Below are 52,136 nucleotides of genomic sequence, written 5' to 3'. Positions count from 1 at the left end.
GGGCGGGGGGCGGGAGACGCGGGGCGCTGGCAGTGAGGAGGACCCTGGGCGCGGAAGGAGACGGGTGCCAGCGGTTCCTCGCTAGCGTTCCGCTGCAGCAGCCCTCGCTCCCCGCGCCCCAGCCCGTCTGCAGGTCTGCGGGGCCAAGTGTCCCGGCGGCGCACCTCGCGGCGAGAATCGGGAGAAGGAGGAGACTGCAAGGATAGGCCCAGGTCAGTGCGAGGGACGGTGGTGGGGGCGGGTGCAGAGTCCAGTCTGAGGTCCCCTCCCAACTCTCCCATCTCTCGTCCTCCATTTTGATGCCTGCCGAGATCTGGGGATGGATCTGTAGGGAAAATGGTGGGTTTGTGGGAAGGGAGGGGAAGACACGAGAGGTCGTTGGGGCGGGGGTGGGGGGCTCGAATGGGGGCCCCCTAGTGGGCGCACTAAGCCTCTCTGGTGGGAAACATGAAATTAAAACAAAACATGTTGATATCTATGACGCGGAATCCTGAAAAATGAGTATCCGTGCCTCTGTCCTCGGTACTGAAGCGTTCACCAGCTGTTCAGCCCCTTCTCTCTCCTTTTGTCTCCTAGGAGTAATGGAGTCCAAAGAGAAACGAGCGGTAAACAATCTCAGCATGGAAAATACCAATCAAGAAAATGAAGAAAAGGAGCAAGTTGCTAATAAAGGGGAGCCCTTGGCCCTCCCTTTGGATGCTGGTGAATACTCTGTGCCCAGAGGAAATCGTAGGCGGTTCCGCGTTAGGCAGCCCATCCTGCAGTATAGATGGGATATGATGCATAGGCTTGGAGAACCACAGGCAAGGATGAGGGAAGAGAATATGGAAAGGATTGGGGAGGAGGTGAGACAGCTGATGGAAAAGCTGAGGGAAAAGCAGCTGAGTCATAGTCTGCGGGCAGTCAGCACTGATCCCCCTCACCATGACCATCACGATGAGTTTTGCCTTATGCCCTGAATCCTGATGATTTCCCTAAAGTTATTAGGGAGACAGACCCCTGCTTTCGAAATTTACATGTTCATGATGTGCCCTTGTTGTAAACCTTTACCTGTCACTTGTTTACGTGGGTCTCCTATTACCAGCTTCTAATTGAATATTGTGTTTTTGAACCAGTCTGTAAGATTTTTGTTAGCAGAAGAATTTTACCTATTGCATGGAAAGATGCTCATTATATATTGTGAAGTTAATAAAGCAGCTTTAAAAAACAATCTCTATATTCTTTTTTTGTTTAAAAATTTATATTAATCTACTTAATACATGAAAAGTACTGAAATTAAATATACCAAAGGATTAATATAGGAACTCATTCTGTTAGATGGGTTAATGTATTTTTTATATTTTCTGTAATTTAAGAAGAATTGGAAACCTTTTTAAATAACCTTTGAAAGCAATAGAGTCACTTAATAAATACTTGCTGATCAGCACTACTCACAATAGCAAAGACATGGAATCAACATAAATGTCCATCAATGAGAGACTGGATAAAGAAAATGTACATCATGGAATATTATACAGCCATAAAAATAAAGAAATCATGTCTTTTGTGGGAATATGGATAGAGCTGGAGGCTATTATCCTTAGCAAACTAATGCGGGAACAGAAAACCAAATACTGTGTGTTCTCATTTATAAGTGGGAGCTAAATGAAAACTCATGAATACCAAAAAGGGGACAACACACTGGGATCTGTAGGGGTGGAGAGTGGGAGGAGGAAGAGGAACCTAAAAGATAACTATTGGGTGCTGTGCTTAATACCTGGGTGATGAAATAATCTGTACAACACCCCCCCACCTGCCCCTGGCCATGACAGGAATTCACCTATGTAACAAACATTCACATGTACCCTGGAACCTAAAAGTTTTCTAAAAAAAGAAAAAAAAATACTTGCTGATCAAATTTGGATCTCTTAGCCAGGTAAATAAACCCAGGAACTTGTATAAATTGGGGGTGGCATTTCCTTCACATGACTGGAATGAGGTCATTTGTGTGAGACCTGTGTTTACCTGTTTTTTCTCCCATACACACCTATTATGCAAGACTCCCATCCTCAGATTTTCCCTTCAGATATTTAGCAGAGTGCTCAAAGTAGGTCTCACTAGTCCAGCATACCTCCTATTCTCAGGATTTAAATGTCTGTTGGATGTGTAACTTAGATTACTTGCCATTCCTAAAGGAACACTGGGTTCATTTAGTAATGTCACAGTGTTTCTAAAACTATGCTAATCTGCCACCTGTGTGAGAATCACCAGGGGACTTTCTTAAAAATGTGGATTCATACACATTATTAGCCGTCACCATGCCCGGCTAATTTTTTTCTGTTTTTTAGTAGACACGGGGTTTCACCGTGTTAGCCAGGATGGTCTCGATCTCCTGACCTCATGATCCGCCCGCCTCGGCCTCCCAAAGTGCTGGGATTACAGGCGTGAGCCACTGCACCTGGCCGGTATCAATTCTTAAAAGCCATGATAACTTGCAGAATATAAAGAATATCTGAATTCTGTTCAGGGAAGCATTAAAATGTAAAGGATGAGATCATGAAAAAAGCATTAGATTTATTACACAACAATTTGAATTTTGTTATCTTTTGTGGGATATTGGGTGATTTCTTTTGTACTCAATTGTATTTTTCTTAACATGGATTATGTTAAAAAGAAATACAAGCTAACAACAGATCCAGATCCAAAGAACTATTCAGTGAGCTTACAAAAGCAAATGAAGCACATAAAAATTCCCATTGACAGAACTGAGATATGTAAATTTCATGTTAGCCTTGGATAGAGTGTTCATGCCTTAGTGTAATTATCCCTCCTATGGAGTGTAGGTAAAATCACTGTCTTACTTTTAATCAATAGAACACAGCAAAAGTGACAGGATGTCACTTCTGTGATTATGTTACAGAAGATTGTGATTGTCATCTTGCTAGCAGATTCCTTGTCTCTCTTCCTTCCTCCTTCCTCCCACTTGCTGGCTTTGATGAAACAAGCTGCCATGTTGGAGAGGCACATATAGCAAGGAATTGAGAGTGTTTGCCAGTCAACAGCCAGTGAGGAACTGAGGCCCTCAGTCTAATAGTCCTCAAGGAATTGAATCCTGCCAAAACAACAAAGGTGAGTTTGGAATCAGATTCTTGCCCAGCTTAGTCTTCAGATAAAACTGTGGCCCAGGCTAACATCTTGATTACAGCCTTCTAAAAGACCCTGACATGGAAGATCCAGATAAGCCACACCCAGACTTTTGATTCACGGAATCTCTGGGATGATAAATGAACGTTCTTATAAGCTGCTAAATTTTGGGGTGATTTGTTACACAATAGATAACTAATACAGTCTCTAAAGACTTTTAAAAACAACCACAGCACCATTATCACAAATAAAAATGGACAAAAATTTCTTAATGTCCAGTCAGTATTCAAATACTCAGTGGTCTCAGATAGATAGATAGATAGATAGATAGATAGATAGAAGGATGGAGTTTCACTCTTGTTGCCTAGGCTGGAGTGCAATAACACAGTCTCAGCTCACTACAACCTCTGCCTCCCAGGTTCAAATGATTCTCCTGTCTCAGCCTCCCAAGTAGCTGGGATTACAGGTGCCCACCACAGCGCCTGGCTAATTTTTGTATTTTTCGTAGAGATGGGGTTTCACCGTGTTGGTCAGGCTGGTCTCGAACTCCTGACCTCAGGTGATCTGCCTGCCTCGGCCTCCCAAAGTGTTGGGCTTACAGGTGTGAGTCACTGCACCCTGCCAGGTCTCTTAATTTTTAACCTCAAACTATGTAAACTAAAGCAAAATTATTATGTGCTTGAGGAACACTATTGGCCTCATCAAGTTACAAATAACAAGAAACACCTAATGCAAAGCCTTCTACTGAGAAGCTGACAAAAGAATGCGTGTTTGAAAAAATGCCTCAGATCCAACATAGGTCTGGGGTCACAGACTCTGATAGTCTAGCAAATGATAACAGAAAAGCTGGTCTGTTTATGCAATGAAAATTTAAGACAGCCTGAGGATAAGGAAGGGTCATCACACACAACTGGGTAATCCCAAACAGTCTTTTGATACTCTGATATCTGCATTTTTCAGAAGTCTTGTCAAATAGTTACATGTACTCAGATTTGTCAAAGTAACTTGTTTAACTCTAGAAGAAAAAAAAAATCTACATGGTGGCTCATGCCTGTAATCTCAGCACTTTGGGAGGCTGAGATGGGTGGATCACCTGAGGCCAGGAGTTGCAGACCAGCCTGGCCCACATGGTGAAACCCCATCTCTACTAAAAATACGAAAACTAGCTGGGCATGGTGGCGGGTGCCTGTAATCCCAGCTACTTGGGAGGCTGAGGCAGGAGAATTGCTTGAACCCGGGAGGCGGAGCTTGCAGTGAGCCGAATTCCCACCATTGCACTCCAGCCTGGGTGACAGAGCGAGACTTTGTCTCAAAAAGAAAAAAAAAAAGGAAAAGTGGCTACAGGCTGATAAAGTCAGAAAGATGCAGGCATAAATTACAAGATCACCATTCACTGTTGCCATTGAGTATACACCTGCAATGACAAGTTGTATTACAGTGCTATTAGAGGAAGCATGGGACTGAGACAACAGGATAACCAACAAGCATAAGAAACCATTTCATCAATCAGTTTGATTGAAGAAGGGATGGAGTATGTCACCAAGAAGTCATTTTTTTTCTCAAGATGCAAAAAATTTAGGGGACTAACATAAATACAGTAGGCCCTTCATATCTGTGGGTTCTGCATCCATGGATTCACCCAATCATGGATTGAAAATATTTGGAAAAACAAATTCCATAAAGTTTCAACAAGAAAAATTTGAATTTGCAATATGCCAAGTACTACATTGAATCTGCATTTAACAAAGTTATATGTAGGCATTGCATAAGGTATTAAAAATAATCTAGACATTGTGTAAAGTTTACAGGAGGATGTGTATAGGTCATGGGCAAATTCTATGTCATTTTATTTAAAGAAAATGAGCATCTGCATCTGCATATTTTTATATTCCTGGGGGTTCCTGACACCAGTCCCCCATGGACATTGAGGGACAACTGACTGTACATGAAGGACATAATTGTGAGTCTTCAGGACCTCACATTTTGGAAATAAAGATGTCCTATGAGAGTTATAAATGAGTAAATCTTATAGACAACAGACATGATTTTCCATCTCTGTGGATAAAGCAGGAAAATATCTGTGAATACGATACTGAAAAGATTGGGTTCATCTAGTCAACATCATCTGGAAGTAGTCCCATGGAGGTGGGGCAATGGAAGTGCTTCAGTAAGAGAAATAATAATAATAGTATGCTCTCATGAGCAGAGGCTTGGAGATCCTTTGAAGCAGCATGGGGTTGAAACAAAACTTGAAGACCAATGACAAATTTTAGAATATTTTAAGGAAAGGAACTATGAAATAGATGGCATAAGTGTAGGGTAAGAGGCAGCTTAAGAGAGAAGGAAAGATGCAAAAACATGGCACAAACCAATGCAGAATGAGCTGAAGGGGGTTCTGCCGGTAATATTCGACTAGCCCAGTGAAGAAAATGCATTCAGTACAGATCAGAACAGCTGTTAACTAATGGATACTTGAGGTACTAAAATGGATTTTTTTTAAAGAATAAAAAGCAGTTTCATTCCACGGGGAATTTATAGTAAACTGTCCCAAAAGAACTAGAAAATAAAATTCTTATGAATGTTAAAGGAATAAAATTTACCACACAAGCTATGAATCAATATAATCAGTTGAAGGAGGTAGTGAGAGTTTGAATTCCAAAAGATAGTATTTACAGAACCAAAGGAAAAGGTAGATGGGCAGATATAAAGACAAGCTTTCCATCAGATATCTTAACAAGGACAAAGGCAGTTGTATATTGATAAATGTTTAACAACTGAGTTTCCATTAAACTATTTGTAGTGTTAGCCTATTTCCACTATGTAATGCTCCGGCTACAGTTGATTTCCAGCTACCAACATGATGTCACTTAATGCAGAGTTGAGAAGGGATGTGCACAATTTGCTGTCAAGAGCACACCACTTGCTTAAAGGCCTCCCTCATCAATGTGATTAAAAGGGGAACATTCCCATGCAAAGAAAATGAAAGATGAAAGTGAGAAAAGGAAAAACGTGTTGTAAAGGAGATGTAGGATGAGCATAAACGAGGGGAAGATGAAATAAAACGAGATCAAGGTAGACAGAAGTCAGCTGTATACAGTACTCTTATGAGCAAAAGGGCCAAGAAAAGTGTGTGAGAGTGTGTGTGTGGTGCGTTTGTGAAAAGTGGGGGGAGGTGTAATGGTGGGAAGGGATAGATTGGTTGATTACCTAGACATGGATACTCCTAGGCGGTTTAAAGGAGTGTTTGTAGAAGCATGGACTTTGGAGTCAGGAGACCTTACTTCAAATATTGGCACCACCACTTACAAGCACCGTGTGTGACCTTAAACAAAGTTGGTCAACCTGCCTTAGCTTTATTTCTCTTATCTATGAAATGCAGAAAGTGTTTAGCAAGATGCCCTTCGCATGCTAAGCTCTCAGTAAATGCTAGCTGTTAATGTTATAAAGCGGTAAAATGAAAAAATGCTTTTGATTCACTAAAAATGGGTAGTCTAATTTTTCAAAGTTAATAACATTAGTGGGTTTTAAAAAGTATTTATTGATCCCAGATGTCAAAATTTGGCCTAAAGAGGATCAAATCTGACAAGCACATAGTTTGTATCACACAGTGATGTATGATTTTTGAATCACTGCTGATATTTAATAATGGATAAATTCCACAGGAAAAATCAAGATTTTAGATTCTCATGAAAAACCAGGAGTTTTGTAAACCCTAGGCTTGCATTCCCACATTGCATCAGTTGACTGGAGGTAGCCTAATGCTGGTTTCAATCCTTTAGAAAGGCAGGTGTTTCCGTTTTACTTTCCTTAGTCAGCTTTAAAGAAAGTAAAGCTTGTTCACATTACCTAGTTACCTTCCTGGCCCCTAGAGGCACTTCAGTTTGTGTTCTTTAATTCATATCAACTGCATTTCAAAAGTGATATGAAGCAATGGTTCAGCAAATGATTGAGATTCAGACCAATGTGGAATTCAATACTTTTTATGTTCCAAATCTGCAACTTACAATAAGGTAACATGAGCCATATTTGGATATTGAGAACTTAAAAAGTGACTAATGCAATTGGAGATGTGCTAAAAGTATAAAGTACACACAGGATTTTAAAGACATAGTACAACGAAGTGAAATATCAGTAATTTTATATTGATTATATGTTGAAGTGATAGCATTTTGTATAGACTGTGTTAAATATATTATTAAAATTAATTTTATCTGTTTCTTTTTACTTTTAAATTATGTTTACTACAAAACTTAAAATTAGATTTATAGTTCATAATATATTTCTATTAAATAGCACCATTCCAGATCTTTAAAAGATATACCATGTTTTTAAAATTTAAAAAACTTACTTTAAAATGTCTGATAAAAATGATAAACAATCATTTTGGAAAACACAAAGAAAGAAAAAATTAAAAATCTTAATTCTACTAAATATTATTAAATATTTCAGTTTCTTTTTGTTTAGGTTTTTCTACACGAAATATTCATACATAGAATCTTATTCTATAAAAATTGGATCATACTGTATATACTATTTTATGTTCCTTTTTGACTTAACATTTAAACATAATCTTGGCTGGACACAGTGGCTCACGTCTGTAATCCCAGCAGTACTTTGGGAGGCTGAGGTGGGAGGATCATGAGGTCAGGAGATCGAGACCATCCTGGCTAACACGGTGAAACCCTGTCACTCCTAAAAATACAAAAAAATTAGCCGGCCGTGGTGGCGGGCGCCTGTAGTCCCAGCTACTCGGGAGGCTGAGGCTGGAGAATGGCGTGAACCTGGGAGGCGGAGCTTGCAGTGAGCCCAGATCATGCCACTGCACTCCAGCCTGGGCGACAGAGCGAGACTCTGTCTCAAAAAAAAGAAAAAAACAGTGAGCTGAGATTCAGCCACTGCACTCCAGCCTGGGCCACAGAGTGAGACTCTGTCTCAAAAAACAAAAAACAAAAAACAAAAACATAATCTTTTTGCAATGTGTTTAAGAATTCTTTGTCCAGGCGCGGTGGCTTAAGCCTGTAATCCCAGCACTTTGGGAGGCCGAGACGGGCAGATCACAAGGTCAGGAGATCGAGACCATCCTGGCTAACATGATGAAACCCCGTCTCTACTAAAAAATACAAAAAACTAGCTGGGCGAGGTGGCGGGCGCCTGTAGTCCTGGCTACTCGGGAGGCTGAGGCAGGAGAATGGCATAAACCTGGGAGACGGAGCTTGCAGTGAGCTGAGATCTGGCTACTGCACTCCAGCCTGGGTGACAGAGTGAGACTCCGTCTCAAAAAAAAAAAAAAAGAATTCTTTGAAACAAAGTTGTTAATGGATTAACAAATTGAGTACAATAATAATAAAACTGGGAGAAAATACAGATAAGTATTTAATTCAAGTATGTTAAAGGCATTCTCAGCATATGACTCAAGGAAATTAAACATAAAATAACTGATTTTATTACATAAAAAACAAAATTTTGTATAAGTACAATGCAAAAACAAGCAAATGAAATATTGAAAAATATTACATATAGGAAAGACAAAGGATTAATATTATAACTATAAAGTAAATGATTCAAATCAATCAAGGAAAGGGGAACATACAAATATAAAATGGACGAAAAAAGGAAAGGTAAAAAATTTTATGACTGACTAGTAGACACATGGAAAAAATGATCAATTTCATCCACATCTTAGCTCAAGCTGCTATAACAAAATACCATAGACTACGTGGCTTAAACAACAGAATTTTACTTCTCACTGTCTGGAGTTTGGAGTAAGAGTGCCAGCATTGTTGAGTTCAGTGAGGGTTTTCTTCCCAGCTTGTATTATACATAGGGTTTTCTTCCCAGTTTGTATTATACATGACTTCCTTCTTGCTGTATCTTCACAGGCAGAGAAAGAGATCCTGTGTCTCTTTTTCTTTTTATAAGGCCACTAATCTCCTCCTGAGAGCCTTACTCTCATGATATAATCTAACCCTAATTACCTTCTAAGGATCCTACCTCTAAATACCATTACATTGAGGATTAGGGCTTGAACACATTAATTTTGTGGAAACAGAAACATTCAGTCCACATCAGCTAGTAATCAAGGAAGTACAAATGAGAGCAAGTAACATTTTGAAGTATCAACTTGGCAAATAATTTTGATAACATCAATCAACATTTATTGACCACTTATGATCTAAGTGCTTTACATACCTACTCATTCAATTTCCCTAAATTGTTTAGTAGGGATACTATTATAAGGAGATTGGACCACATATTCAAAGCCACATTACTATATACTTATGAGGCTGGAGTTGAACATAGACAGTCCGACTTCTGAATCCATGACATTGTTAATTATTCATACCTAGAGATGAGGGTCAGAAAAATGGGCAGTTTTGTACAGTGCTGGTGAGAATGAGAACTGGTACAACATTTGTGGAAGGTAGGTTGGAAATAAGTATTAAAAGAATTTCTATAACCTAGAAATTCTATGCCTATTACTGTACTATAACAAAAGTGAGTAGTCATACAAATAATCTGTACTTGGCTTTGAAAATATCCAAGTGTGCAAGAATGTAAATATATGCAATAATAGGATGTTTATTTTAGCATTTTTGAAAAACCAAAAAACTCAGTAAGGCTTTAATGCTTAGAAATAATGGGAAGGATTAGTACATTAAGATGCAATAATACTCAGAAAAACTATACAGCCATTATAAATAATGGAGTAGTTCTGAGCAGAATGAAATGGAAAACTCTTTAGGCAATATTGTTATATCAATTATATTGCATAGGGAGTTTTAGCTGTATATAAAAATAATCCCCTTAAACTAGCTTAACTATTAAGGAAGTTTGTGATCTCACATAGCAGGAAGAGCACAGTAGGTAGGACAGGCATCAGGGGCCATTGATTCAGTAACTAAATGAAGTCATAAGGATCCAGGTTCTTTCATCTCTGGTCAGCTTCTGCTATGCCTGGTGTCAGCTTCATCCTAAGGCTGGAATTACCCCTAATGTAACAAGATGGCTGTTTATTGTGATAGAGTGTGCATTCTTCTTTGTTTCTGTCTCTCAAGAGAGAGGGGAAAACCTTTCCTAACTATGGAATAAAATGCCATCCCTTCAATATGATCAGGTCATTTTAAGAGGGTTGTCCGCCCTCAACCAGTAATGGCCCTTAGGTAAATTCCAGGTATTGACAGTTTCAGAATAACTAGGACCTGTCCCCGAAGGTTGTGGTGAAGTGGGATGGCGTTGACATCCAGATATTTGGAGTTCTGTTAGGGAGGAAGAGGGAAATTCATGTTAGGTAGGTATAGATGACACTGGGAGCCTCAAACATAGGAATGGCTGAGGACACTATGGACTCCAAGAGGACCTGGTGAGAGGTGAAAGGCAGCAAGAAGACATGCTGAATAATCTTTGGAAGGAAAGGAGGCAGGGCATAAATAACTGAGGCAATCCAGAAAGTGCCAAACCCAGGGGAGGAGAGAAAAAAAAATAGAGGATCGAGAGAGAGAGAGAGAGGCTAAATAATATGAATCAATAAAAGCTCTCCAACTGAAAAAAATCTGAGGGATCCCTGGAGCCCTGGGGTTAAAACCGGAACAAGGAGCATTTTTCAGAGTACCAGCTCTGACAAGGCCATTCTCTAGAGCTAAGTGGAAGTCATGTGGGTCTGTGCCCATAGGATGCCCACCAAACCAGTCATTGGGGAACAGAATCAAGTGAAGAGAACTGCAAATAGATACATTTTTTTGAGTTGTCACTCCTATCACATACACAGCATCTCCCTTCCCATAATCTTGCCCTGCTCTGTGGACCATGTTGGGCATCCCTCTCCTTCCAGGAGTAGGTAGAAAGTCAGCATTGAATGTTGTTGCACAACATCCCTGAAAAACAAACACTTTGGTTGTCTCAGCTTTGAATCTTGCTGAGGTTTGCAAGGGCTTCCACTGGGCACTGTTTGTTCACTTGTTAGGCTCATAACATCCACTCCAGCCAGGCTACTCTCTTTACTTCACTAGCCCTTTCCAGAACACCTCAAACAATAATAACAAAAGAAAAACAAAAAAATCCCTCCAATCCAATCCACCTTTCTAGATCAGACCCGGATTCGTCTTCCTCACAATAGCTTCTCTGGCTCTACAGATACTCCCCTTCTCTGACTTTTATTGAGCTGACAGGACCCCATAGTTTTTCCACTTTTTTTCCCCCCGCAGTTGTTATATGCAACAGTGGACCTGCACAGGCATCCCATGTTCTGCTCCCACCCACATCCCATGATGCCTTAAATTATGTTTCATAATTGTTTTGTATCTATCACAGATCTTAGGCCACTGAATAATCAGTGAACTGGTGAACTGGTCTTTCAGTTTCTCCTGTTATCCTTCTCCAATCCAGTCTCTATATGACAATCCAAGGAACATTTTTTTTTCTTTGAGACAGAGTCTCACTCTGTCGCCAGGCTGGAGTGCAGTGGCGTGATCCTGGCTCACTGCAACCTCTGCCTCCTGGGATCAAGCGATTCCCCTGTGTCAGCCTCCTGAGTAGCTGGGACTACAGGCGCGTGCCACCACACCTGGCCATTTTTTTTTGTATTTTAGCAGAGACAAGGTTTCACCATATTGGACAGGATGGTCTCGATATCTTGACCTCGTGATCTGCCCCCCTTGGCCTCCTACAGTGCTGGCATTATGGGTATGAGCCATCGCACCCGGCCAGAACATTTATGAGAAAATTAGAGCATACACCTCCCCTCATTATATCCAATAAATGCCTCTGTTGCATTCAGGTAATTAAAAATAAAATAAAATCCTTCAGGCCCTGTAAGATCTGGCTCTTGGCCACTACTCTGACACAGGTACTCTTCCCCTTCATTGCTAAGCTCCAGCCACACTGCTTTCCTTTAGTTCTAAATGGGCTGAGGACTTTCCTGCCTTAGAGCCTGTGCATTTGCTGTTTCTCCTGGGAGGCAAACCACACTCCTGCCCTGGCTAACAACTATTTACTCTTTAGGACTCATCTTAAATATCATGCCTACTGTTAGGGACAAGCTGCCCCAAAAAACTTCTTGGTATTGCCAACACTTCCCCCAAACCTCTCCGTGCTGCCCACCCCTCCCCCTAAACTCTGCAACTCTTCTCCTTCCCCCAAGCCTCCACTATGCCCTTATCTAGGTGCTGCAGTGAAGCCAGCATCACTTATCAGACCTTGCTGCAATAAACAAACCCCAATTATAAACCATCTGGACCACACCGGGAGAGGTCGTGGGAAGCATAAACAAACTTTACCTACACCCTCCTGTAATAAATGTCACAAGGTGATATGTGGCAAAATTAACCAGCAAACAACCCCAGGGTCTCTCTCCCCCATTTAAATCCCTCATTTTGTAAGCTCAGGGCTGCCTCCTCTGTCTGTAGTGGAGTAGCCAGCAGGTTCAATAAATGTATTTGCCTGACTTTGGGTCTATTCCTCCTTTCTCTCGGCTGACCTTACATTCTGGTGCCAAAACCCAGGAAGGGGATAGACACTGGAAGGGTCTCTCTCTCTCTCTGCAACAATGTAAAAACTGATAAACTGAAAATACAACACTTCTTAGACTATGAGAGAATTGAGGTCCCAGGGCAAACTACTGTCCCCTCAAATTGGAGAGACAGACAGGTGTATACAAAGAATCACAGCTTACCTGGAGCAGGAGCCTAGGAGCAGAAACCACCACTGGAGCTTGTACCACGGTAGGAAAACATAAACCATAATTGACAAATTACTGAAGGTTCAGTGTAGACAAGATTAAGAGTTGGAAACTCCAGGTGGGCTCAGTCTTAGTCTGTATCCACCCCTACTTTTGTGTGTTTATGTCTGAAGCCCTACCAGTTTCTCACAGTGAAGATCAGAAAAAAATACCTTCCTGCTTCTGACAAGGGGATGCTAAAAGTAAGCATTCTGATATATACCCAGAACCTTTCGTTCTTCTTAACAAGACCTGCTATCAAGATAAACAAACCAGCCAGGTGCAGTGGCTCATGCTTGTAATCCCCCCACTTTGGGAGGCTGAGGTGGGTGGATCATGAGATCAGGAGTTCGAGTCCAGCCTGGCCAACATACTGAAACCCCATCTCTACTGAAAATACAGAAATTAGCTGGGCATGGTGGCATGCATCTGTAGTCCCAGCTACTCGGGAGGCTGAGGCAGGAGGATTGCTCGAACCCAGGAGGTGAAGGTTGCAGTGAACCGAGATCATGCCACTGCACTCCAGCCTGGGCTACAGAGCGAGACTCTGTCTCAAACAAAACAAAACAAAGAAGGGTACCTCAAGGCATTTAATAATCAAACTCCCAAAGGTCATGGATAAAGGAAGGATCCTAAAAGCAGCAAGAGAAAAGAAAAAAAATACAGTGGAGTTCCAATACATCTCACAGCAGACCTTTACATTTACATTAGAAACCTTACAGGGCAGAAGAGAGTAGCATGATATATTTAAAGTGCTGAAGGAAAAAACAACTTTTACCATAGCAAAGTATATTTGGTGAAAATATCCTTCAAACATAAAGCAGAAATAAAAACTTTCCAAGACAAACAAAAGCTGTGGGATTTCATCAACATCAGACCTGTCTTACAAGAAACTCTAAAGGGAGTTCCTCAATCTAAAAAAAAGATATTAATAAGCAAGAAGCTATCATCTGAAGGTATAAAACTCATTGGTAATAGTGAGCACACAGAAAAACAGAATATTATAACACTAATTGTGATGTGTAAACTACTCATATCTTAAGTAGAAAGAGTAAAAGATGAACTGATATAAAATAAGTATGACAAATTTCCAACACGTAGACTGCTGAGACCAGCTCGGTCTCAGAGACCCTAACCCAGTGGTGCTAGAGGAATTAAAGACACACACACAGAAATATAGAGGTGTGAAGTGGGAAATCAGGGGTCTCACAGCCTTCAGAGCTGAGAGCCCCAAACAGAGATTTACCACATGTTAACAGCAAACCAGTCATTAGCATTGTTTCTATAGATATTAAATTAACTACAAGTATCCCTTATGGGAAACAAAGGGATGGGTCGAATGAAGGAATAGGTTGGGCTAGTTAACTGCAGCAGGAACATGCCCTTAAGGCACAGATTGCTCATGCTATTGTTTGTGGCTTAAGAATGCCTTTAAGCGGTTTTCCACCCTGGGCGGGTCAGGTGCTCCTTGCCCTCATTCCCACAAACCCACAATCTTCTAGTGTGGGTATCAGGGCCATTATGAACATGTTACAGTGCAGCAGAAATTTTGTTTATGGCCAGTCTTGGGGCCGGTTTATGGCCAGATTTTGGGGGGCTTGCTTCCAACATGTACCCCTTCTCTGATTTGCAAATTGATAAAACCAAGGGCAGCTTTGTCACGGTGAGCTACTTCTCGCAGGAGTCAGGATCCACATCTGCAGAGTATACAAAGACAAACAACATAGATTAAAAGCACAATTATCATTGAAATCACAGAGCTTCCAAGTGTTTTTATCCATTTTAATGGGTTACTAGCTGCTAATTTGTCTGTAGCTCCTTCAAGCACTCCAGTTCCTGGCATTAAGGTCAGGTGTGCCTGGGATGCTTTAAATATTTGTTCTTTTAATTTTGCTATATCCAAAAACAAGTTTGTAGAGTATCCTTCTAGATGCTTTTTTATTCTTTCCCAAATTTTGATCTTATTAAGAGCATTTAATAGTTCCGCAAATCCTTATGTTTAGCTCTTAGAGCAGGCCATATCATTTGAGGTTGAGGTGCCACTATACCCCCATGGTTCCAGATAATAGGAACTTTTGCTGTGCTTCTTATTATATCTACCATCTGACCGTTTTGTTCAGATAATCTGAACATAGTGTGACCGTGGTATGCAGACTGAGAGGTGCAATTCAAGCTAAACATCCCCTTAGGGGACCAATTAATAATGATTCCATAGGAATCGTTGTGTAGCACCTCTGCCTGTTCTGCAAAGCAATCTTCCTACACAAGTATGTTCATTTTTTCTAACTGGGTCCAATCCTGTTTACAAATAGGATTTTGAGGGCAGTATGCCTCAATTATAGGAGCAGATTTATTAGAGTAAATACTGAGATCAGAAAGCATGTGTAATGTGTCATAGAGTGATTGCATCCAAGCATTATTACCAGCCCTTATGGAAGGAATACTCATGGCAGTGGTGATAACCGCTATCATAGCTACCATTAAATTATTTATTGTGACTGGTTGTCTGCTTTCCTCAGGTTTTCTTCTGCCATCTGTGACAGCTTCTTGATCTGTCCCCAGGTGGGTGGCTGTGTTCGACGGGTGTTGCTCATGACAGTTAGGGTCCTCCTCAGTGTCAGTCTCGACATGGCTGCAACCGGGGGGTCCTCAGGATCCTCCCAGAGTCTCATCTGGCTCATGATAAGGTTTCAGGTGTCCTGATGTTATCCAAATTGGCTGTTGATTTTGGCCTGGAGAAATACAAGCATAATCTCTACCCCAAGTTATTATTTTACCTATTTCCCAAGTTTTTGTTATGGGATCTTTTCACCAAATAATGCTAGATTCAATTGTGTATCGGCTGTCCTGTAATCCCTATTTTTCTCCTTTTTTGTTTTTGTCAGCAGTTGTTCATCTATATGAAATCGTAACTGAGCAATTTCAATTAACTGTGTGGAATGAATCACGTATGAAGAATCAGAAATCACATTAATAGGCATATCAAAAGCGGTCAATACCTCATTTACAGCTACAAGCTCTGCTTTTTGAGCTGAAGTATAGGACGTCTGGAAAACTTTACTTTTTGAGTCAGAATAAGAAGCTTTACCATTACTAGGCCCATCTTTAAAAACATTCTCAGCACCTTCAATTGGTTTAAATTTAGTTATTTTAGGGAGAATCCAATTAGTTAATTTCAAAAACTGAAACAGCTTCGTTTTAGGAAAATGATTATTGAGAATACTCACAAAGTCAGCTAAATGGGTTTGCCAAATAAGACTATTTATAAAAGCTTGCTGTATTTGTGCCTTCATGAGAGGGACAATAATTTTTCCAGGATCATATCCATGTAATTTAACAGTCCAAGTTCTCCCAATCCCTATCATAGTAGCGATTTGATCTAAATAAGGAGTTAGAGTCTATGAATTAGTATGTGGAAGAAAAAGCCACTCTACTAAGTCCTGTTCTTGGACAATAACACCAGTAGGTGAATGCTGAGTTGAAAAAATTAGCAAATCTAGAGTTTTCTCTGGATCTATTTTATTTATCTGAGCTTTATGGACTTGCTTCTCAATCAGTTATAACTCTGCCTCAGCCTCCTTTGTTAATTGTCGGGGGCTAGTGAGACTAGGATTTTCTCTAAGGATAGAAAACAGATTACTCATGGCATAGGTAGCAACACCTAGAGTAGGTAATAACCAATTAATATCCCCTAGTAATTTTTGAAAGTCATTTAATGTTTTTAGTTGATCCCTACATATGGTTACTTTCTGTAGCACAATGGTAGTGTCATTTGCTAAGGTCCCCCAGTAGGAGTAAGGCGTAGTAGTCTGAATTTTGTCAGGAGCTATGATTAAACCAGCACAAGAAATCGAATTTTGCAAGTGATCATAACATTGGAGTAATATTTCTTGAGTGGGGGCAGCACAAAGTATATCATCCATATAGTGAATAAGGTAACACTGTGAAATTTTTTTATGAGTAGGTTCAATTGCTTGCCCCACATATGTCTGGCAAATTGTTGGGCTGTTTGATATGCCCTGTGGCAACACTTTCCAGTGATAACGCTTAGCAGGCTGCCGGTTGTTTACTGCAGGAATTGTAAATGCAAACCATTACAGTCTTGCTCAGCAAAAGGGATAGTAAATTATTCTACTACAAAGACACATGCACACGTATGTTTATTGCGGCACTATTCACAATAGCAAAGACTTGGAATCAACCCAAATGTCCATCTGTGACAGACTGGATTAAGAAAATGTGGCACATATACACCATGGAATACTATGCAGCCATAAAAAAGGATGAGTTTGCATCCTTCGTAGGGACATGGATGCAGCTGGAAACCATCATTCTTAGCAAACTATCACAAGAAGAGAAAACCAAACACCGCATGTTCTCACTCACAGGTGGGAACTGAACAATGAGGAAACTTGGACTTGGGAAGGGGAACATCACACACTGGGGCCTATCATGGGGAGGGGGGAGGGGGGAGGGATTGCATTGGGGAGTTATACATGATATAAATGATGAATTGATGGGTGCTGACGAGTTGATGGGTGCAGCACACCAACATGGCATAAGTATACATATGTAACAAACCTGCACGTTATGCACATGTACCCTAGAACTTAAAGTATAATAAAAAAAAAAAAAGAAAGAAACAGTCTTTTAAATCTATGACTATTGAAGGCCAATTTTTTTGAAATTATACCAGGAGAAGGCAATTCTGGCTGTAATGCTCCCATAGGTTGTATAACTGAATTGATGGCTCTTAAGTCAGTTAACATTCTCCATTTACCTGATTTTTTCTTAATTACGAAAACTGGAGAATTCCAAGGGGAAAAGGTTGGAGCTATGCGCCCATTCTAATTGTTCAGTAACTAATGTCTCTAAAGCCTCCAGTTTCTCTTTACTTAGCAGCCATTGTTCTATCCTAATTGGCTTATCTGTAACCATTTTAAAGATATAGGTTCTGGAGGCTTAACAATGGCCATCATCAAAAATTATATCCTAATCTTTGGCGGGAACTTTGTTTCCCGCTTGAAGCAATTCTTTCAAATCTTGCAAATTTTTTTCTAGTCCCATACCAGGGACATACCCCATTTCATGCATCATATGTTGACTTTGAGGGCTATATAATTGTTCTGGAATTAGAACTTGTGCTCCCCATTGTTGTAATAAATCTCTTCCCCATAAATTTATAGGTACAGAAGTTATAATAGGTTGAATAGTCCCAGGTTGTCCATCGGGCCCTTCACAATGCAAAATATAACTACTTTGATATACTTCAGGGGCATTACCAACTCCAACTATGTTAAATTGAGTGGGTTGAATTGGCCACATGGATGGCCAGTGCTGTAGTGAAATGATTGAAATATCTGCTACTGTATCTACCAAACCTTTAAATTTCTTTCCTTGAATAGTTATTTCACAGGTAGGACATTTATCAGTAATATGATTTACCCGATAAGCTGCTTTGCCTTGTTTATTTGTGCTTCCAAATCCTCCTGTTCATTTAATTTCACTTTTTCCCATTCCCACATACAGCACAGTAAGGAGCTGTGCTATGCACTCTCCTGGTTCTGCTTTCCAGGGAACAGAAGTAGATATAACAATTTGAATGTCCCCATTGTAATCTGAATCAATGACTCTTGTATGTATTTGTACGCCTTTTAAACTTACACTAGACTTTCCTAAAAGTAATCCTATTGTCCCTGCTGGCAAGAGTCCACAGACTCTTGTTGGGATCTTTTGCGGGGGTTCCCCAGGCAGAAGGCTCACAGCTTTTGTGCAGCATAAATCTCCTGTGGCACTACTGGCTGTGGCAGGGGACAGACATTGTACAGGGGTGAGGGAATGGCCTGAGCTGGAAATGCCCCGGTTTAGAACAGGGCCCGGGACGGGCCCCTTATGGTGTTTCCCGAAATCGGGTTCCCATCTTTATCAAACTTAGAGTGACACCGAATAGCCCAATGTTTTCCTTTTTTACATTTTGGACATATTTCAGGCTCAACAGTTTTCTTTTTTCCCCTATCTGGCAGCCTGACTAGCTGATTTTTTCTACATTCTTTTTTAGTATGATCATGCTTCCCACAGTTAAAACAAGCTCCAGGAAATGGAGTATTTACTTTATCCACTCTCAGTCCTGCCATTGCCTGTGCCAACAAAGTAGCTTTATGCAGAATACCTCCAATACCATCACAGGCCTTGATATAATCAACTAAATGTGCTTTCCCTCTGATAGGTCACAAAGCAGCCTGGCAATCAGGATTAACATTGTCAAAAGTTAATAACTGCAACACTATATCCTGAGCAGCTGAATCTGCAATCATCTTTTTAAGGGACTCCTGTAACCGAGCTATAAAATCAATGTATGGGTTCTCTTGGTCCCTGTTTTATAGCACTAAAGGAAGGGTATTGTTCCCCACCTGAAGTGGTTTTTTCCCCTAAGCTCTAATGCACACTCCTCTAAGCTGTTCTATGGCATCATCCTGCATGACCAGTTGTACATCTAAACCAGCCCAGCCGCCAACCCCCAAAAGTTGGTCTGCAGTTAATTTGAGGTTTGGCCTGGGCATTGCGAGCTGCTTGAATGGAAGCTTCATCTGCCCACGAAGTTTTAATTTTAAGAACTGAGCAGGAGTTAGACAAGCTCAAGTAAGAGTGTCCCAGTCAGTAGGAATCATCTGACTGGAAACAGCAACATTCTTTAACAGTCCCATTACAAAAGGAGAACCTGGTTCATACTGATTTATAGCTTGTTTAAATTATTTGAGTAATTTAAAAGGAAAAGGCTCAAATGTAGCTGTAATATTTCCCTGTTGATCTGGGGGATGTATTCTAACAGGGAACTGCCAAGCCTCTAAATCACTGTCTTGTCTAGCTTGCTGAATTCCTGCCTGAATAGAACGAAGAGCCGTTGCTCGAGGCGCTGCTCGAACAGTCACTGGGGCAACTACTTTTCGCCCAGTGTCCTCTGGAAAAGAAAGATCTGGAGGTCATTTTCTTCAAAATAATAATGAGGGGGTGCAGAAGGGTAGGGATGAACCTCTCCTTCCTTTGTGCTTTAGCTGGCAAATAAACATGCTCTGTAACCTTGTCTGTTACTTCGCTATATTCTTGTTCCTCCTCATTATCAGTGTGAAAAAGTTCCAAGGTGAAACGAACCAGACCCCATACCTGTCCCATCGTTACTCTGATGCTTCCGAGCTCCCCTTCTTACTCACCACAGGAACTGCTTTAAGAGTACTCGGGTATCCTCCAGCTAGTTTTCCATTCCAACCATCATTCTGGCGACCCTTCGACCTGGATTTGAGCCCCCACGAATGGACGCCACTTGCTGAGACAAGCTCAGTCAAGGAGACCCTAACCCAGCGGTGCTAGAGGAATTAAAGACACACACACAGAAATATAGAGGTGTGAAGTAGGAAATCAGGGGTCTCACAGCCTTTAGTACTGAGAGCCCCAAACAGAGATTTACCCACATATTTATTAACAGCAAACCAGTCATTAGCATTGTTTCTATAGATATTAAATTAACTAAAAGTATCCCTTATGGGAAACGTAGGGATGGGCCGAATTAAAGGAATAGGTTGGGCTAGTTAACTGCAGCAGGAACACTCCCTTAAGTCACAGATCACTCATGCTATTATTTGTGGCTTAAGAATATCTTTAATAGGTTTTCCACCCTGGGCGGGCCAGGGGTTCCTTGCCCTCATTCCTGTAAACCCAAAACCTTCCAGTGCGGGCATCAGTGGCATTATGAACATGTTACAGTGCTGCAGAGATTTTGTTTATGGCCAGTCTTGGGACCGGTTTACAATCAGATTGTGGGGGGATTGCTCCCAACATAGACAGTACATTAAGATATAAATGGAAACAAAAAAAGTTAAAAAGCACATGAAAAAAGTTAAAGTGTAGAGCTTTATTAGTTTTCTCTATGTTTATTTGTTTGTTTGTATATGTAATCAGTGTTAACTTGTCACCAGTTTAAAATAATGGGTTATAAGACATTATCTGCAAGCTTCAGTGTAACCTCAAATCAAAAACACACAACAGAAACAAAACAAAACAAACAAACAAAAAAAACAAGAAATTAACACATACCACCAGAGAAAATAATCTTCACTAAAAGGAAGACAGGGAAGAAGAAAAGAAGGAAGAGAAGACCACAAAACAACAGAAAACATAACAAAATGACAAGCGTAAGTCCTTACTTATCAATAATAACATTGAATGTAAATGAACTAAACTTTCCAGTTGAAAGGTGTAGAGTGGCTGAATTGACAAAAAATTAGAACTATCTGTTGCCTACAAAAAACATACTTCATGTATAAAGCCAATATAGAATGGAAGTAAAGGGATGTAAAAAGATATTCCATGTGAATGGAAACCAAAAAAGAGCAAGAGTCACTATAGTCATATCAAACAAAATAGGTTTCAAGACAAAAACTATAAATAGAAACAAAGAACATCATTATAAAATACAAAATGGGTCAATTAAACAAAAAGATGTAACAATTATAAATATGTATGCACCCAACAATGGAGCATGCAGATATATAAAATAAATATTACTGGAGCTAAGGAGAAAGACAGACATCAACACAATAATAGCTGGAGACTTCAACACTCCACTTTTAGGATTGGACATCATCCAGACAGAAAATCAACAAACATCAGACTTAATCTCCATTATAGACTAAATTGAGCTAGTAAATATTTATAGAATCTTTCATCCAATGGTTGGAGAATACATGCTCTTATTCTCAAAACATGGATTATTCTTAAGGATATATCATATATTAGGTCACAAACAAGTGTGAAAACAGTTTTTAAAAATTTGAAATAATATCAATTATCTTCTCTGACCACAATGGGATAAAACTAGAAATCAATAACAAGAGGAATTTTGAAAACTATACAGACATACGAAAATCAGACAATGTGCTCCCGAACGACCAATGGTTCAATTAAGAAATTAAGAAAGAGGCTGGGCGTGGTGGCTCAAGCCTGTAATCCCAGCACTTTGGGAGGCCAAGATGGGTGGATCACAAGGTGAGGAGATCGAGACCATCCTGGCTAACACGGTGAAACCCCATCTCTACTTAAAAAAAAAAATACAAAAAACTAGCCGGGCGAGGTGGCGGGCGCCTGTAGTCCCAGCTACTCGGGAGGCTGAGGCAGGAGAATGGCGTGAACCCGGGAGGCGGAGCTTGCAGTGGGCTGTGATTCGGCCACTGTGCTCCAGCCTGGGCGACAGAGCGAGACTCCATCTCAAAAAAAAAAAGAAATTAAGAAAGAAATTGGCCGGGTACAGTGGCTCATGCCTGTAATCCCAGCCCTTTGGGAGGCCGAGATGGGCAGATCACGAGGTCAGGAGATCGAAACCATCCTAGCTAACATGATGAAACCCCATCTCTACTAAGAATATAAAAACATTAGCTGGGTGTGGTGGTGAGCCCCTGTAGTCCCAGTTACTCAGGAGGCTGAGTCAGGAGAATGGCGTGAACCTGGGAGGTGAAGCTTGCAGTGAGCTGAGATCACACAACTGCACCCCAGCCTGGGTGACAGAGCAAGACTCTGTCTCAAAAAAAAAAAAAAAAAAAAAAAAAAGAAAAAGAAATTAAGAAAGAAATTGTGTAAAATTTCTTAAAGCAAGTGATAGTGGAAACACAATATAACAAAACCTATGGAATACGGTGAAAGCAGTACTAACAGGGAAGTTTATAGTTATATGTGCCTATATCAAAGAAGTAGGAAAACTTCAAATAAACAACCTAATAATGCATCTTAAAGAATTAGAAAAGCAAGAACAAACCAAACACAAAATTAGTAGAAGAAAATAAATAATTTAATCAGAGCACAAATAAATGAAATTTAAATGAAGAAAACAATACAAAAGATCAATGAAATGAAAGTTGAGTTTCTGAAATAATAACAAAATTGACAAACGTTAGTCAGAGTCATTATGAAGAAATGAGAGAAGATCCAGATAAATAAAATTGGATATACAAAGTAGACATTACAACCAATACTACAGAAATTCAAAGAATCATTAGAGGCTACTATGAGCAGGTATATGCCAATAAATTGGAAAATCCAGATGAATAGATAAATTTCTAGACACATACAATGTGCCAAGATTGAACCAGAAAGAAATACAAAACCTGAACAGCAAAGCCATTATAAAAATTCTCCCAGGAATGTAAAGCCTGGACTCAATGGCTTCATTGCTGAATTTTACCAAACATTTTAAGAAGAACTAACACCAATCCTACTCAAATTATTCCAAAAAATAGAGGAGGGAATATTCCAAACTAATTCTACTAGGCCAGTATTATCCTGATACCAAGACCAGACAAAGACACATCAGAAAATAAAGTACAGGCTAATATGTCTCCTGAATATTGATACAAAAATTCTCAACAAAATACTAGCAAACCAAACTTAACAATACATTAGAAAGAGCATTCATCATGACCAAGTGGGATTTATTCCAAGGATACAAGGATGATTCAACATATGCAAATCAATCAATGTGATACAACATATCAAGAGAATGTAGGACAAAAAACATATGATCATTTCAATTGATCCTGAAAAACATTTGATAAAATTCAACATCGTGTCATGATTTTAAAAGAATCTAAAAAAGTTGAGTATCGGCCAGGTGCAGTGGCTCAAGCCTGTAATCCCAGAACTTTGGGAGGCCGAGACGGGCGGATCACGAGGTCAGGAGATCGAGACCATCCTGGCTAACATGGTAAAACTCCGTCTCTACTAAAAAATACAAAAAACTAGCCGGGTGAGGTGGCGGGCGCCTATAGTCCCAGCTACTCGGGAGGCTGAGGCAGGAGAATGGCGTAAACCCGGGAGGCGGAGTTTGCAGTCAGCAGAGATCCGGCCACTGCACTCCAGCCTGGGTGACAGAACGAGGCTCCGTTTCAAAAAAAAAAAAAAAAAAGGTGAGTATCAAAGGAATATATCTCAACATAATAAAAGCCATATATAACAGACCCACAGCTAATAATTAAACAGAATGGAAGAAAAACTGAAAGCCTTTTCTTTAAGATCTGAAACACAAGGATGCTCCCTTGCTACACTGTTGTATTATTCCATTCTTGCATGGCTATAAAAAACTATCTGAGATTGGGTAATTGATAAAGAAAGGGTTTAATTGACTTACATTTCTGCAGGCTGTACAGGAACTACGGCTGAGGAGGCCTCAGGAAACTTACAATCATGACAGAAGGCAAAGGGAAAGCATGCACGTCTTACATAGCTGGAGAAGGAGGAACAGCGAGATGCGGGAGGTGCCACACACTTTTAAACAACCAGATCTCGTGAGAACTCACTCATTATCAGAGAACAGCAAGGGGGAAATCTGTCCCCATGATCCAATCAGCTCCCACCAGTCCTCACCTCCAAAATTGGGGATTACAATTTGACATGAGATTTGGGTGGGGACACAAATCCAAACCATATTAACTGTTATTCAAAATAATACTGGGAGTCCCAGTTAGAGCAATCAGACAAGAAAAAGAAATGAGGGGCACCCACACTGTAAAGGAAGAAGTCAAATTATCCTTGTTTACAGATGATATTATCTTATATTTGGAAAAACCTAAAGACTCCACTAAAAAAATTAGGAGAACTGATAAACAAATTCAGTAAAGTTGCAGGATACAAAGTCAACATACCAAAATCAGTAGCATTTCTATATGCCAATTGTGAACAATCTGAAAAGGAAATCAAGAATGTAATCCCATTTGTAATAGCTACAACAATATTAAGTACCTAGGAATTAACCAAAGAAGTGAAAGATCATTATAATAAAAATTATAAAATATTGATGAAAGAAATTGAAGAGGACACAAAAAATGTCAAGATATTCAAAATTCACAAATTGGAAGAATCAATATTGTTAAAATGTCCATACTACCCAAAGAAATCTATGGATTCAATGCAATCCCTATCAAAATTCCAATGACATTCTTCACAGAAATTTAAAAAAAAACTATTCTAAAATGTATATTCAATCACAAAAGATCCAGAATAGCCAAAGCTGTCCTGAGTAAAAAGAACAAAACAAGAAGAATAACATTTCCTGACTTCAAATTATACTACAGAGCTATTGCAACCAAAACAGCATGGTGTTGGAATAGAAACAGACATATAGCAGTGGCTCACACCTGTAATTCCTGCACTTTGGGAGGCTGAGGCGAGTGGATCACCTGAGGTCAGGAGTTTGAGACCAGCCTGGCCAACATGGTGAAACCCCGTCTCTACTAAAAATACAAAAAATTTGCCGGACATGGTGGCCGGTGCTTATAATCCCAGCTACTCAAAAGGCTGAGGCAGGAGAATCACTTGAACCCAGGAGGTGGAAGTTACAGTGAGCCGAGATTGTGCCACTGCACTCCAGCCTGAGCGACACAGAGAGACTCCATATCAGAAAAAAAGAAACAGACATATAGATCAATGGAACAGAATAGAGAACTCAGAAACAAAGCTATGCATCTATAGTGAACTCATTTTCGACAAAGCTGCCAAAAAATACACTGTCTCTTAAATAAATGGTCCTGGGAAAACTGGTTACCATATGCAAAAGAATGAAACTAAAACCCTCTCTCTCACCATATACAAAAATCATATCAAAATGGATTAAAGACTTATATCTAAGAACTCAAACTATGAAACTACTACAAGAAAATGTTGGGGCGAATCTCCAGGACATTGGACTGGTAAATATTTCTTGAGTAATATCCTACAAGCACAGGCAACCAAAGCAAAAATGGACAGATAGGATCACATTGTTACCTTTGCTGTGCAGAAGTTACAAAGCTACTGCACAGCAACGGTAATAATCAACAAAGTGAAGAGACAACCCACAGAATGGGAGAAAATATTTGCAAACTATCTATCTGACAAGAGATTAACCATGAGAATATATAAGGAGCTCAAACAACTCTATAGGAAAAAAATCTAATCATCCAATTAAAAATGCGAAAAGATCTGAATAGACATTTCTCAAAGAAGACATACGAATGGCAAATAGCTATAAGAAAAGGTGCTCAATATCACTGATCATCAAAGCAATACAAGTAAAAACTACAATGAGCTATTACCTCACCCCAGTTAAAATGACTTTTATCCAAAAGTTGGGAAATAACAAATGGTGATGAGGATGTGGAGAAAAGGGAACTCTTGTACACTGCTTTTGGGAATGTAAATGAGTACAACTACAAATTTTGGGGTCTCCTGAAAATAAAAAAATAGAGCTATTATATGAGCCAGCAAATCCACTACTAGTTACATACCCTAAGAAAGGAAATTAGTATATTAAAGAGATATCTGCCTACCCATGTTTATTGCAGCACTAGTCACAATAGTCATGATTTGGAAGCAACTCAAGTGCCCATCAACAGATGAATGAATAAAGAAAATGTGGTACATATACACAATGGAGTACCATTCAGCCATAAAAACAGAGTAAGATCCTGTCATTTGCAACAACACAGATGGAACAGGAGGTCATTATGTTGAGTGAAATAACCCAGGCACAGAGAGAAATACTTCATGTGTTCTCGCTTATTTTCATGAGCTAAAAATTAAAACAATTGAACTCATGGAGATAGAGAGAAGGATGGTTATAAGGGGCTGGGAAGGGTAGTTGCAGGAGAATGCAGGGGTGTTTGGGAAGGAAGTGGGGATGGTTAATGGGTACAAAAAAAAAATAGAAAGAATGAACAAGATCTAATATTTGATAGCACAACAGGGCGACTATAGTTAAAAATAATTTAATTGGGCCAGGTGTGGTGGCTCATGCCTGTAATCCCAGCATCTTGGGAGGCTGAGGTGGGTGGATAACCAGGTCAGGAGATCGAGACCATCCTGGCTAACATGGTGAAACCCCATCTCTACTAAAAATACAAAATATTAGCTGGGCGTGGTGGCAGGCGCCTGTAGCCCCAGCTACTTGGAAGGCTGAGGCAGGATAATGGCGTGAACCCAGGAGGCAGAGCTTGCAGTGAGCCGAGATCATGCCACTGCATTCCAAACTGAGTGACAGCAAGACTCCGTCTCAAAATAATAATAATAATAATAATTTAATTGTACTTTTAAAAATAAAATGGTATAATTGGATTGTTTGTAACACAAAGGATAAATAATTGATGTGATGGATACCCCATTTATCCTGATATGATTATTACACGTTGTATGCCTATATCAAAATATCTCATGTACCCAGGAAATATATATATACGTGCTGTATATCCAGAAACCTTAAAAATAAAAAAAATTAAAGTAAAAGAGAGAAAAAGACTTTCTCAGACAAATTAAAATTAGGAAATTTGTTGCCATGCCACAATATACACTTCAAACAACGTTAAAAGAAGTTCTTCAGAGAGAAAAATAATAGAGATCAGAATTTTGGATCTACATAAAGAAAGGAAGAACATTAGAGAAGGAATAGATGAAGATAAAATAAAATCTTTTCTTATTTTAATGAATGTATCAGGTTACAATTTATTCAAAATAACAATGGTAACAATGCATTCAGTGATTATTGCTATGGATAAGTGATAGGAATAACAGCAATGTTTTAAGTGAAAGGAGGGAGAAATTGGGAATACTCTTTTAATTAGTACTTATCCATGAAAATATATAGTATTATTTGGAAGTGGAATTTTATTAGTTATAAATATGTATTACAAACTCTATGGTGACCACTAAAAAAAGTTTGAAAAAAGTATTATTGATATGCTAAGAGAAGAGATAAAATGGAATTACATAAGGTGCTCAATTAAAACCAGACAAGACAGAAAAAGAGTGGAAGACAAAAAAGAAAGAGATATAACAGTGATAACAATTAGAAAACAGGTAAAATATGGTAGATATTAATTCACTATACCAATAACCACTTAAGTTTTAATAATTTAAGTACATTGAAAGAAATGAACTGTCAAAGTGCATAAAACAACATGACTCAACTATATATTTTCTATATTCTACAAGAAACCGACTTTAAATATGAAGACATAGATAATGTAACAGTAAAGGGGTTGAGAAAAATATACCATGTTAATTCTAACGAAAAGAAAGCTATAGTAGCTATATCATCTTAGGCAAAGAAAATTTAAAGGAAGGAAAATTACAGGGATAAAGAGGGGTACTGAATAATGATAAAAGAGTCGATTCTCCAAAGAGACATAAAAACCCTGAAGGTGTATGTGCCTAACAGAGAGCCATCAAAAAATATGAATCCAAAATTTACAAAACTGCAAAGAGAAGTAGATGAATCAACTATTTTTTTTGTTGTTTATTTATTTTTTTATTATACTTTAAGTTCTAGGGTACATGTGCATAACGTGCAGGTTTGTTACATATGTATACTTGTGCCATGTTGGTGTGCTGCACCCATCAACTCGTCAGCACCCATCAATTCATCATTTATATCATGTATAACTCCCAATGCAATCCCTCCCTCCTCCCCCCTCCCCATGATAGGCCCCAGTGTGTGATGTTCCACTTCCCGAGTCCAAGTGATCTCATTGTTCAGTTCTCACCTATGAGTGAGAACATGCGGTGTTTGGTTTTCTGTTCTTGTGACAGTTTGCTAAGAATGATGGTTTCCAGCTGCATCCATGTCCCTACAAAGGACGCAAACTCATCCTTTTTTATGGCTGCATAGTATTCCATGGTGTATATGTGCCACATTTTCTTAATCTAGTCTGTCACAGATGGACATTTGGGTTGATTCCAAGTCTTTGCTATTGTGAATAGTGCTGCAATAAACATACATGTGCATGTGTCTTTGTAGAAGCATAATTTATAATCCTTTGGGTATATACCCAGTAGTGGGATGGCTGGGTCATATGGTACATCTAGTTCTAGATCCTTGAGGAATTGCCATACTGTTTTCCATAATGGTTGAACTAGTTTACAATCCCACCAACAGTGTAAAAGTGTTCCTATTTCTCCACATCCTCTCCAACACCTGTTGTTTCCTGACTTTTTATGATGATTGCCATTCTAACTGGTGGAGATGGTATCTCATTGTGGTTTTGATTTGCATTTCTCTGATGGCCAGTGATGATGAGCATTTTTTTCATGTGTCTGTTGGCTGTATGAATGTCTTCTTTTGAGAAATGTCTGTTCATATCCTTTGCCCACTTTTTGATGGGGTTGTTTGTTTTTTTTCTTGTATATTTGTTTGAGTTCTTTGTAGATTCTGGATATTCCCTTTGTCAGATGAGTAGATTGCAAAAATTTTCTCCCATTCTGTAGGTTGCCTGTTCACTCTGATGGTAGTTTCTTTTGCTGTGCAGAAGCTCTTTAGTTTAATTAGATCCCATTTGTCAATTTTGGCTTTTGTTGCCGTTGCTTTTGGTGTTTTAGACATGAAGTCCTTGCCCATGCCTATGTCCTGAATGGTACTACCTAGGTTTTCTTCTAGGGTTTTTATGGTATTAGGTCTAACATTTAAGTCTCTAATCCATCTTGAATTATCTTCGTATAAGGAGTAAGGAAAGGATCCAGTTTCAGCTTTCTACTTATGGCTAGCCAATTTTCCCAGCACCATTTTTATAAATAGGGAATCCTTTCCCCATTTCTTGTTTCTCTCAGGTTTGTCAAAGATCAATGGCTGTAGATGTGTGGTATTATTTCTGAGGACTCTGTTCTGTTCCATTGGTCTATATCTCTGTTTTGGTACCAGTACCATGCTGTTTTGGTTACTGTAGCCTTGTAGTATAGTTTGAAGTCAGGTAGCGTGATGCCTCCAGCTTTGTCCTTTTGACTTAGGATTGTCTTGGCAATGCGGGCTCTTTTTTGGTTCCATATGAACTTTAAAGCCGTTTTTTCCAATTCTGTGAAGAAATTCATTGGTAGCTTGATGGGGATGGCATTGAATCTATAAATAACCTTGGGCAGTATGGCCATTTTCACGATATTGATTCTTCCTATCCATGAGCATGGTATTTCTTCCATTTGTTTTGTCCTCTTTTATTTCACTGAGCAGTGGTTTGTAGTTCTCCTTGAAGAGGTCCTTTACATCCCTTGTAAGTTGGATTCCTAGGTATTTGATTCTCTTTGAAGCAATTGTGAATGGAAGTTCATTCCTGATTTGGCTCTCTGTTTGTCTGTTACTGGTGTATAAGAATGCTTGTGATTTTTGCACATTAATTTTGTATCCTGAGACTTTGCTGAAGTTGCTTATCAGCTTAAGGAGATTTTGGGCTGAGACAATGGGTTTTCTAATATACAATCATGTCATCTGCAAACAGGGACAATTTGACTTCTTCTTTTCCTAACTGAATACCCTTTATTTCTTTCTCTTGCCTGATTGCCCTAGCCAGAACTTCCAACACTATGTTGAATAGGAGTGGTGAGAGAGGGCATCCCTGTCTTGTGCCAGTTTTCAAAGGGAATTTTTCCAGTTTTTGCCCATTCAGTATGATATTGGCTGTGGGTTTGTCATAAATAGCTCTTATTATTTTGAGGTACGTTCCATCAATACCAAATTTATTGAGCGTTTTTAGCATGAAGGGCTGTGAATTTTGTCAAAAGTTTTCTGCATCTATTGAGATAATCATGTGGTTCTTGTCTTTGGTTCTGTTTATATGCTGGATTACGTTTATTGATTTGCGAATGTTGAACCAGCCTTGCATCCCAGGGATGAAGCCCACTTGATCATGGTGGATAAGCTTTTTGATGTGCTGCTGAATCCGGTTTGCCAGTATTTTATTGAGGATTTTTGCATCGATGTTCATCAGGGATATTGGTCTAAAATTTTCTTTTTGTTGTGTCTCTGCCAGGCTTTGGTATCAGGATGATGTTGGCCTCATAAAAGAGTTAGGGAGGATTCCCTCTTTTTCTATTGATTGGAATAGTTTCAGAAGGAATGGTACCAGCTCCTCCTTGTACCTCTGGTAGAATTCAGCTGTGAATCCATCTGGTCCTGGACTTTTTTTGGTGGGTAGGCTATTAATTATTGCCTCAATTTCAGAGCCTGCTATTGGTCTATTCAGGGATTCAACTTCTTCCTGGTTTAGTCTTGGGAGAGTGTAAGTGTCCAGGAATTATCCATTTCTTCTAGATTTTCTAGTTGATTTGCGTAGAGGTGTTTATAGTATTCTCTGATGGTAGTTTGTATTTCTGTGGGGTCCGTGGTGATATCCCCTTTATCATTTTTTATTGCGTCTATTTGATTCCTCTCTCTTTTCTTCTTTATTAGTCTTGCTAGCGGTCTGTCAATTTTGTTGATCTTTTCAAAAAACCAACTCCTGGATTCATTGATTTTTTGGAGGGTTTTTTGTGTCTCTATCTCCTTCAGTTCTGCTCTGATCTTAGTTATTCTTCCTTCTGCTAGCTTTTGAATGTGTTTGCTCTTGCTTCTCTAGTTCTTTAATTGTGATGTTAGAGTGTCAATTTTAGATCTTTCCTGCTTTCTCTTGTGGGCATTTAGTGCTATAAATTTCCCTCTACACACTGCTTTAAATGTGTCCCAGAGATTCTGGTATGTTGTATCTTTGTTCTCATTGGTTTCAAAGAACATCTTTATTTCTGCTTTCTTCATTTCGTATGTACCCAGTAGTCATTCAGGAGCAGGTTGTTCAGTTCCATGTAGTTGAGCGGTTTGGATTGAGTTTCTTAGTCCTGAGTTCTAGTTTGATTGCACTGTGGTCTGAGAGACAGTTTGTTATAATTTCTGTTCTTTTACATTTGCTGAGGAGTGCTTTACTTCCAATTATGTGGTCAATTTGGAATAAGTGCGATGTGGTGCTGAGAAGAATGTATATTCTGTTGATTTGGGGTGGAGAGTTCTATAGATGTCTATTAGGTCCGCTTGTGCAGAGATGAGTTCAATTCCTGGATATCCTTGTTAACTTTCTGTCTCGTTGATCTGTCTAATGTTGACAGTGGAGTGTTGAAGTCTCCTTATTATTGTATGGGAGTCTAAGTCTCTTTGTAAGTCTCTAAGGACTTGCTTTATGAATCTGGGTGCTCCTGTATTGGGTGCATATATTTAGGATAGTTAGCTCTTCCTGTTGAATTGATCCCTTTACCATTATGTAATGGCCTTCTTTGTCTCTTTTGATCTTTGATGGTTTAAAGTCTGTTTTATCAGAGACTAGGATTGCAACCCCTGCTTTTTTTGTTCTCCATTTGCTTGGTAGATCTTCCTCCATCCCTTTATTTTGAGCCTATGTATGTCTCTGCATGTGAGATGGGTCTCCTGAATACAGCAGACTGATGGGTCTTGACTCTTTATCCAGTTTGCCAGTCTGTGTCTTTTAATTGGAGCATTTAGTCCATTTACATTTAAGGTTAATATTGTTATGTGTGAACTTGATCCTGCCATTATGATATTAACTGTTATTTTGCTCGTTAGTTGATGCAGTTTCTTCCTAGCCTCGATGGTCTTTACATTTTGGCATGTTTTTGCAATGGCTGGTACCGGTTGTTCCTTTCCATGTTTAGGGCTTCCTTCAGGTCTCTTGTAAGGCAGGCCTGGTGGTGACAAAATCTCTAAGCATTTGCTTATCTGTAAAGGATTTTATTTCTCCTTCACTGATGAAACTTAGTTTGGCTGGATATGAAATTCTGGGTTTAAAATTCTTTTCTTTAAGAACGTTGAATATTGGCCCCCACTCTCTTCTGGCTTGTAGAGTTTCTGCCAGAGATCTGCTGTTAGTCTGATGGGCTTCCCTTTGTGGGTAACCCGACCTTTCTCTCTGGCTGCCCTTAAGATTTTTTCCTTCATTTCAACTTTGGTGAATCTGGCAATTATGTGTCTTGGAGTTGCTCTTCTGGAGGAGTATCTTTGTGGCGTTCTCTGTATTTCCTGAATTTGAATGTTGGCCTGCCCTACTAGGTTGGGGAAGTTCTCCTGGATGATATCCTGAAGAGTGTTTTCCAACTTGGTTCCATTTTCCCCCCTCACTTTCAGGCACCCCAATCAGACGTAGATTTGGTCTTTTTACATAATCCCATACTTCTTGCAGGCTTTGTTCATTTCTTTTTCTTCTTTTCTTTTGGTTTCTCTTCTCGCTTCATTTCATTCATTTGATCCTCAATCGCTGATACTCTTTCTTCCAGTTGATCGAGTCGTTTACTGAAGCTTGTGCATTTGTCACGTATTTCTCGTGTCATGGTTTTCATCTCTGTCATTTCGTTTATGATCTTCTCTGCATTAATTAGTCTAGCTGTCAATTCTTCCACTCTTTTTTCAAGATTTTTAGTTTCTTTGCGCTGGGTACGTAATTCCTCCTTTAGCTCTGAGAAGTTTGATGGACTGAAGCCTTCTTCTCTCATCTCGTCAAAGTCATTCTCTGACCAGCTTTGATCCGTTGCTGGCGATGGCTGCGCTCCTTTGCAGGGGAGATGCGCTCTTATTTTTGAATTTCCAGCTTTTCTGCCCTGCTTTTTCCCCATCTTTGTGGTTTTATCTGTCTCTGGTCTTTGATGATGGTGACGTACTGATGGGGTTTTGGTATAGGTGTCCTTCCTGTTTGATAGTTTTCCTTCTGACAGTCAGGACCCTCAGCTGTAGGTCTGTTGGAGATTGCTTGAGGTCCACTCCAGACCCTGTTTGCCTGGGTATCAGCAGCAGAGGTTGCAGAAGATAGAATATTGCTGAACAGCGAGTGTACCTGTCTGATTCTTCACTTTGGAAGCTTCCTCTCAGGGGTGTACTCCACCTGTGAGGTGTGGGGTGTCAGACTGCCCCTAGTGGGGGATGTCTCCCAGTTAGGCTACTCAGGGGTCAGGGACCCACTTGAGCAGGCAGTCTGTCCGTTCTCAGATCTCAACCTCCGTGTGGGAGATCCACTGCTCTCTTCAAAGCTGTCAGACAGAGTCGTTTGCGTCTGCAGAGGTTCTGCTGCTTTTGTGGCTGTTGTTTAGCTGTGCCTGTCCCCAGAGGTGGAGTCTACAGAGACAGGCAGGTTTCCTTGAGCTGCTGTGAGCTCCACCCAGTTCGAGCTTCCCAGCGGCTTTGTTTACCTACTTAAGCCTCAGCAATGGCGGGCGCCCCTCCCCAGCCTCGCTGCTGCCTTGCGTTAGATCGCAGACTGCTGTGTTAGCAATGAGGGAGGCTCCGTGGCGTGGGACCCTCCCGGCCAGGTGTGGGATATTTTCCTGGTGTGCCCGTTTGCTTAAAGCGCAGTATTGGGGTGGGAGTTACCCGATTTTCCAGGTGTGTGTGTCTCAGTTCCCCTGGCTAGGAAAAGGGATTCCCTTCCCCTTGCGCTTCCCAGGTGAGGCGATGCCTCGCCCTGCTGCTTCAGCTCTCGCTGGTCGGGCTGCAGCAGCTGACCAGCACCGATTGTCCGGCACTCCCTAGTGAGATGACCCCAGTACCTCAGTTGAAAATGCAGAAATCACCGGTCTTCTGTGTTGCTCGCGCTGGGAGTTGGAGACTGGAGCTGTTCCTATTCAGCCATCTTGCTCCGCCCCCCGAATCAACTATTGTAGGTAGAGACTTCAATACCTTTTATCAGTAATTGACAGATTTAGCAAGCATAAAATCAATAAGGATATAGTTAAACAGAAGATCATGAATCGGTTGTATCTAATTGATATTTATGGAATACTTCATCCAACAACAGCAGAATACACACTCTTTTCAAGCTTACACAAATTATTTATCAAGATAGATGACATTCTGGGCTATAAAACACACCTTAAAAATTTAAAAGAATAGATATCATGCAAAGTATGCTCTCAGACCACAGTGGAATTAAATTAGAAATCAACAAGAGACAGATAACTGGAAAACCCCCCCAAATACTTGAAGGTATAAATAACGCACTTAACAATTAATATTGTTAAAATGATCATACAGCCCAAAGTATCTACAGATTCAATGTTATCCCTATAAAATACCAACTTAATTTTTTTACCAAATTAGAAAAAACAATTCTAAAATTCTTGTGAAACCAAAAAGATCCTGAATAGCCAAAGCAATTCTATGCAAAAATAATAAAACTGGATGCATCATATTATCTGATTTAGAATGATACTACAAGTCTATAGTAACCAAAACAGCATGATATTGGAATAAAAGTAGACACATAGATCAATGGAACTGAATAGAAAACCCAGAAGTAAAGGCACATATTTACATCCAACTGGTGTTTGACAAAATCATCAAGAACGTACACTGAGAAAAGGACATTCTTTTCAAGAAATGGTGCTGAGCAATTGGGCTGTCATTTGCAGAAGAATAAAATTGGACCACTGCTTCTCACTATATACAAAAATCCACTCAAGATGAATTAAAGACTTAAATGTAAGACATGAAATTATAAAAATACTAGAAGGAAACCTATGGAAAACTCTTCTGGACATTTGTCTGGGCAAAGAATTAATGACAAAAACCCCAAAAGAACAGGTAACTAAAACAAACATAGACAAATGGGACTTAATTAAACTAAAGAGCTTCTGTGTAGCAAAATAACTAATCAACAGAGCAAACAGACAACATGCAGAATGGGAGAAAATATTTGCAAACTAAGCACACATCAGGGGACTACTATCCAGAATTTTCAAGGAACTCAAACAATTCAACAACAATAACAACAAAATTATCCCATTAAAAAGTGAACAAAGAACATTAATAGATACTTTTCAGAAGACATACAAATGGCCAACAGGCATATGAAAAATGCTGAACATCACTAATCACCAGAGAAATGTAAATTAATATCACAATAAGATATCATCTTACACTAGTTAGAATGGCTATTTCTTTGGAATGGCTATTTTTAAAAACACAAAATATAACAGATATTCATGAGGATGTGGAGAAAAGGGAACTCATACACTGTTGGTAGAAATGTAAATTAGTAAAACATCTATGGAAAACATTATGGAGACTTATCTAAGAACTAAAAGTAGAACTACCAGTCAATCCAGCAATCCCACTGCTAGGTATCTACTCAAAGGAAAAGGAAGAATTACATCAAAAAGATACCTGCACCTGTATGTTTACTGCAGCACTATTTACAATAGCAAAGATATGGAATCAACCTAACTATCCATCAATGAATGATTGGATGAAGAAAATGTGGTATGTATACATAATGGAATACTATTCAACCATAAAAAGAATAAAATCATGTCTTTTGCAGCAACACAATGAACTGGAGTCCATTGTCTTAACTGATACAAGTCAGACACAGAAGGATAAATACCACATGGTCTCACTTATAAGTGGGGAGCTAGATAATGTGTATACATGGATGTAGAGTGTGGAATTATAGACAATGGAGATTCAGAAGGCTAAGTGGGTTGGAGGGTTATGGATGATGATAAATTACTTAACGGGCACAATGTGTATTATACAGATGATTGACACCCAGAAAATCCTGACTTTACCACTACATAATATATACATGTAACAAAATTACATTTGTATCCCATAAAATTAGATAAATAAAATTAAAATAAACAAAATGGCAGCAGTAAGTCTTTACCTCTCAATAATTACTTTGAATATACATAGATTAAATTTTTCAATCAAAAGACAGAGAGTGACTGAATGGAAAAAAATGAATACCCAACTACATGTTACCTACAAGAGACTCACTTCAATTTAAGGACGCACAAAACTAAAAGTGAAAAGATGAAAAAAGATATCTCATGCAAATGGAAACGAAAATAGAACAGGAGTAGCTGTACTTAGATTAAATCGACTTAAGTACAAAACTGTAAAATTAGACAGAGAAGGACAGTATATAATGATAATGGTGTCAATCCATCAGGTGGACATAAAAATTGTAAGTATACTTGCACTTAACATAGGAGTACCTAAATATATAAAGGATATTAATGAATCTGAAGGGCAAGATGGACTATAATACAATAACAGCAGGGGACACTGGGAGGCCAAAGTGGGCGGATCACGAGGTCAAGAGATCGAGACCATCCTGACCAAGATGGTGAAACCCCATCTCTACTAAAAATACAAAAAGTAGCTGGGTGTGGTGGTGCATGCCTGAAGTCCCAGCTACTCAGGAAGCTGAGGCAGGAGAATCACTTGAACCTGGGAGGTTGAGGTTGCAGTGAGCTGAGATTGTGCCACTGCACTTCAGTCTGATGACAGAGTGAGACTCCATCTCAAAAAAAAAAAAAAAAAAAAAAGCAGGGGACATTAAGTCTGACTTTTAACAATGAACATATCCGGAGAGAAAATCAACAAGGAAAACTTGGACTTAAACTGTACTTTAGCCCAAGGGTAACTATCAGGCATACAGAAAGAATTCATCCAACAGCAGGAGAATATACATTATTTTTAAAACTCACACAGAGCATTTCCAGAAGATCATATGCTAGCCTCAAAACAATCTTAACACATTTCAAAAGACTGAAATTATATAAAGTATCTGACCACAATGGTACAAAACTAAAAATAAATAACAGAAAAAAATTTGAAAACTTCACAAATACATGAGAATTAAACCACATACTTCTAAACATCAATGGATCAGTGAAGAAATTAAAAGGAAAATTTTAAATATCTTGAGACAAAATGGAAACACAATATAACAAAACTTACGGGATGCAGCAAAAGTAGTTCTAAGGGGAAAGTATAGACCAATAAATACCTGTAACAAAAAAGAAGAAAGTCTCACATGAACAACCTAATATTACAACTCAAGGAACTGGAAAAAAAACAAATTAAGCCCAAAGTCAGAGGAAGGAAGGAAATAATAAAGATTTGACTAGAAATAAATTAAATAGAGACTAGAAATACAATAGAAAAGATCAAGGAATTGAAGAGTTAGTTTTTTGAAAATATAAAAAAAAGTGACAAAACATTAGACTAAAAAAAGACAAATGACTTAAATAAATAAAAGCAAGGATGAAAAAGAAGACATTATAACTGATACCACAGAAATTGAAAAGATCATAAAAAACCACCATAAAAAATTATACACCAACATATTGAATAACCTACAAGAAATGGATAAATTCATAGATACATACACCTACTAACACCGAATTATGAAGAAATAAAAAATCTGAGCAGAACAATAATGAGTAGGAGAGTGAATTAGTAATAAAAAGTCTCCCATAAAGAAAGGCTCAGAATGATTTATAATCCTTTGGGTATATACCCAGTAAAGGAATTGCTGGGTCAAATGGTATTTCTGTTTCTAGGTCCTTGAGGAATCGTAACACTGTCTTCCACAACAGTTGAACTAATTTACACTCCCATCAACAGTGTAAAAGCATTCCTATTACTCCACAGCCTCACCAGCATCTATTGTTTCCTGACTTTTTAATAATCGCCATTCTGACTGGCTTGAGATGGTATCTCATTGTGGTTTTGATTTGCATTTCTCCAATGACCAGTGACGATGAGCATCCTACTATGAAGACACATGCACAAGTATGTTTATTGCAGCACTATTTACAATAGTAAAGACTTGAAACCAACCAAAACGCCCATCAATGATAGACTGGATAAAGAAAATCATGGCACATATACACCATGGAACATTATGCAGCCATAAAACAGAATGAGATCATGTCCTTTGCAGGGACATGGATGAAACTGGAAGCCATCATTCTCAGCAAACTAACACAGGAACAGAAAACCAAACACCACATGCTCTCACTCATAAATGGGAGTTCAACAACGAGAACACATGGACACAAAGAGGGGAACAATACACACCAAGGCCTGTTGGGGCATGAGGGGCAAGGTGAGGGAGAGCATTAGGACAAATACCTAATGCATGCGGGGCATAAAATCTAGATGGCGGGTTGATAGGTGCAGCAAACCTCCATGGCACATGTATATCTATGTGACAAATCTGCACATTTTGCACTCGTATCCCGGAGTTTAAGGTAAAAAATAAAGAAAGGCTCAGGACCTGATGTCTTCACTGCCAAATTCTACCAAATGTTTAGAAATAAATTAATATTAATCCTTCTCAAAATCCTTTAAAAAATTAAAGAAGAGGAAATACTTCCAAACTCATTTTAGGAGGCCAGCATTACAATGATACCAAAGCCAGTCAAAGACACTATAAGAAAAGAAAATTGTAGGCCAATATTCCTGATAAACATAGATGCAAAATCCTCTGCAAAATAAGAGCAAACTGTATTCAACAACACATTAAAAGAGTCATTCGGCCAGGCATGGTAGCTCATGTCTGTTATCTCAGCACTTTTGGGAGGCCGAGGTGGGCAGATCATGAGGTCAAGAGATCGAGACCATCCTGGCCAACATGGTGAAACTCTGTCTCTACTAAAAATAAAAAAATTAGCTGGCCATGGTGGTGCGTGGCTGTAGTCCCGGTTACTCGGGAGGCTGAGGCAGAATCGCTTGAACCCAGGAGGCAGAGGTTGCAGTGAGCCGAGATCATGCCACTGCACTCCAGCCTGGCGACAGAGTGAGACTCCATCTCAAAAAAAATAAATAAATAAAAAATAGTCATCTGCCATAATCATGTGGTACATGTGGTATTTACAACAATGATGCATGATGGTTCAACATACACAAATCTATAAATGTGATTTATTATATGAACAAAATGAAGGATAAAAATGTTATGATCATCTGAATAGATGTAGTAAAAGCATTTGACAAAATTCAACATCCATTCATGATAAAAATTCTCCACAAATTAGGTATATAAGGAATGTACCTCAATATAGTAAAGGTCATGTATGAGAAACTCACAGCTAACACCATACTAAATGGTGAAAAGTTGAAAGTTTTTCCTCCGAGATCAGGAACAAGATGAGAATGCTCACTCTCAACACTTCAACATAGTACTAGAAATCCTTGCCACAGCAAATAGGTAAGAGAAATAAATAAAAGGCATTCAAATTGAAAAGAAAGGAGTTAAGTTGTCCCTGTTTGCAGGTGACATGATCTTATATATATGTGTGTGTGTATATGTATTACATATCTAAATAATATATATGTATGCATATTTATATTACATAAATGTAACACTTATACAATAAAATATATACATATATACATGTATATTTATATAATTAAATATAATTTACACATATATACACGTATATATGTATAGACAATGTATATTATATTTATATACATAATATTTATATGTATATTATTATATTTTAGGGTGTTATATATATATAAAACTCTAAAAACTACCAAAAAACTCTGTATTTATTACTATTTTTTAGGCAGTGTCACTGTGGTCCAGGCTGGAGTGCAGTGGCACAATCTCGGCTCACTGCACCTCTGCCTCCTGGGTTAAAGCAATTCTTGTGCCTCGGACTCCCGAGTAGCTGGGCTACAGGTGTAAGCCACCACGCCCAGCTAATTTGTGTATTTTTAGTGGAGATGGGGTTTCACCATGTTGACCAGGGTGGTCTCGGCCTCCTGGCCTCAAGTGGTTCGCCTGTCTTGGCCTCCCAAAGTGCTGGGATTACAGGCATGAGCCACTGCACCTGGCCCCAAAAACCTTTCAAACCTGACAAACAAATTCAGTAAGGTTTTAGGATACACAATTAATGTTAAAAATCAATAGCATTTCTATATACTTACAAGAAATTATCCAAAACATAAATCAAGAAAACAATCCCATTTACAATAGCTACAAAAAAGAATACTTAAGAATGAATTTGGCTGGGCGTGGTGGCTCACGCCTGTAATCCCAGCACTTTGGGAGGCTGAGGCAGGCGGATCACAAGGTCAGGAGATCGAGACCATCCTGGCTAACATGGTGAAACCCCGTCTCTACTAAAAATACAAAAAAAATTAGCCGGGCGTGGTGGTGGATGCCTGTAGTCCCAGCTACTTGGGAGGCTGAGGCAGGAGAATGGCGTGAACCCGGGAGGCAGAGCTTGCAGTGAGCCGAGATGGCGCCACTGCACCCAGCCAGGGCGACAGAGCGAGACTCTGTCTCAAAAAAAAAAAAAAAAAAAAAAAAAGAATGAATTCATGCAAGCTTGACCACTGCCTAAATTGAAAAAAGAAAAATAAATAAACCTAGCCAAGGAAGTGAAAAAAACTGTACACTGAAATCTACAAAATGTGAATAAAAGAAGAAGACATAAATAAGTGAAAGGATAGTCCTTTTCATGAATTGAAAGAAGTAATATTGTCAAAATGTCCATTACCCAATTCCTATTGAAATTTCAATGACTTTTTTTTCATAGAAATAGAAAAATCAGGCCAGGCATGGTGGTTCACATCTGTAATCCCAGCACTTTGGGAGGCCGAGGCAGCTGGATCACGAGGTCAGGAGATTGAGACCATCCTGGCTAACACGGTGAAATCCTGTCTCTACTAAAAATACAAAAAATTAGCCTGGCATGGTGGCAGGCACCTGTAGTCCCAGCTACTGAGGAGGCTGAGGCAGGAGAATGGTGTGAACCCGGGAGGTGAAACTTGCAGTGAGCCGAGAACGTGCCACTGCACTCCAGCCTGGGCAACAGAGTGAAGACTCTGTTTCAAAAAAAAAAAAAGAAAAGAAAAGAAAAATGAAATAGAGAAAACAATCCTAAAACTTACAAAAACAAACAAAACACCCCAAAGAGCCAGAGAAATCTTGAACAAAAGGAAGGAATCTGAATTGACTACACTACTTGACTTCAAAATATACCACCATGCTGTATTAAACAAAACAGCATGGTAGTAGCATAAAAACAGACTCACAGGCAAATGGAATGGAATATAGAGCCCAGAAATAAATCCATGCATATATGGTCAATTAATTTTAAACAAATGTGCCAAGAACACACAGTGAAGAAAGGATAGGTTCTTTGATAAAGGGTGTTAGGACAACTGTGTATCTGTATATCTACATTGAGAAGAATTAAACTGAACCCTTATCTCACACATTTTTTTAAAAAACTCAAAATGTATTAAAGAGTTAAATGTAAGACCTGAAAGTGTAAAACTACTAGAAGAAAACATATGTGTAAAACTCCATTGCATTGGTCTGGACAATAATTTTGGATTATAGACCCAAAAGCATAGACAACAAAAGCAAAAAAAAAAAAAAAAAAAATAGACAAACCAGACTACATCAAACTAAAAAGTTTCTGTACAGCCAAGGAAACAATGAACAGAGTGAAGTGACCATCTACAGAATGGGAGAAAATATTCGCAAACCATACATCTGATAAAGGGTTAATATCCAAAGTATGTAGGAAACTCAAACAACTTTATAGAAAAAAAACAAATAATCCAATTAATATATGAGCAAAGGACCTGAATAGACATTTCTCAAAAGAAGACATACAAATGACCAACAGGTATATGATTAAAATGCTCAAAATCACTAATCGTCAAAGAAGTGTAAATTAAAATCACAATGAGATACCACCTCACACCTGTTAGAATGGCTATTATCAAAAAAACAAGAAATAATTACTGGAGAGGATGCGGATAAAAGGGAACACTAGGACATTGTTGGTGGGAATGTAAGTTAGTATAGCCATTATGGAAAACACTATGGAGGTTCCTCAAAAATTAAAAATAAAACTACCATAAAATCCAGCAATCTCACTACTAGGTATATATCCAAAGGAAATGAAATCAGTATGTCGAAAAGATATCTGCAGTCCTATGTTCATTACAACATTATTCACAGTTCTACAGACTGTACAAGAAGTATGATGCCACAATTTGCTTCTGGTCATGACCTCAAGAAGCTTTTTCTTGTGGCAGAAGGCAAAGGGGGAGCAGGTATATCACAAGGCAAGAGAGAGCGCAAGAGAGAGGGAGGGGTGCCAGGCTCTTTTTAGACCATCAGCCCACACATGAACTAATAGAGTGAGAACTTCCTCATTACCATGAGGACAGCACCAAGACATTCATGAAGGATTTGCCCCCATGACCCAAGCACCTACTACTAAGCTCCACCTCCAATGTTGGGGGGGGTCACATTTTAACATGAGATTTGGAGGGAACAAACATCCAAAGCATATCAGTGGCCTCATGATTCTCATGGTTTAGGATCACACTGTGCTCTTGTTACCTGTAGGACTAAGCCTTTCACATGACAGTGGAGTGGGGTCCAAAGGGCTGCAATATTCACCTGATTCACAGCATTAGGAATCAACAGTGTTCATGTGCCTGAAAGGGTCCTTGTGATCTGCATGTCTCATGGACCATTCATGAGACCTGGAGATTTGAGATTGCCCACATTATTGGGCTCCCTATTGATGGTGGTGGTTCCAGGTGACCTTCCATAGCACACAAGCACTTTAGGTGCCCCTACTCCTCTTTAATGTGCCAATTTTATGCCTTTTTTGTAATAACACATGAAATTTAATATATAGCAAGTTAATACCTAGGAATAAAATAGGTTTTTCCTAAAAGTACAACCATAGACATACACTAGACAGTACTGCAAGAGCCTAAATAGTGCATATGGGTGTCGTTGATTTAATTTCAAGCAGGCCTTAAGTAAATTCAACTTCAAATGTCAGCTTTAATTAATTAATTTTGAAAAGAAATTTGTATAGTGATTACTATGTGCCAGGCACTTTAAATTTAATTGTGGTAACTCTACGAAGTAGCTTCTAACATTATTCCAATTTTACATATGGGGAAGTTGAAGCACAATGTTAAGTTATTTGCTTAAGAAATTAAGAAGTCACAAACTTGTAAGTGGTGAAGCTAGGGGTTATCCCCAGCAGGTTGGCTCCAGACTTTTTTTTTTTTTTTTTTTTTTTTGATAGAGTCTCGCTCTGTCACCCAGGCTGGAGTTCAGTGGCGCGATCTCGGCTCACTGCAAGTTCTGCCTCCTGGGTTCACGCTGTTCTCCTGCCTCAGCCTCCCAAGTAGCTGGGACTACAGGCGCCCGCCACTTCGCCTGGCTAATTTTTTCCATTTTTAGTAGAGACGGGGTTTCATTGGGTTTGCCAGGATGGTCTCAATCTCCTGACCTCGTGATCTGCCCGCCTCGGCCTCCCAAAGTGCTGGGATTACAGGTGTGAGGCACCACGCCTGGCCTTGGCTCCAGATTCTTTAATCTGATCACCCACAGGTTCCCCCGCCTAAAAATTAATATTAATTCAGCCTTACTAAAACAGACTTACTGGAAAGCTATTCCCAGTTACTGAAATTTGAGATCGTGGATGATCATTTTGGAGTTCCATTTAAATAATTTCAAGTTTTATCAGTAATTAGAACCAATTAAATACAATTAATCAAAGACCACAGGAAATGTATAGATAGAAATTTATCACTAGTATCATCGTTTACATATGAAATAGAGTATGAAATCCTAGATCTTAGTTGAAAACTTCTTTTTTGAAAATAAACACTAAAAAAGGAAATATCGCAAAGTTTAAATATCATAACCTGACTTTTTTTTTTTAACATAGGAGCCTTCAGAATGATCATATCTGATTCTTGCCTGCATTAAAAATATATCTAAAATAGTAAAATCTGAATTAATTAGACTTTATTGTATTTATATTCTGTCTGTACCTCCCCAGAAAAGAGAGGGAAAGGAAAAAGGGAAGTATATACATTGTAGATTTTTTTGTTATTATACTTTAAGTTCTAGGGTACATGTGCACAACGTGCAGGTTTGTTACATAGGTATACACGTGCCATGGTGGTTTGCTGCACCCATCAACTCATCATTTACATTAGGTATTTCTCCTAATGCTATCTATCCCCCAGCCCCCCACCCTATGACAGGCCCCAGTGTGTGATGTTCCCCACCCTGTGTCCAAGTGTTCTCATTGTTCAATTCCCACCTATGAGTTAGAACATGCGGTGTTTGGTTTTCTGTCTTTGTGATAGTTTGCTGAGAATGATGGTTTCCAGCTTCATTCACGTCCTTGCAAAGGACATGAACTCATCCTTTTTCATGGCTGCATAGTATTCCATGGTGTATATGTGCCACATTTTCTTAATCCAGTCTATCATTGATGGACATTTGGGTTGGTTCCAAGTCTTTGCTATTGTGAATAGTACTGCAATAAACATACATGTGCATGTGTCTTTATAGCAGAATGATTTATAATAATTTGGGTATATACCCAGTAATGGGATCACTGGGTCAAATGGTATTTCTAGTTCAAGATCCTTGAGGAATCGCCATACTGTCTTCCACAATGGTTGAACTAATTTACACTCCCACCAACAGCATAAAAGTGTTCCTATTTCTCCACATCCTCTCCAGCACCTGTTGTTTCCTGATTTTTTAATGATTGCCATTCTAACTGGTGTGAGATGGTATCTCATTGTGGTTTTGATTTGCATTTCTCTGATGGTGAGTGATGATGAGGATTTTTTCATGTGTCTGCTGGCTGTATGAATGTCTTCTTTTGAGAAGTGTCTGTTCATATCCTTTGCCCACTTTTTGATGGGGTTGTTTGTTTTTTTCTTGTAAATTGGATTGAGTTTTTTATAGGTTCTGGATATTAGCCCTTTGTCAGATGAGTAGATTGCAAAAATGTTCTCCCATTCTGTAGGTTGCCTGTTCACTCTGATGGTAGTTTCTTTTGCCATGCAGAAGCTATTTAGTTTAATTAGATCCCATTTGTCTATTTTGGCTTTTGTTGCCGTTGCTTTTGGTGTTTTAGTCATGAAGTCCTTGCCCATGCCTACGTCCTGAATGGTATTGCCTAGGTTTTCTTCTAGGATTTTTATGGTTTTAGGTCTAACATTTAAGTCTTTAAACCATCTTGAATTAATTTTTGTATAAGGAGTAAGGAAGGGATCCAGTTTCAGCTTTCCACATATGGCTAGCCAGTTTTCCCAGCACCATTTTTTTTTTTTTTTTTTTTTTACTTGGAAATTAAGCATATATTTCTGAATGATTCAGGTCAAGGAAGACATTACCAAAAATTTAGAAAGTATTTTAAATTGAATCAGTATTAAAACCACACATATTACAATTTATGGGATGCAGCTGAAGCAACACGGAGAAAAACTTATATGACTTTAAATGCCTGTGTTAGAAAAGAAAAAATATTTTAAATTAAATGAAAAGCATCATAAGGGAATATTATGAGGAACTTTATGCCAACAAATTAGACAACTTAGGTGAAATAGTCAAATTCTTAAAAAACCCCATAAACTACCAAAACTAACTCAAGAAGAAATGAAACATCTGAACAGATCTAAAATCTGTAAAGAAATTAGCAGTTAAAACCTTCTCACAAATACAAACTCAGACTTACATGACTTTGCCGGTGAATTCCATCAAACACTTAACAAAGACATAAGACTGCTGCTCCACAAGCTCTTCCAGAAAGTAGAGGCAGAAGGAACAGTTTCCAGCTCACTCTATGAGGCCATATTATCCTCATACCAAGTAAGATGAGCATATTACAAGAAAAGAAAATGATAGACCAACATCTCTTCTGAATATAGATGGAAATATTAGAAAATGAAATCTAAGAATATGAAAAATAATTATACACCATGACTAGGTAGGATGTATTCTGGGAGTGCAACATTGTTTCACATCCAAAAACAATTAATTAAATACATCATATTAAAATAATATAAGACAAAACCACATAATAATTTCAATAAATGCAGAAAAATATTTGACAAAATTCATACCTATTTATGATTTTTAAAATCTCAAAAGACTTGGAATAAAAGATAACTTTCTCAGTCTGGTGAAAGCCATCTACAAAAAAACCTATGGCAAACATCAGTCTTAATAAAAGGCTGAAGACTTTCCCTCCAAGATTGGGTAAAAGGCAAGGATGTTCACTCTAACCTCTTTGATTCACTCTAACCTCTATGGGAGGTTGTAAAAGAAAATAAAAGGAAAGAAAAGACGTACGGATCAGAAAGGAAAACAAAAAAGCAAAAAACTATACCTACGGGCAGATGACACAACGGTCCATGTAGGAAACCCTAGGGAGTCTATGCAAGAAACAATAACAACAAAACAAATCCTAGAATTAATAAGGGAATTTAGCAAGGTCACAAGATATGTGATCAATATATAACAATCAATTGTATTTCTTTTTTTTTTGTTGTTTTTGTTTTTTTATTTTTTTTTTATTATACTTTAAGTTCTAGGGTACATGTGCATAACGTGCAGGTTTGTTACATATGTATACTTATGCCATGTTGCTGTGCTGCACCCATCAACTCGTCAGCACCCATCAATTCATCATTTATATCATGTATAACTCCCCAATGCAATCCCTCCCTCCTCCCCCCTCCCCATGATAGGCCCCAGTGTGTGATGTTCCCCTTCCCGAGTCCAAGTGATCTCATTGTTCAGTTCCCACCTATGAGTGAGAACATGCGGTGTTTGGTTTTCTCTTCTTGTGATAGTTTGCTAAGAATGATGTTTCCAGCTGCATCCATGTCCCTACAAAGGATGCAAACTCATCCTTTTTTATGGCTGCATAGTATTCATGGTGTATATGTGCCACATTTTCTTATCCAGTCTGTCACAGATGGACATTTGGGTTGATTCCAAGTCTTTGCTATTGTGAATAGTGCCGCAATAAACATACGTGTGCATGTGTCTTTGTAGTAGAATATTTATAATCCTTTGGGTATATACCCAGTAGTGGGATGGCTGGGTCATATGGTACATCTAGTTCTAGATCCTTGAGGAATTGCCATACTGCCTTCCACAATGGTTGAACTAGTTTACAATCCCACCAACAGTGTAAAAGTGTTCCTATTTCTCCACATCCTCTCCAACACCTGTTGTTTCCTGACTTCTTAATGATCGCCATTCTAACTGGCCCAGCACCATTTTTTAAATAGGGAATCCTTTCCCCATTTCTTGTTTTTGTCAGGTTTGTCAAAGATCAGATGGTTGTAGATGTGTGGTGTTATTTCTGAGGCCTCTGTTCTGTTCCATTGGTCTATATATCTGTTTTGGTACCAGTACCATGCTGTTTTGGTTACTGTAGTCTTGTAGTATAGTTTGAAGTCAGGTAGCATGATGTCTCCAGCCTTGTTCTTTTTGCTTAGGATTGTCTGGCTATACGGGCTGATTTTGGTTCCATATACTTTTTTTTTCTAATACTGTGAAGAATATCAATGGTAGTTTAATGGGAATAGCATTGAGTCTATAAATTACTTTGGGCAGTATGGCCATTTTCACACAACACTGATTCTTCCCATCCATAGGATGGAACATTTTTCCATTTGTTTGTGTCCTCTCTGATTTCTTCGAGCGGTGGTTTGTAATTCTCCTTGAAGAGGTCCTTCACTTCCCTTGTTAGCTGTCTTCCTAGGTATTTTATTCTCTTTGTAGCAATTGTGAATGGGAGTTCACTCATGATTTGGCTCTCTGCTTGCCTGCTGGTGGTGTATAGGAATTCTTGTGATTTTTACATATTGATTTTGTATCTTGAGACTTTGCTGGAGTTGCTTATCAGCTTAGGAAGCTTTTGGACTGAGATGATATGGTTTTCTAGATACAGAATCATGTCTCTGCAAACAGAGACAATTTGACTTCCTCTCCTCCTATTTCAATATCCTTTATTTCTTTCTCTTGCCTGGCCAGAACTTCCAGAAAAAGGGAAGTATATACATTATAGATTAAAAAAAAAAATCCAACCACCTCCTTTGCTCATTTGTGTGGGAAATTGCAGCTTCATCTGTATGTACAGAATAAATTTGATCTGGTCTTTCAAGTTTACTAGCTTAGGCAAACTTAATGCTGTACAAGCATTGAGATTATTTTTGTAGGTCCCTGCAATGTGACATGGCTACATAAATTAGCTGCAGAAAACTCAATAGACCAAATTTTTAACAGTGGTTAAAATGGAATACACTAGTAAGGATAAGAGACTATATTTGGTTAAAATGGAATACACTAGTAAGGATAAGAGACTATATTTGTGATTCTAAGCCTGTTGAAGGAAGTCATGATTTGTTTTGGTGAGGAATAGGAAGAAATAACAGTGTTTGTGCAGGCGTGTTTGCCTCAGATACTTTAGGAAAGTTGGATACTGTGCATGTAAGGTATGAAAATGGAGCCACACACTATTCACAATAGCAAAGACTTGGAACCAACCCAAATGCCCAACAGTGATAAAATGGATAAAGAAAATCTGGCACATATACACCATGGAATACTGTGCAGCCATAAAAAAGGATGAGTTCATGTCCTTTGCAGGGACATGGATGAAGCTGGAAACCATCATTCTCAGCAAACTAACACAAGAACAGAAAACCAAACACCACATGTTCTCACTCATAATTGGGAGTTGAACAATGAGAACACATAGACACAAAGAGGAGAACATCACACACCAGGGCCTGTTGCAGGGGTGGGAACTAGGGGAGGGATAGCATTTGGAGATATACCTAATGTAGATGACGGGTTGATGGGTGCAGCAAACCACCATGGCTGTGTATACCTATGTAACAAAACTGCATGTTCTGCACATGTACCCCAAAACTTAAATTAAAAAAAAAGAAAATGGAGCCACATATTTATAATAGCTCCTATTATAAGTTTAAGAAGTGTCTATATACAGTCAAAGGATAGAATCTGACATCAAAATATGATGTCTGTCCCAATTCTAGTTTCTATAATTACATACATATAAATAGATCAACAGTATAAGACAGAGCAGAATAACATCCATCCTACCTATGCTCAGGTGAAATTAACTTAAGGGTGGCTGATTACATGGTTAACAATACACTGGGACAAACTTCAAGTGATACTGTCATTGTTTTCTTGCTGTGTTTAGCTTGGTGACTAAGATACAATTCTTGTAAGAATCAAGTGACATTATTATATTTCCCAAATTGTGAATCTTCATTAATATTTTAAGGAAATATAAAGCCATAGCAAAACTCATTATTTTTATTTTGAATTGTTAATGAACAAAAGAGGTTAGAGAGACAGTATTTAATGTTTGTTTTCAGTACATTTAATATAAGTATTTTTTTCACCTCTAAAGAGGAGGAATGTTTAAGGTGGGAAGTGACAGTTAAGCCACCAATTATATTTCAAGATCTTTGACTATACTATATGTCATAAACTGGATTTCACTTTTCACAAAATGCCTTAGTTTTCTTACAAGAGAAAGGCAATGGTGAATCTTAAATACAAGAGTCTGATGCACATGAAAATATGCTTAATCTCTCATGATTATGAAAAATAAATCAAATCTGTCATCAGATTAGCAAAAATTAAAACCTAATGCCCAGCCTGGCCAATATGGTGAAACCCCGTCTCTACTAAAAATACAAAAATTAGCCGAGCATGGTAGCACGTGCCTGTAATTCCAGCTACTTGGGAGGCTGAGGCACAAGCATTGCTTGAACCAGGGAGGCGGAGGTTGCAGTGAGCCAAAATCACACCACTGCACTCCAGCCTGGGCAACAGAGCGAGACCCTGTCTCAAAAACAAAAGCAAAAACAAACAAAAAATAATGCCAACAAGGATATGGAGAAACAGGCACTTGCACTTGCATATATGATTGAAAATGTAAATTGCTGCAATAAATATTTGAAGGGTAGTTTAATGCTAAATCTAAATGTATATGCCTTTGCCTCCAGCAATTTGATCAGATAAATATATATGTAATATGACATTCATCGCAGCACTGTAAAAGCATTAAAGATCTATCATTAAGTAGTTGTTCATACCAACACACCTATAAAATGAACTAGTATTCAGCCATTAGAAAGAATAAAGTAGAACTATCTGGACTATTACAAAAAGCTCTGACACATTAAGTGGAAAAAGAAGAGTCTGGCAATATGATTCTGTGTGTTTATATGTATTATGAATTCACATAAATATCTTAAGATATATAAGAAGTAACAGATACCTCTGGAGAGTAGGACTGGGGTGTGTGGAGGGGGAGAGAAATTTTGATCTAAAAGCAAGTTGTACGTGCTTTGACTTCTCTTTTTTTTTTAATACTTTAAGTTCTAGGGTACATGTGCACAACATGCAGGTTTGTTACATATGTATACATGTGCCATGTTGGTGTGCTGCATCCATTAATTCATCATTTACATTAGGTATATCTCCTAATGCTATCCCTCCACCCTCCTCCCACCCCCCAACAGGCCCCAGTGTGTGATATTCCCCTTCCTGTGTCCAAGTGTTCTCATTGTTCAATTCCCACCTATGAATGAGAACATGCGGTGTTTGGTTTTCTGTTCTTGCGATAGTTTGCTGAGAGTGATAGTTTCTGATCTCTCCCTGGAACTAAGCTCCCACAGGAAGGGGCAGTGGCCATCTCCGAGGTTCAGTAGACTCAGCCACTCCTGCCTGCTGTCTTTGGAGAATACAAATTGCCTGGATGAGGAAAAGTCCCCCCCAGTGCAGCGCACCTGCTCTACCAAAGGGCAGCTAGACTGCTTCTTTGGGTGGGTCCCTGATCCCAATCCTCCCCACTGCGTACGACTTCCCAGCAGGGGTCTCCAGCCACTTCCTATAGGTGCATTTGGCCAGCAACAGGTCAGTGCCCCCCTGGTTCGGAGCTTCCAAAGGAAGAGGCAGGCTGCCATCTTTGCTATTTTGCAGCCTTCACTGGAAAAACCTCCAGGTGCAAGACAACTGAGGCAAGTAGGGTCTGGAATGGACCTCCAGCAAACTTCAGCAGCACTACAGAAGAGTGGCCTGACTGTAAAATGAAAGACAGAAAACAACAACAACAACAACAAAGACCACACAAAACCCCATTCATAGGTTAACAACCTCAAAGATTGAAGGTAGATAAGCCCATAAAGAAAGAATCCATACAAAAATGCTGAAAACTCAAAAAGTCAGAGTGCCTCTTCTTCTCCAAATGACCACAACACCTCTCCAGCAAGGGCACAGAACTGGGCTGAGGCTGAGATAGCTGAATTGACAGAAGTAGGCTTCAGAAAGTGGGTAGTAAGAAATTTTGCTGAGTGAAATGAGCATGTTCTAACCCAGTGCAAAGAAGCTAAGAATCATAATAAAACAATACATGAGCTGATAGCCAGAATAGCCAGTTTAGGGGAAAGAAACATAACTGACCTGATGGAGCTGAAAAACACAACATAAGAACTTCACAATGCTATCACAAGTATCAATAACAGAATAGACCAAGCAGGGGAATGAATCTCAGAGCTTGAAGACTATCCTTCTGCATCAAGACAGGCAGACAAGAATAAAGAAAAAAAGAATGAAAACAAATTTTAAAAACCTCCAAGAAAATTGGGATTATGTGAAGAGACCAAACTTATGACTGATTGGGGCACCTGAAAGATTTAGGGAGAATGGAACCAAGTTGGAAAACATACTTAAGGATATCATCCAGGAGAACTTCCCCAACCTAGCAAGACAGGCCAACATTCAAATTCAGAAACTGCAGAGGACCCCAGTAGGATACTCCACAAGAAGTTCAACCCCAA

General features: G+C 39.0%; 1 protein-coding gene and 1 long non-coding RNA gene across 4 annotated transcripts in view; one reads left to right on the top strand and one right to left on the bottom strand.

Annotated features, from left to right (window-relative positions):
* The window catches only part of BEX1 (brain expressed X-linked 1), a 1,695-nt gene extending 488 nt beyond the window's left edge, over positions 1 to 1,207 (top strand). The window contains exons 2-3 of one of the 3 annotated variants that reach the window (XM_033201478.1): positions 123 to 212; positions 577 to 1,207. In XM_033201478.1, coding sequence (XP_033057369.1) covers positions 582 to 959 — 378 coding nt within the window. In that variant the 5' untranslated portion in view covers positions 123 to 212; positions 577 to 581 and the 3' untranslated portion in view covers positions 960 to 1,207. Of the gene's footprint in view, positions 1 to 85; positions 213 to 576 lie in introns of all 3 variants that reach the window. The other 2 variants (XM_033201480.1, XM_033201479.1) reach the window with 2 other exon arrangements.
* A 13,605-nt stretch (positions 1,208 to 14,812) lies between these two features.
* On the bottom strand, positions 14,813 to 37,518 carry LOC117077922. The gene is made up of 3 exons (XR_004434869.1): positions 37,386 to 37,518; positions 20,044 to 20,196; positions 14,813 to 15,567 (listed from the first exon to the last, which is right to left on the bottom strand). It is a non-coding gene; the product is annotated as an uncharacterized LOC117077922 (long non-coding RNA).
* Between the last annotated feature and the right edge of the window lie 14,618 nt (positions 37,519 to 52,136).

This window comes from Trachypithecus francoisi, unplaced genomic scaffold, assembly GCF_009764315.1.
Source record: "Trachypithecus francoisi isolate TF-2019V2 unplaced genomic scaffold, Tfra_2.0 Lachesis_group6, whole genome shotgun sequence".
Lineage (NCBI taxonomy): Eukaryota > Metazoa > Chordata > Mammalia > Primates > Cercopithecidae > Trachypithecus > Trachypithecus francoisi.
The sequence above is the reverse complement of the archived record's forward strand: the minus strand, read 5'-3'. Positions and strand labels throughout refer to the sequence as shown.